Source organism: Elgaria multicarinata, chromosome 9 (genome assembly GCF_023053635.1).
Source record: "Elgaria multicarinata webbii isolate HBS135686 ecotype San Diego chromosome 9, rElgMul1.1.pri, whole genome shotgun sequence".
Taxonomy (NCBI): Eukaryota; Metazoa; Chordata; class Lepidosauria; order Squamata; family Anguidae; genus Elgaria; species Elgaria multicarinata.
The window spans coordinates 59,099,126-59,171,214 of record NC_086179.1 but is presented as its reverse complement, the minus strand read 5'-3'; the positions used below and the strand labels follow the sequence as shown (position 1 = coordinate 59,171,214).

Sequence of the window (72,089 nt, the reverse complement as noted above, 5' to 3'; positions counted from 1 at the left end):
TGGCTTTTAAAGTGGGTTAGTCCTGATGGCTATATGCTACCCCCAGTATCAGAGAGAATATTCCTATGTACACCAGTTGCTGGGGAACATGGGCAGCAGGGTGCTGTGGCACTCATGTCCTGCTTGTGGGTTCCTCATGGGGAGCTGGTTGGCTCTGTGTGAACAGAATGCTCAACTGGATGGACCCTTTATCTGATCCAACACAGCTCTTCTTATGCTCTTTTGGAGAGCCACATGTAGCCACCCCTGTATTTGACAAATTACACATTGTACTGGTGGCTCATGCAGCTTCCATCGAGACCTAAAGGCATAACAAGGGCTGGCTGGAGAGCCAGACTGCACCTGGACCACTTAAAATTAAAGTGCAGATGCTCTTTGACTAATCCATTTTGTTCTCTTCAGATGTTGCGTGGATATAATAAATTACATTTTGAATAAAACAACCTCATGCCTTGAGCTCTTTTCTTGGGGGGAAATTAGGTGGTTACTTCTACACAAGAATAATATTCCAGAAGAGCTGAGAAACAATACATCAGGACGAAGTAATTGCCATTAATAGCCATGCTTCTTTATAATCAGTAAGTCAAACATTTGCTTAGCATCTATTGTGCTGTTAATTAGTCTTTTCTCCTTTTCACATCTGCTGCTTGAAGTGAGATATATTTAATCAACAAGTTTCTCCAGATAGTGATTTATTTGCTGATGGTTTTCCACTACATTTTGCAATCTCTATTCACAGTAAGGAAATAAATTGTTTCATTATTGTTTCATTCTGTTACCTAAATGTCTGTTTTCTTCACAGAAGCATAAAGTAGCTTTAGGTTCATAAACAGTGGGAATAGGATTATGAAATGGGATTCTGAATTTTTCTAATTCAAGTAAATACCATTTTGTGAACAAAAGTATTATTTTTCTATTTTTGTAACATGCTGGACATAGGAATTCAAAGTACAGATGTTCAGTGGTGAATGCCAAAATTAGAAATATATCTTTATTTACAAGGCTGTGACTAATCTGTATATTTACTTGCAAGTAATTAACACATTTCTATATTATTTTTCTGATTGTGGGAGATATGGTGGGTATCTTATATACTATTATCCCTGTGTGAAATACCTTGATGTGGTCCTAGAAATCTGGTAGCTAGAAAAGTAAATTCATGTTTTTTTCAATGCAATCTGATAAATATATCAGATATAGGTCCCATTGAGTTAGATAGGACTTATTCGTAGGTAAGAATATACAGGATTGCAACCAACATCTCTTAAGCATCCTCTCTATCTCTGATACCTTTACCACATATTATCTGTCACATTGTCTTCAAATCAAATGGCTTCATCAAGAGGACTAGAAACTTATCAGTTTCTTTAAAAAGAAGTTCATTTGCTAACAGGAGACTCAGGTCATACATGTTTAGGAACAATGGGCTTCTCTGCATTGAAGTAAAATTCCTGCACCCCTACTGGGGCTTTTTCTTCCAGAACCTTTGCAGGAATACGATAGCACAATTCGATAGCACTTTGGGGGGGGGGGGCATTTCCTTTGTGGGAAAGTTCCATATGTTCCATTTATATAGCCAGTAGATGGTGCTGCAATATTGCACAAGTCCATGAATACACCACCTCTTTGATGACAGTTTACATTTATTATGGCATTTTCAGTGGTTTTAAAAATGACACAACAAAGCTTAAAATGACACGAGAGACACTTAAGGTTGATGACATTGTGAAAAGGACCCATAAACTTCCATGAGTGACTGACCATGAGTGCATGATAAAAGCCTTGTGTGGTCCCAAGTTGTTTAGCGCTTTGTACACTAGTACAAGAACCTTAAACCTGGCCCGGTAGCGAATAGGCAGCCAGTGCAGTTCCCTCAGCAAAGGAGTTACATGCCGGAAAGTGGCAGCTCTGGACAACAGCCAAGTTGTAGCATTCTGCACTAGCTCCAGCTTCTGGAGCAGCTTTAAAGGCAGCAACACATAGAGCACATTGCAGTTATCCAATTTTGAGGTTACCAATGGCTGTACCACTGTGGCCAAGCTGAGTCCGTTACTGACGAACCAGCTGACTCTGGTAAAAGGCACTCTGAGCTGCCATGGCCACTTGAGCCTCCAGCAACAGAGATGCATCTAAGAATATCCCCAAACTATGAACCTGATCTTACAGAGGGAGTGCAACCCCATCCATACCAAGCAATGGGAACCACTCACCCACAGGGCTTCTGTCTTGCCTGGATTTAGTTTGAGTTTATTGGCTCTCATCCAGCCCATTACTGAGTCTAGACACCTGTCCAACGTATTCTTCCAACTAGTAACATCGGCCTTTTGTCAATGTTGACAATACTTAGCTAGATGGACCAATTGACTGAAGAGAACATTTCCTATGTTCCACCCTACTCTGAGGAATTTGTCGTACTGGGAAAAGTCCTCCCTACCTCCTACTGTGGCAAAAGAGCCAGTGTGGTATAGTGGCTACATTGTTGGACTGGGAGTTTATTATTTATTTATTTATTTATTTATTTATTTATTGCATTTCTATACCACCCAACAGCCGAAGCTCTCTGGGCGGTTTACAAAATTAAGACAATTTTTTTAAAAAGTATAAAACCATAATATAAAATACAATATAAAAGCACAGCCAAGATAAAAACAGCAGCAATGCAAAAATACAAATTTAAAATACAAATTTAAAACAGCAAGGTTAAGATTAATTGATAGACTGTTAAAATACTGGGGGAATAAAAAGGTTTTCACCTGGCGTCTAAAATAATATAATGTAGGTGCCAAGCGAACCTCCTTAGGGAGCTCATCCACAGCCAGGGTGCCACAGCAGAGAAGGCCCTCTGTTGGGAGTTGAGAGATCTGGGTTCTAGTCCCCACTAAGCCATGGAAACCCACTGGGTGACTTTGGGCCACTCATAGATTCTCAACCCAATCTTGTGAGGATAAAAGGGAGAGGATTATGTATGCTGCCTTGGGTTCCTTGGAGGGAAAAGGGTGGGATATAAATGCAATAAAATAAAAATAAATAAATAAAGCTCCTCCTCTACAAGCCAATAAATGTTAACTCAAAGGGTGAGGAATAATAATAAAAAAATCCTTGTAGTGCCTTGACACTAATGATGAAATAGGCATTAGTATTCAGAAAGAAACTTGTGAATTGGTGCAATTCCAAGGAAAGTTTCCACACATCTGAGTTTAACAGCTCAGAGAAGCATAATGAGCAGAGCTCGCTATTCATGACAAATAAGAATGCAAAATCTGCCATCTCATGGATGCCTATCTAGATGCAAACGGAAAGGAATAGCCACATAAAGAAATCAGGCCTGCACTACTTCAGCCATCAAGCAAATAATATGGAGCGTATAACATTTTTGGTTATTTGTTTAGGTAATGAGGCCTTATTAGGGAGAAAATTGTCATTCACATGCTATCCCATCATCTTCTATTAAGATTTTAACAGCAGAACGTAGCAATAAAAACACCTTAACATGGTGAGCAGAGACCATGTTAGAATTCTGAATTCATACACTCTAAACAGGTAAAAATGAGGGTCTGATTGGCATTACTGAGAGAATGTGTTATTTGCATCTCTCTCTGCTTGTTTTGGAATCCCATGCATGGGGAAAAAAATTCCTTCTACCAGCATCCTGTATACGCAGAGAGGGTTGGAGAATCTTTCAGGGACTGGATTACTGTCTGCCTTGTCTTGAGGAGATTAAATTATACAGCCTCCATCATGAGGAGAGTAACACGAGAATCACAGAGCTGGAAGGCTTCCTTCAGCCCACTCCTTCATGCTGAGGCAGCTCGTCTACGTCAGAAGCATCCCAAACCAATGCTTGGGACTAACCCTTTGTCCTCAAAGAAAGCAAACTCCATAGTGTTTCCAAAAACTCATTCCACCACTGAACTGCTTACTTCTCTTGATGTTTACCCAGTATATGCTTGAAGTATATGCTTCATTATTTCCATCAGAATTTATTTATTTATTTGATTTGTATCAAATGGTACTCAAGGAAGCTTACAATCATAAATAAAACTTGATCAAAGCCCTAACAAAACAAATGCATTAAAAACACAATTAAAAACATAGCAATAACAGAATAAAAACTAGGGATGTGCTCCGCTCCGATTAGGAGCGTAGAAGCAGTAGCGGATTGGCCTGCTCCGCCTTACCCAGAGGCGGAGTAGGAACGGACCGCGGACCCCCTAGAAGCAAGGCGAAGAGAAGCGCCCATTTTTCGGAGCTCCGAGTTCAGGCGGAGCGCTCCGGTCGCCATCTTGAAAACATTTCGCCATAGGATTGCATTGCGGCAAATAATCGCGCATAACTACGTTGTTTTTGAAGCTATCATTCTGAAAATTCTTGTGCACAGAGAGTCGTGGATGGGGGTCATTTTGAGACCACTCTCACCTCTCTGCGTTGTCTGGGTCGCGTGCTATATTTTTGTGAAAATCGGGTCAACCGCGCGGCTCAAACTGCGTTTTCGGCTTTTCGCCCATAGGATTGCATTGAGGGAAAGAATCGGGGATAACTGGGGGGGGGTTAAGCTATCGTTCTGAAAATTCTTGTGCACAGAGAGTCGTGGATGGGGGTCATTTTGAGACCACTCTCACCTCTCTGCGTTGTCTGGGTCGCGGGCTATATTTTTGTGAAAATCGGGTCAACCGCGCGGCTCAAACTGCGTTTTCGGCTTTTCGCCCATAGGATTGCATTGAGGGAAAGAATCGGGGATAACTGGGGGGGGTTTAAGCTATCATTCTGAAAATTCTTGTGCACAGAGAGTCGTGGATGGGGGTCATTTTGAGACCACTCTCAACTTTCTGCATCTTATGGGTCGCGGGCTAGACGTTTTTAAAAAATCGGCGGGAAAAATACCTTTTTCAAAGGGCTGAGGGGCAGAGTCAGCTCCCGGTCATGATGATCCCAAAGTTGGAGGAGGGCATAGGCAAAACAGGTAACTTGGGATTCTGGGAAACTTCTCTTTCTTCATCTGAACGGGCTTTTCCCCGTGTTTTTTAACACAGTAGCCCCACCAAATGCACAAACACAACCTGAAATCATATACTAAGCCAAGAATAAGAGATAGAAACACAGCACTGCTCCCCACCCTAACCTTGGTGAACAACTGAATCGATGTGGTGCAAGGGGATGAGCTCCCCTAGGGCATCTCATCGTGGACGTGCCCCCACTCTCTCCTGCACTGGAAGGCCATTAGAGCCTTCCAAAGAGAGTAAAACGGTGGAGCAATGCCTATCATGAGTTGAAGTGAATGGTCACTTTTCAGTGGTAGAGCAATGCCTGTTATGAGTTGAAGTGAGCGTTTTACTTCTTCTCAGAGCTGTTGGTGGCTGTCTTGAACTGGCAGCTACTTCCCCCTCCCCCGGGCACGTCCCCCTATTGCTGGTAAAAGACAGATATAGCCTTTTTAAAAAAATTCTTCTTGCTGTTTATTGAGCAACACTGCTTCTTTTAATTCCACCCCTCCTTTGTTTATTGATTGATTTATTCCATTTTATATGCATTACTGGCTTATCCTTGGCTCACTTCCTTATGCCCCCAGAAATGCCAGCTGCATGCCTGCCTGCCTTCCCTCCCTCCTCCCCTGCCCACCTCGCAGGGATGTTGTGTGTGGGGTGCCCGATTTTCAAAAATTCCCCAAAAATCAGGGGATGATGGGATTGCTTTGAAACTTAGCGTGCGTGTGTATATCCCCATGAGGTGTCATGGTGCCAAACATGAGGTTTCTAACTTGAACAGAAAAAAAGTTGTATAATTTTTTAGCTTTCAATGCAAGCCTATGGGGGGGGAAACGGAGCTCCGGATCCGGATCCGGAGCTCCGGGTGGAGCGGAGCGGAAGTGGGCGGAGCGGGGGCGGGGCGGAGCGGCCCGATCCGGAAAATGGCGGATCTGCAAGTGAAGCGGAGCGGGGGGTCCGTGCACACCCCTAATAAAAACAGCATTCAGACCGACAGACTAGCTTACTGTAAAGTATTTGCCTGCCGGAGGAAGGGAGCACCCTATTGCATATGGCAGTGGTTCTATGCATGCATAAGATGCATAAGAGTCAGTGGACCAGATTGTTAAAGGCTGATATTGATTTCCTTTTATATAGCCAGTGGATCTGATCCACATTCTTTCAGTGACAATCCAACAAGGAGCTTATGCCCCTGCGATTCCTTTCTGTGATGCTGAGTCACTTCCACAAGCTGTGTTTCCCACCAATTGTGTTGCACAAGCAGGACCCACTGCTCACACAAGGGAGATTTAGTATTTCTTAGAGGAAGCCCCAAAACAAAAGGTAACACTTGTTTCTGGAAGGAGAGAGGTTGGCGGAAGTTGTATAACGGAGCTCTGCCTATTTGCCCCCCTCCAGAAACAAACCTTTTGGCTCATTTTCACTTGCTGGATTCTGCCCAAGAGTCTTTAACCTCACGGGAGCAAACAGAAGATGTTGTTTTTAATTTAGCTGCTTATCACTACAAGAGTCATACCTATAACTGATGCTGTTTTGTTGATTTGCTTCCTTTGTCACTATGTGGGATATTTTTAATGAAACCCTGTGTTGCAGCTTTACTTTCATAACCAAGTATATCATACTTTAGTTCTTTCTAAGGAGATATTGCTTTTAACATGACTGAGCTTTATTGTGTCGCGTTTCTAAATATTTGAGCAATAATACTATACGGATGGGGTTTTGAATTATCCATGATTATGTATTAAACGTCAAAATGGATTGTGTTTTATCATTTCCTTAAACACATTTTTATCCCAAAGAATATTAACTACATATAATACATAGTTACATACCATCATTTTTAGATCAGAACCTTTTGTTTGATCTACTTAGTATAGAAGGTAGAATTGTTCCAAGTAGAAATATCTACTCCTACCAGTTAGACACGTACACATGCTTACTAATGAATGCCTTGCAGATTTAATTCTATTGCAAAAATCTTTTACCTGAAGCTATTATTTGAGATGCAAAGCACGTTGTTCAATATACTAGTACTTATCAGGCAGTTCAAAATGCTAGCATTTAAGCTTAGCAGAATATTAAAAGGTGTGCTTAGCCATCTTCCAACAAATCCCAACATCCTATAAACCTTAACTGTCTGGTTTGGAATTTACCTACCAGAAGAAAGTCAATTGAAGTTTTTTGGGGGGTAAGCCATGTACATTCCTTGAGGCCTGAAATACATCTCTTCTTTTTTTCAGGGCTCCATCCTAACACAGTGAAAGGTACGCCTAAACATACTGTCTGCAGGAGCTACTGTAACATAAAATGTACCTTATTATGAAGAATCACAATGATGAATAAAGAGAAAATACAATTAAGAGAAAATATGCAGTAGTCACTCTGATGACGGCAGAAGCACAGCAGTAGCCAGGCATCACACTATAAACACTTATATCCTAATAGTATAGAGGATCATGTATTACGTCTTTACAGTAATATAGACTTTGTGTTAGCTGTCACTTGATACGCATAGCTAGGGATGTCCATAACCCTCCTGTAAAGTAACTACTCTTTGGCAACAATGCTACAACCTCTAAAAAGTAGGGCTGTGCTCCGCTTCACTTCGGCGCGTAGAAGCAATAGCGAGGTGGCTTGATTCGCCTCTGACAAAGGCAGAGACGAAGCAGGTTGGGGGGCTGCGGATCAAGGTGAAGAGGATCGAGACCAAGTGGATCCTATGCCTCGATCCGGAGCTAAAAAAAAAAGGTAAGTGGGGGCTTATCTGGCGCTGCTGCAGTCCGTGTGGCAACGGCGGCAGAGCCAGGTAAGGGGGCAGAGGGGAGGGGGCTTACCTGCCTCTGTTGCAGTCCGGCGGCGGCTTCAACTGACGCTGAGGCTCAAACTGGAAGATCAGTCCGCAACCGCTTTGAGCCTCGGCCTCAGGTGAAGCCGTTGCTGGAATGCAACGGATGCAGGTAAAGGGGAGGGGGCCTGGTGTCGCCACCACAGTCCGTGCGGCGACAGCAATGGAGCCAGGTAAAGGGGCATGGAGGAAGGGTCTTACCTGAGTCCGTCGCGTTCCGGCAGCAGCTTCACCTGAGCCCAAGGACTCAAACCGGAAGACCAGGCCGCAACCCCAGCCTGCCCTTCCGCTGAGCCTTGGCCTCAGGTGAAGCCTGTGCCGGAACGCGACAGACGCAGGTAAGGGGGAAAGGAGGGAGGGGGGCCTTACCTGGTGCTGCAGCCACCACAGTCCATGCAGCGACAGTGGCAGAGCCAGGTAAGGGGGCAGGGGGGAAGGGTCTTAACCTGAGTCCGTCGCATTCTGACAGCAGCTTCAACTGAGCCTGAGGACTCAAACCGGAAGACCAGGCCGCTGCGGCCTGGTCTTCCTGTTTGAGTCCTCAGGCTCAGTTGAAGCAGCCGCTGGATTGCAATAGACGCAGGTAAGGGGGGAGGAGGGAGGGGCCCCTTACCTGGCACTGCTGCCGCCACTGTGGAGCCCCAATTCGGATCTGGAGCTCTGCAGCAGAGCGGAGCAGACCATAGGCAGATCGACGCAGGGCAGAGCAGGCCCGATCCGGAATTTGTGGATCAGGTGCGGATCGGATCGGGGTGTATGTGTCTGTGCACAGCCGTACTAAAAGGGCATCTCAGGCACCAAAGGATTTAGGTTTGCCCTGGGAAGCCTCCTCTAGGCCATAGCAGGAAGGACTACCACTCCAACAGTGGAGAGGGCAAAAAGGAGGTTTTCCAGGGGTGTTCCAAGGACATATCTGAGGAAACTTTTAGACCCACTGGACCCAAAGTTCCCCTGTTCCCCTGACATACCCATGGAATGGGGGGAATATATGCTGGCTCTAGAGCTGGTGTTCTTTATTACTTCCCATTGGGAGTAATGGGAGAGGAAAGTTCAAAGGAATAGGGGAAGCAGAAGTAAAAAACCAAAGGGGGGAAAAGGCACTCTCACTTTTTCCCTGCCGGTGCACAACTCATAGTTATAGGAAATGGTGGCTTGGCTGCCACAGCTGGCCCAAGACATTTTCCTGCCTGAGGCATAATAGCAGTTGGCACCCTGCCCCCAACTCCAAAGTAAAGGTGCATAAAACCCTAGCAGCCAATTTATTTTGGAATCTGAGTTAGAAAATCTTCTCCCAAGTAGTAAAACTACAAGGAATGTTACTTCAGTAACAATTGGCTGTCCTTTCATGTCACTCAAGAAGTCAGCTGCCTGAAGCAACCCTCTCAGTTTGCCTAATGCTAGAGATGGCCCTGGTGATCAAACAGAATACGTACATCATCGATTATGATGTCTTCCTCTTCTGTGAACACACTCCGACACTGAAAATTGTCATAAACGACGTTATCCCAGGTCCTGACTGTAAATGTTCACTATTGCAGTACTTAAGTCACAGAAAAAGAGAATGAATTGGGTGTGTGTGGCAGGAATACTGAATTTCAAAACAATAACCAGAGTGCCTAGGGATATACACTCTCGTTAAATAAAAATGTAGGGAAAGAGAAAGCATCAGAACTGGGTGGAATGTAAAGCCATTTGTGTAAAAAACATGCATCTATTTATTATTTATTTATATAATCATTTTATAGATTGCTTGAGTGTATATAAAAAGACATCTCAAAGAAATTTACAACATAAAAGATTAAAATACAAAATATCTTAGTTTAGTGTTTTTTTTTAAAAAAAATCCCATTCTCCAATCAAGCATTTAAAATCAGAGAACTATCACCATACACACACACACATACACACACACACACACACACACGAAGTCAAAGATGGATATGCAGAACGAAAGGGTAAGGTTAGCCATTATTCCAACAGGCCATTGTTATATGCTCATTTTCCTTTTGCTTCACATGTTCTACTTATTCAGATGTTCCCTTTTTCTTAGCAACTTGTTAGGAAAGCTGCTTAGCATAAATGCAATATGGTCATGAATAGTATGGCTTTTCTTTTCTTTCATGGTTATATTTCTAAGCCTCCGTGCGTCTGCACTATAACTTTAGCACTCTGTAAGTGGTGTAATTACAACTGAAGCTGCCCGTCTGTGTTTCCCCAGCAGAAGCCATTCCTGAACTTAGGTTAACAATATGGAAACATTCATCACTCTTATTTGCTGCCACAGAAGAAGAAAAATGCAGAGTGGTTACTATTGTCTGGGAGACGGAACTTCCTGGCTCCTTTAGACCCTTTGTTTTTGTCTCCTGGGGTGGGAGCAAGGGCTGTTTCATAATTCCATAGATAATAGAACAATTCTGAATTTTGGTGTTACAGTGATTAGGCAGTGTATACTCCGAACAGGCAGGCAGCAGCAAGTACTGGAGTAACTGCGCTTTCTAACTGATGTCTTGTTTCATGTGGAATATGTAAGCTCTTTTTTTGGTTTTTAATATTTAAGTATGTAAAAACATTGCTCTGCCGACATCAGTGCCATTGCCAATGCCCATAGATTGCAAAATATAGTATCCCCATATTTTTAGGTGGGCAGTTAAAAAATCCCTACATGGCTTTTTGAGTACTTTCCAATGTATTAGTTCCACTGTTTTTAAAAGACTTGTTTTCCCTCTTGTTCTTGAATGATCCATTATAGTTCTAATTATTTTAACATCTTCAATTGTTCATCACTTTGGGGGGCTTTTCTGGTGACTCAAATACTTTTTCTGAAAAGATGACTCAGAAATGCTTTTGTACAAAAATAAAATAAATATTATATAAGTGTGTGTTGAAGGAGAAGGCAGGGATTTTGGCTGTGAGAGAGTGACTTAGGACAAACCTGCAATGTAATCCATTGTTAATAGTGCAGGTTAGCACTGAGGCCTAACGGAAATCTCACCCTGTACTCACACAGAAAAAAATCCCTTAGGATACAGCAGGGGTCCCCAACTTTTTTTCAGCTGATGGGCATATTTGGAATTTTGAGTGTGTATTGTGGTTGCTCTCACAAAATGGCTACCCTAGGGGCACCTTGGCCATTCATAAAATGGCTGCCATGGTGAGCATGGCTGATCACAAAACAATAATTTGTTAGAAGGCAAACTGGTGATTAGGGATGTTGTGAGAGACCATGGTGGGGGTGGAGTCTGACAGACTCCCCCCAGCCCAACATCCTGGATCCTGCTCACTGAACATCTGCTAAGCAGGTCTGGCAGCCGCCCATCCCCATAGGAAGCCACAAAAGCGATTTGAAGATTTCCATAAAGTAATGTTGCTCAAATGGCAGCAGTAAAGGTGCCATTTATGCAACATTCATTCATACCATTGCCTGCACTGGCTAGGGCAGATGGGTATTGTAGGTCATAATGTCTGGAAAGCCACAAGTTGCCCACTCCTGATTTACACTCTAGATAATGTTAGCTGTTTCCAGAGGTAAAATCTCTCTCCAGTTGACTTCAAAACAACCCCATTTAGGGTTAAGCTATATGTTAACTTTGCTGCATAGTTCTTGGCTTGAGTGTAGGGTGGAGTTTTGTTAAGAAATTGCAACACCCCTCCCCCATCTGGAACTTAGCATCGGGAGAATAGGTTTTAGCCCTTTGCCCCTCACTGTAGTCCCAATCCAGATTGGGCTAGGCCTTGCACCTACAATTTGCATTGAAAAAACAGAAAAGAAAAAGGATCCAGGTAGCAATGGTTTTCATATGAGAGCACACAAAATAGTATCACAGCATAGTCCTGCAAATCATAACAGCTAATTCTATTGCTATACGTAAGCCAATACTTAATCCATGTAAGTCAATGAGTTTTTCTACATTTTTTTTTTTTTTATAAAAACAACCCAAAATCCCGCTGCCTTACTGAGGCTTTCTGCTTCCACTTTCTTTCTGGGATTACAATTGGTGCCATTACACAGGTGGCCATGTGGTTGGAATTGAATACTTTCACTCTCTGCATGTGCCATTCACTTCAATGAAACAGTGCCATCTAATGGCAAAATTATAGTGCAATGCCACCTTTACAGGGGGCGATTTTGTGCATTTTTTAAAATAGCTGATTATCTGTCAGTTTTAAAGCAAAATAAGGTGGGAATCATGGGAGATGTCCTGGGGGTTGATGACATCATCCAAAGGATCCACAAACATCTGGGAGAGGCCAATCACAAGCATGCAATAAATTTATTTTTATTTATTTATTTTTTATTTTATTTATTTATCACTTGTGTAGAAATGCTTGGGTTCAAAGAAGACAATTGACTATAGTGGTTAATTGACTATGGCGGTATAGGAATAATTTGCCTAAACCCAAGCAAACCATACCTGTGGATTGGGGTATGAGAAAGCAATAATCACACATGTCAAAACCTGACTTTTCTATATAGCTTGACATGCACAGCTAGCACAACATACATTTCTTACCTTCCCTATGTATTATTTTTCCATATTGAGCATGTGCAAGACACCTTCCTTTTGCTGCAGTTATTCTGTTGGGATATTTTTTATTAATGCTCTTCTCCTTTGTCTATGTTGAAAGAAAGGAAAAGGACTGCGAGGATGAAATGTATATATAGCATTGCTATGACCCAGTTTGAGAGCATTTCATATCATGAACAACACACTGTGTGTTATAAAAGCCAAGTGTCACAATGGATCGCATGCCCAACTTGCTTACAAGAGATGCATTTTTGCCCCAAGGGTGAAAGTTTAAAGCCAAAGGAAACCTGGATATGTCATATATTTCATCTGACACTCAGAAATGGGTAGAGGGCAAAAGGGAAAAGTGCAACATGTAGCTAAAAATAAAATGGCCTCATTTATTTCTTTAAAAGGCAGAGATGGCTCCCATGGCTGATGTAGATTTAAAAAAAAAAACATTGGCAATGTTGTGTTTTATTAAGCATTGAGCCTGCAACTAGACACAGGTCCAATTCTGCACAAAAATATTTTTGGAGATCACATCTACTTATCTAACAATTTTACTTAAAAATAATATTACAAACTAAAACGGATCATTCAGTAACTATTCCTGATTTGCTGACTAGTGCCAAATTGTCATATTTTCACTGCTTTTACATGCCTTTGATCAAATTTTTAATAGTGGAAAGTATCAGCTAATAGACACATTGGAAATCAATATTTCAGATACTAGCAGCATTGTTGTGTATCGTATGTTCAGAATAACATAGTTCCTTTTACATAATAGGCATTTTATTGCATTTTTAATTCTCCCTTGACTCAGGTGCCTGGAAACTCTGGCATGTGCTGAAAAAAATGAATTGATCAATTTCTTCACTCATAATAAAAATGAGGCGGAAACTAGGGATGTGCTCCGCTCCGATTAGGAGCGTAGAAGCAGTAGCGGATTGGCCTGCTCCGCCTTACCCAGAGGCGGAGTAGGAGCGGACCGCGGACCCCCTAGAAGCAAGGCGAAGAGAAGCGACCATTTTTCGGAGCTCCGAGTTCAGTCGGAGCGCTCCGGTCGCCATCTTGAAAACATTTCGCCATAGGATTGCATTGCGGCAAATAATCGCGCATAACTACGTTGTTTTTGAAGCTATCGTTCTGGAAATTCTTGTGCACAGAGAGTCGTGGATGGGGGTCATTTTGAGACCACTCTCACCTCTCTGCGTGCTGTGGTTCACGTGCAATATTTTTTTAAAAATCGGGTCAACCGCGGGGCTCAAACTGCGTTTCGGCTTTTCGCCCATAGGATTGCATTGAGGGAAAGAATCGGGGATAACTGGGGGGGGGTTTAAGCTATCGTTCTGAAAATTCTTGTGCACAGAGAGTCGTGGATGGGGGTCATTTTGAGACCACTCTCAACTTTCTGCGTGCTGTGGTTCACGTGCAATATTTTTTTAAAAATCGGGTCAACTGCAGGGCTCAAACGGCGTTTCGGCTTTTCGCCCATAGGATTGCATTGAGGGAAAGAATCGGGGATAACTGGGGGGGGGTTTAAGCTATCGTTCTGAAAATTCTTGTGCACAGAGAGTCGTGGATGGGGGTCATTTTGAGACCACTCTCAACTTTCTGCGTGCTGTGGTTCACGTGCAATATTTTTTTAAAAATCGGGGTTTGGGTTTTTTTTTTTTATTATTATTATTTTTTTGGAAGCGATGACAGGCACATTCAACTCCCAATCCTGATGAGAATTCATCTCCTCAGAAAGCATCCTCCTCCAATCCCAGCGTTGGAGGGGGGACTAAGGCAGACCCACCCTGAGAACTTTCTGTTTTGTGTCTCTTTGTGGGTTGGCGTTCGTGGAGGGAACACTTACTTAGCTAGTGCTCCTGCTTTGGAGATAGATTAATTTAATATAGGTTTAGTTTGGCGCGTGTGTGTGTTTGTTTGCTTCTTTCTGACTTGTAGCTTAGTTTGCCCTGTGTTTTCCCCTTACTTTGATTTAATATAAACTTTATTTTTGAATTTTGGAGTGTGTGGTTGGGTTGGTTGCCCCCCCCTTCCCTGTATTAAAGCCTGACTGTTCTGCTTTTGTGAAAGCTTTCTTTTGAAAGCATACACACACTTTTTGTCCCATTTCCCTACATTTATATTCTTAAACATATTTTATTATATTCTTTCACATAGTCCATTAGTATATATTCTCATACATATTATATTAGTATTCATATTTTGTTCTTCTTATAGTAGTGGTTGGTTCTTTTTCCCCCTCCCCTCTCTTAAATCCTGATTGTGTTTCCTTCTATCTTCTATATACCAAATATACCAAAAAAATTGGATTCTCTTTTTCTTCTCTGTGTAACTTCGACGGAGTGGGCTGCTTTTGTCAAGTTCAACAGGCAGCCACAGATTGAGCATTTTGGGGAAAGCATACGCACACCATTTCCCTATTCTTAAACATATTATTATTATATTCTTTGACATAGTCTTAGTAGTCTATTAGTATACATTCTCATACATATTAGTAGTAGTATTCATATTTTGTTCTTCTTATAGTAGTGGTTGTCCCATTTCTTGTCCCATTTCCCTACATTTATTAGTAATATTCTAAAACATATTATTATATTCTTGTAGATATTCTTAGTAGTATATTCTCATACATATTAGTAGTAGTATATTTTATTGTTCTTGTCCCATTTCCCTACATTTAAACATATTATATTCTTCTTATACATATTCTTAGTAGTACCTTATACATAGTATTAGTAGTATTAATATTTTGTTAGTCATCATGAAAAGAGAAAGCAGGCGTGCTGAAAGCAGCAAGGCTCAGTCTGCCAGCAGGGCTTCCTCTCCTCCTGTGAAACTCAAACGGGCAACTCCTTGGCTGACTGCTCCAAAACAGAAGCAGGACAAGCAGCAGGCAGAGCCACTCTCTTCTGCAACTTGTGCCCGGCGTTCTCTTTTTGAGGGTGGGAATGGGAAAAGTGCCCGTTTGCAAGAGGCACGTGGCAGCAGTGCCATTAGAGGAGGAGGAGTATCCCCAACTCCTTCATTCTCCTTTCAGCCCACGAGCCCGCTGATGGACCTAGACGAGGTCCTCAGCACAGTGGAGGGGGGGGAGGAGGAGGAGGCGGTGGGCCTCCAGGATGTGGGGGCTGAGGAGGAGCAGCAGCAGGCCGAGGCTCTCTCCCCAGTCTCATCCCACACCCCTGTTTCTGTGGCAACACCAGAGAGCTCAGGCGGGCAATTGGTGGTGTCACCACAGAAACGAAAGACAAGCATCGTGTGGGACCACTTTGAGTTGGGAGCGGATCCCCGCTTTGCTGTCTGTCGCCACTGCAAACTCAGCCTAAGCAGGGGTTCATCGACAGGGCATTATGGAACCAGCAGCATGAAGATGCATCTTCATAGGCAGCACCAGGCGATCTTGCTGGGGAAAGAGGCGGGCAAGGCGACTGGTTCCAGGGGAAAGCCGAAGGCTGCTGCTGGCACTGCCACTCTAAGCTCTCCATCTCCCATCCCCACAAGGGTTAGGCAGGCAACCCTGCAGGACATGGGGTGGGGGAAGTATTGACCCACAAGATGGCGTTTTCCAATGCCCACCCAGGGTGCTACTGTGTTGGGGCATCTGCCGGGACTGACTCCTCCCCAATACTAGATCTATGACATGTCACTCTGCCTGCCCCTCTGCTAGCCTGTCCTCCTCGGTGACCGACTCGCTGGGATGGTTTGCGTTTGCAATGCGTGACTAACTGCAATGCTGGCTTAGAAACCAGCCATCACTTCCTTGTGCCCCCAGAAATGCCCGCAGCCTGCCTGCCTGCCTGCCCGCCTCCCCCGGGGTGCTGCTGTGGTGGGGCATCTGCCAGGACTGACTCCTCGCCTACTCTGCCTGCCTCTCTGCCCGCCTGGTGCCTGGTTTGCTCCCAATCGTCCTCCTCTGTGCCCCTCAAGGCGTAACTGCTGGCTTAGAAAGAAACAACCAGCCATCTTTGCCTCACTTTGCGCCCACTTATGGGTTGGTTTGCTATGCGTTAGTGCTCAAGCCATCCTTGCGGCACTACAATGCATGCTGCCTGCCTGCTTTCCATTGATGGTGCTATATAAATAAATAATAATAATAATAATAATTCTCCCCTTCCCGCCTTGCAGCGATGGTGTATGTGTCTTGCTTTGACTCAGGGGAGAAGTCCTTCCTGCGCTCACTTAGACTTTATCAAATTCAATAATCCCTTTTTCAAATGTGCCAGAAGATTTAGGGTTATCTCGTGGCATGTTGGGATTGCCTTGGAACTGGCCCCATTGAGCTGTCTGCAATTGCAACTTTAAATCCCTGACATACTGGAGTGTTCAAATTTCAAAAGTTCCCCTAACATCAGGGGATGATGGGATTGCCTTGAAACTTGGTGTCCATGGGGACACATGGGTAAGCTGTCATGGGACCAAAGGATAGGTTTCTAACGTGCAAATTGACGTAGTTGTAGAATGGGACTTGATTTGGGGTGAGTTAAAAAGTTTAAGCCGCGCCAAAAATCAGGGGATGATGGGATTTGCTTGCAACTTGGCGTGCATGTGGACACATGGATAAGCTCTCCTGGTGCCGAGTTTGAGGTTTCTAACATGCAAATTGACGGAGCTATCCCAAGGGGTGTGAATGGGGTGCCCGATTTTCATAAATTCCCCAAAAATCAGGGGATGATGGGATTGCCTTGAAACTTGGCGTGCATGTGGACACGTGGATAAGCTATCATGGTGCTGAGTTTGAGGTTTCTAACGTGCAAATTGACGTAGTTGTAGAATGGGACAATTTGGGGTGAGTTAAGCCATGCCAAAAATCAGGGGATGATGGGATTTGCTTGCAACTTGGCGTGCATGTGGACACATGGATAAGCTCTCCTGGTGCCGAGTTTGAGGTTTCTAACATGCAAATTGACGGAGCTATCCCAAGGGGTGTGAATGGGGTGCCCGATTTTCATAAATTCCCCAAAAATCAGGGGATGATGGGATTGCCTTGAAACTTGGCGTGCATGTGGACACGTGGATAAGCTATCATGGTGCTGAGTTTGAGGTTTCTAACGTGCAAATTGACGGAGCTATCTAAAGGGGTGTGAATTAGGGTTATGGGAGGTGCGTTAGAGGGTAGAGCCGCGCCAAAAATCAGGGGATGATGGGATTTGCTTGCAACTTGGCGTGCATGTGGACACATGGATAAGCTGCCCTGGTGCCGAGTTTGAGGTTTGTAACATGCAAATTGACGGAGCTATCCCAAGGGGTGTGAATGGGGTGCCCGATTTTCAAAAATTCGCCAAAAATCAGGGGATGATGGGATTGCCTTGAAACTTGGCGTGTGTGTGTATACGCCCATGAGGTGTCATGGTGCCAAACGTGAGGTTTCTAACTTCAACGGAAAAAAAGTTGTTTACTTTTTTAGCTTTCAATGCAAGCCTATGGGGGGGCAAAAACGGAGCTCCGGATCCGATCCGGAGCTCCGGGCGGAGCGGAGCGGAAGTGGGCGGAGCGGGGGCGGGGCGGAGCGACCCGCTCCGAAAAATGGCGGATCTGCAAGTGAAGCGGAGCGGGGGGTCCGTGCACACCCCTAGCGGAAACATAAAACCAATTGTCCTTAAAAAAAAAAAAAGACTTTTGTACTACTAAGCTATCCCATGAAAAACTTCCTGACATCAATTTAATACATTTTCTATTTATGTCAAAATATGTTCATTGACAATTTTCATTCCCATACTGGTATCACTTCTATTTATATGACATCAGTAGGGTTCAGGTTTGACCTACAAAAAACTGTGCTTTCATACAGTAAGATAATTAGCAATTAGTTAATAATAACAACAATAATAATACAAATGTAATAATTTGTCACAACTGTTTTATGAAACAGTAAAACATGTAAATTGGGGGGGGGGGAGATTATACCACAGTATTTTCATGAACAATTTACCACAATTTTCCCCCCCATGACTTGGCCTAGAACTGGATATCTTGGTTTTATGTTCATACTGAAATTCCCTTTAAAGAAAACCTTTTCAAAATAGTCTGGATCATACAATGTAACAATTACTAATTTATGAAGATAAACTTTCCTATGTGTACTCTTCCAGCTGTACTCCAGCTATTTTAGCTCAATTTAAGTATTTATTTATCATTTTATTTACATGATTTATATGCCATGCTATAGCCAATAAGATGACTGAGCAGCGGACAATAAAAAGAAAGAAAAAAGAATCAAAACACAAAATCAATATTTAAAAAACAAATTATGCCAATAGAACCATAGCTGGTGAACTAGGAAAGATTTGTTTAATTAAAAATTAAACATTAAACATTTTGTTTTCAGCAGCTGCTGAAAACAAAATGTCTGTTTTCTCATGAACAACCTTTGGTTCTTGTCCCGTCCTCACTCAGTCAGTCAGTCGACAAGGTGAGTAATAGTCTCCTCTACTCCTTCTGAAATATTTAGGAAGTGAGATTTGAAAGGTCAAAGCTGAGAGAACCTGACAAAATATGGGGAAAACATAAAGAATTCTGTGGCCATAGGGTGGACTAAGGGTCTCACACAGAGAGAGCTGAGAGACTAGACTGAGGAGGCCACTGTATGCTGTTTTGTTCCTGGACTTGCAAATGCCAAGAACGGTGTGTTTAATCATTTTGTCTAGCTAAATATTAACTTCTGACTAAGGTGCTGAAAAGATTGTAAGTGACACCCCAAAAGCATACAGAGACTGAATCAGAGCACACAGAATTGTTCACAGCAGCGAAATAATTATATTTGCCAATGTGGTAGGTAGAAAAGGTAAATTTCCTTGCTCAAAAGGAAACTCCCCTATTGCCCCCCCCCCTCACTCCACCCCACCCCATTAAGAGGCGAGATAACGACAGTGTCTCCATTCTCTTAATTCTTATTTGGTCTTGACTGAAAACTTCCAGACTTAAAGCTAACAGGCAGCGTTTTGCATTTGACAGTATTTTTCATATCAGTATTCAGGATAAAATAATAGAATTTGTTACTTTACTAACATAACATCACAAGGAAGGGAACAATACCATTCTTTGACTTTTCTATGATATGTCTTTCTGATATTCAACTAGTTATAGTCATGGCCAACGAACAAGAAACTGGGGATGGGCGTCAGATTTGGCTGAAACGGAACTAAATCTGGCACCTTCAGACCATTTCTGATGCTTTCCAAGGTAAAACAGGCTTCTCTCTGAAACTACCAGAAGCAAAGCTGATATTTCATTCACAATTTGGGCTTTGGAAAGGCAGACAGTGTGTCTCCAAAAACAGCACCTTTTGCTTCTCTTCCTTTAAATTCTGATGGGGGTGGGGAGGGTATTGAATGACTGATAGGTCGACCTTCTAATCATAGGGAAAATTAGCCCTATGTGTTACTAGGGTCTCTCCAGTCAATGCATTTTTGGGGAGGCAAAGATGAGACTGTGAGAGAGCCATTCTTCTTTGTACTTTTGTACAAAGTAATTTTGCCCATTACTTAAATAATTTCAGCACCATCAGTTGAGAACAGCAGGCCAGCCATATGATTGCAATACAGGGATTGTTGCAGCCACCAACACCATGACCTTACTCATTTTGTTCTTTGGCATAAAGGATTTGGTAGTGAGCCTATTCCAACATAGTAGGAATAACTCAAGAATAGGATCACACTGTTAGAGAATGTAGTATACTTATTCCTACCAGGAAGATTTTACTAATGAAATAGAACCATAATATTGCAGTCAATTGAAATTCATTCCAGCCCCTTATAGTTTCATGGGAACTAGCGGTTTTGCCAAGTACCACATGAAAAGAGAATCCCATCTACAAAGACATATAGCAAGTTGAATGACGCATAGAGCAGCTCTTTGCATATCTTTATGCAGGGGGTGGACCCGCTAAGAAAACCCATTTAGTGCATGCACTCATTTAAAAACCTATTATCATTCCTAAGTTGAAATAATTAACATCAATGAATGTAATACATTTTTAAGTATGTTTATGTGTTCTCAGAGGGGAAACAAAACAGCAGCAAGTAAAAACAAAAATTAACCACAGAAGCAAAGACGCAGAACAGCATGTATCGACTTTTAAAACATGTTACATCGATTGGAGAATAGAGTTGGCACTTACCAGCCAAGCTCCTGTTCCTATAACTTCTAGGACCATTCCAGATAATTGGCTTATAGCACAACAAAGGCATACTTAATTATTGCTAATTTAATAGGGTTATTTTCCTTGTAGGGAAAATGGCAAAATGTTGTTGCTGGGATAAATCCTGCATCTCCAACACTGGGAGAGCCATGTTTGAGCGCACTGTGTCTCCAGTTGTGTGTGTTAGTGCTGTGCTGAAAATTTCTCCCACATATTTTTCAACCATTCTCATTTGATTTGGTAGAAAAGAAATTGCTTTTTGAAAAGAAATGCAAAGGAGAAGACATTCTGAAGAAATTCTCATGGGTTGGGTTTAGGGTTCTTGTGTGTGCCTTACTTATGAGGTGGCCGAAGAGTGTGTGCAGGTGTCTTGTCTTTCATGGTACAATCATCTCTCTGGAAAGCCTGCTTGGTTTTCTGCACTTCCTGGCCAGGGAAAGACATCATAAGGCTTCTGCAGATCAGGAAGTGCAGGCAGCCTGGGAGATTATAGATTAATGGAGAGATGAGTAATAGAAAGAAAAACACAAATTGTACCCTCAAAAATGCCACAAGAAATTCAAAATAATTTCTGAGAATGTGCTGGAATTCTGTGCTCACTTTCCTAGGGGGACAGGGAATCCTTACTAAACATAATGGGGGCTTAGTTCTGAGTAGGCATGCTTAGGACTGCATAGATTAGCATTATATCTCCCGTCCACATCCAACCTCCCCCCTCAAAGCCCCTCCTATTTTTAATGCTTTCTGTTTATAGGAACGTAGGAAGCCACCTTATACTGAGTCAGAACCTTGATCCATCTAGCCCAATATTGTTGGCAATGATTGGCAGCAGTAGCTCTACAGGGTTTCAGACAGGATTCCTTCCTAGTCCAGGGACTGAACCTGGGACCTTCTGCATGCCAAACATGTGCTCTATGACTGAGCTGCAGCCCTTCCTATTACTGGTTAATGGCAGCTGGCAAACAAAACAGCCCCAGCTCCTCTGCAACCATGTAACCCACTTTTCTCAGAGATTGAGTGAAGAGGTGAAGGGGAAAGAAACCCTTGTTTGTATGAGGTGAATTACAGTTCAGAACTTCTCTTGCCTACCAAAGAGAATTGTCTTTAAGAATTCCCTGAGATATGCTTTGGGAAGAAGGAAGAAGTAAAGAAGAATGGTGACTGGAAGCAGAGAGAGAATTCCCCAAGCCAAGTGGCTCATTTAGAGGTAGCACCTCAGAGGCCTTGAGGCTGTGGAGGGTTTGTACGGATTGCACACACTGAAATTAACTTTATGAGGTGAAATGGCATTGGCTGAGGGCTTTTTCTTGCTTTTCTATAACTGTAAAATCTGTTTAAAAGCCTCAGCACTTGCTCAATCATGATATTACATAGCCCTAACCCTCCCTTTTGGAATCATCTGAGGCCTGCAGCTTTTCATTGAGAAATGGAAGTGGAGAGGGAGAAATATTTTTGCGGAGGCTGATTGAATCCTTTGCTGTGCTGAAGCTACTAAATTTCTGCAGAAGCCAAAGGTTCCAGTTTGGGGCAGTAAAAGCAGATGTGATGTGAAATACCAGTATTTCACATGGAGCTCTTCCTGCCCTTCCCTCTCCCTCTTCAATATGTCATTGCAAGCAAGCTCCCAGCACTGGGCAGTAAGAGCAGAAAAGTAGAAGAGAAAAAACAATGAGCAAATTGTGGAAGGAAAGGTGGCCATCTCCCTTCTAGTTGCCTTGCTAAGGGAGCGAGTCCTAAGGCCTCCTTAGTAACTGCAAGGCTACTGATCTTAGAGAGATGCAGACTGGTATGAGGCAGATGATGGCAACTGGGGCAGCTCAGAAGATCCAGGGCAGAGCTCAGAAGATCTGGGGACTGTGCCCAGGCAGCATCCCCTAACAACGCCCCTGATGGGTCCCACAATGCCTACCCCTGCCCTATCCTTATTTTGAAATCTCTTCATTGGCTTCCAATTCACTTCAGAATCCAATATAAACTTCTTCTGCTGACCTTCAAAGCTTTTCACGGTCTAGCTCCTTCCTATCTCTCCCCTCTCATCTCACACTATTGCCCCGCTCGTGCTCTTCGTTCCTCTGATGCCATGTTTCTCGCCTGCCCAAGGGTCTCTACTTCCCTTGCTCGGCTTCGTCCATTTTCTTCTGCTGCCCCTTACGCCTGGAACGCTCTTCCAGAACACTTGAGAACTACAAACTCAATCACAGCTTTTAAAACTCAGCTAAAAACTTTTCTTTTCCCTATAGCTTTTAAAACCTGATGTTGTTTGGACTCTATACTGTTAGTTTTACCCTACCCTGTGCCTGTTCACCCTACCCAGTGCCTGTTTGCATTCTCTTTCCCTCCTTATTGCTTTACTATGATTTTATTAGAATGTAAGCCTATGCGGCAGGGTCTTGCTATTTACTGTTTTACTCTGTACAGCACCATGTACATTGATGGTGCTATATAAAATAATAATAATAATAATAATAATAATAATAATAATAATAATAATTAATATTGCAAGGAGGACCGCTTTAGCCCCAACCCCTCCTTTCAAGTTTCCATTGCCCTCCACAAGTAGGGGGGAGTGGAAATGTGTGAGGGGATGGGGCTAGAACATTCCCTCTCCTTGCAGATTTACTTTCTAACCACTGAATGCATGACTAAGGCATCTGCCTAGTGCTGCTATCTTCTTTCCTCTCCAGCTGTCTGTAGCTCTCTCTGTCTTAGACTGATATATACATTGTTCATAGTGAAGTCTTCACAGCTCCAGGCACAATATAATATAAAATCGGTAAGGTCTGCCATAGTTTGAATACTAAGCAAGTCTCCTATTAGTCATGTGAAGCCTAAAAACATGTCATTCAGGAATAAATGCTTGCCCAGCCAATGTAGGTATTTTCATAACCTGTCATCTGTTCATCAGCATAAGAGATCAGTGAGTTTCCATACATGTGACTAGAGATGGATGACTCTGTCAAGTTCAATTCTGCTGTTTTTTGTTTTTCAAATATTAAGTTTGTTCTGTTGTTTCCTTATCAGTTTGCATTTCTTCCTAAAGAGTCAGCATGAAAAATCCTACATATTTTCAAGTGCATTTCTCCTAATACTCCACACCATACCTATCAACCATGCTTACCAAGGCTGACAGGAGCTGTAGTCCAATAATTTGAAGGCCACAGGTTTCATACCCCTGCTTAGGGAAAGGTCATTGAGAAAATCCCTACAATGCATCTTCAAGCTGTTCCTAGTTGCAGTCAGTTTCTTGGATCCTGATAGTACACTGACACCAATTGTTTCGCCTGTATTTCCAGTTGATCTCAATCCTGTAATTTCACGGCTTGCCTTCAGTATGGGACTGAACAAAGGAGAATATACAGAAACTGGGGCCCCACTTGATTCTGGATCTTAGGTTGCAATAGAGAATGCTTTTTGCCAAACTTCACCAGCTGAGAAAGATATAGCCCATTCTTCCACCAAAAGGACTTAGTAGCTGCCATTTATGCATGAATAATGTCAAGGTCTGACTACTGTAATGTGCTGTATAGATGGCTTGCTGATAGCTGTTTGGGAGCTTCAGCTGGTACAGAATGCAGTGACCCACCTCTTGTGGCTTGTCAGATGCCCCATAAACTGTAGTTTAGCATTAACACTGCCTCAGCATTGATATTTGATTGTAATCCTTAAAATTCTAAATGGCTCAGGATCTGAGTACCTTAGAATGAGGGTAGGCAACCTGGTGTCTCCATATATATGGGACTACAATTCCCATAATCCCTGACCACTGGGCTGGGGCTTATGGGAGTTGCAGTCAGAATATATGGAAAGCAACAGATTACCTGCCACTGCCTTACAGATTACTTTCTCCCTTTGACCCATTATACTCTTTTAGATCTGCCAACAAAGCCCTCTGGCTTATTATATCCATGCAGCACATTCAGAAAGCAATCAAATACAGAAGTGCTTATCAGTGGCTACAGTGCAGTGATGGAACCCTCTTCCATTAGAAACACCTCAGAGTAAGCTAGAAAAGGTGCAGAAAGGGGGCAAACAAAATGACAAATGGGTTGGAGCAACTTATTTATGATGAAAGGCTAAAATGCTTGAGGGGAAAAAGATGACTATGGGATACAAGAGTGGAAAAATAGGCAGTGAAGAGAAAAATGGAGAAAAGTTTCTCCAACACTACTAGAACTGTGGATGGGCTCTTGTCTTTATTCCCTGCTTCCAAGGAAGTATCTTGTTGCCCACTGAGGGAGAGAGAAGATTATGGAGTAGATGGACCCTTAGCTTTATGACCTGCTGATTTTGGCAGGGCTAAAGACTAATACACAACACACAATTGTAGATGATAGCTCATCTAGTCTTAAAAAAATGAGATAGGGATAACCAAAAAATGATCAATGAATCCTTAGCAACAGGACAATGTTCATGGAATTTAGCAACAGTTAATTATCAAAATAGGGAGAAAATTAAACAAAGTGGAAGCTGGTTAAAAATAAAGAAGAAAAAAAGGATTTTCACTTGTCTGTGCCTGAAAGTCAGCCAAGAGGTATCACAAAGAACTTGGAATTGGTAAGAAAACAAAACAAAAATGGGAACACTGGAATTAAACATTTGTGAATTTATTTTTAAGAACAAAAATACAGAATAATTTTTAACAAGCAAATTCATACACACAAAAATAAAATTTATAAAATATTTTGACAGCTCATTGTTAGCCTTGATCCTACACTATGAGCAAAGGATAAAATGGTTTGAACCAGGTTCAGCCACACTAAATCCTATTAGATACCCTGCTAAACTGGAGGATCAAACTTTGCCATAACCTTTTCCACATAAATATACTTTACCTGTTTTCATCTGCTTTGATCCAAAGAACTGTGCATGGAACACTGCGTGGGGCGACGGAACTTTCCTCCCCCACCCCCACAAGAAGCCATTATTGAAAGTGGAGGGATTTTCTAGGATGGCATATGAGACATGGTGGGGGCGGGAAGAAGAGACTGCAGGCTCCCCTCTGCACAAGGCACTTTGGATCGTGCTAGCCATAGTCTCTCATCATCTGGAATTGCCTTTCCACAAAGGTGCATAATCAACTGTATTTCTATATACAGTTAGGGAAAGCCATTTGTCTCAAACACTGTATCTTATCTTGAGTTGTTTAATGGAAGAATCTTTCAATCCTGAATGCTCCAAATGACCAAATAATGAACGTGCAGCTAAAAGGAGAAGGAGAGAGAGATAGGTACATTACACTTATTATATACTGTCTTAGCCAAATTTGTTTCAGAATACATAATAATGAAGATACAACTTTATTTTATATTAAAATTCAGTAATTTTAAAGTGCAAAGGGCTATAGTACGATACAGTCTGACACAGCATATCACCCATGAGAGGAACTTGATCTCCTCAGAACATTTTAAATTGAACTGAATAACTCAGTGCTACAATTAAACAAGGAGAAAGGAACGAAGTGTAGCAACTGCCATGATTTCCATCTACTCAAACCTCATCTTGTCAAATTTTTGGAGACCTTACAGAATATGAGCTTGGCTCACTGATCAAGACAACCCAATTCCATATAGCGTTAACCATGCCAAATACTACATAGTATCATGTTATAACCTGTAATTCTCTTATATCAGAGTTTAATGTTTTAATGATAACTTTTCTGTATTTTATTGTTAGCTGCCTTGTTTAGTGTAAAGGTGGGATATAGATATAACTGATAAAGAATAAATTTTAAAAAGCAGTGAGAACCATCTCATAGACTAGATAGGTCATTTTCTGGTTCCCACTGAGAAATTATTTTAAAATGACCCCAGGGCCAGAAATGAGAGACCTGCCCATAAAAAACAAAGGAGAAATCCAGTTTTTCATGTAACTTGGCAATGGATACCAGTTTGTCCATTCCAGTTCCCCACCACCACTACAACTCCCCACCCCACCCCAAGTAGAAGATACATCTTGGTTTCTAATTGGAGAAGGGGATGGTAAAAAACATTCTGACTTTCTCCAACAACTATGCTGAATATTTTTTCTTTTAAAGAAAGAGAAATAGCACTTTCAGGATTCTGCTACGGCATGGTCTGTGCTCTGCCTCTGACCATATTCGAGATAATCTCTAAACATACTGACTACTAGATTCCCAGAGAGATCCAAGAATGCATTTTTACTTACTTTTTTTCTCTGATTCTGACATAAACATTACTGCCATATCAAATCTTCTTGATTCCGACAGTTTCTGTAGAATTTCTAAGATAAGTGAAGGCTCCTCTTTCCTACAAGATAGGGAGGTATTAACACATACCTAGAAATAACTTAATTCTGATTAAGAAAATCCATGAATTTAACATTATCAACCTCAATTAAAAAGTGAAAAGTAGAACACACGGGTACAAAAAATACTTATATGTGACTATGTAAAATATCTATAACAGCAATTAATCTGAAGCTCCGCTCTACAAGCAACAACAAACAAAATATACAACTTCTAATAATCTGAATACCAGGTTATATCAGAAAAGCAGAAGCATCTTGTGGAACTTTTCTTATTTAGTTCCAAAATCCTCTGTATAACAGAATGTGGCATTACTCCTTTCTGAAGTACAATGGTGCTATTTCATTTTGTCCAAAGTAGCACAGCTGCTGTCATTTTTATTATGGAAAATATCCTGTTTAATACCACTTCAGTCTATGTTCACTAAAATGGATGTGTTCTGTTTACTTTCCCAAAATCTCCCCTTCTCTCTGTGTGGCATAACTACAGGGTGGTGGTACTACTACTACTACTACTACTACTAAGCATATCACTCATCCTCTTAAGAACAACAAAATGCCCCAAAGACACTGGCTAAAGTTCATATAGCTCAGTAGTTATGCTTTGGTTATGTAATCTTGGGTGGTAGATATTAGGAAGTAGTCTTTATTTGGTCCTCAGATTCTAGAAAGTTGCTTTTATTTAAAATGAACCACTGGTTTTATATCTAAAATTTTGGCTGACCTTGGTAGACAGCCATTATTTGTGGCTCACATCAGCCCTGCCTCTGCGGAGTTCTTCAGCAAAATCAAAGCGCACTGAAAAATCAGAGACTGAATGACATTTCCCATTAATCTGGAACTTGGGTGAAATATGGCATCTTGATGACTTTGCGCTGTGCTTTGTGTAGACATTCAGAAAGCTGCTGAAGCACAGCATGAAGTCAAAGATGAGATGCTTGGCCTCCCCAAGTCAGGGAAAGAGGACATTTTTGTTTTGGATTTCCAAACTGTTATTGAGAGGTTCAGAGTGAAACAATTGTCATGATGACCATATGGGCTATTGCACAGTGAGCCATCTCTGGATTTTTACTCTGTCAAACAAACAGCTTAATTTATTCAGCTCTGGGTAATACTTTTGGTGCTATTTCCCCTGACTTTTGAGATTTCTTACATTGCTTTATATCTTCTCTCTTACAGATTATCTCGAGCAGTATTAATTTCAGATACTGGCATATTGCTAGCATCCAAAAGAACAAATTTGTCTCAAACTGCAGTCAGACCATGGAAAAGATCAAAATCACATTTCAGTCAGGGGTTCAAGCTAACTAAAAAGCCAAATGTTTACCAATAAATCAGTCTTAAACCCCCCTGCATTTAAACTTACCCAACATAAAAATGTTGTAGAATTTTCAAAATTTGGCTAAACACATCTGGATCCAAGGATTTTTGGAAGAGATTAGGATAAAGTGAAGGATCAATTTGCTTTGGGAGAACAAAAATATTTACATATATAAAAATTAGAGCAGATATTAAACACTATCAGAGTACATCTTATTGCATACTGCCTATCAAAAAGAACTTTTAATGGTGTGGAATCAAACCAATAGGTTTTATTATACCAGTAGTATTAAACTGTTCTAGGGAACCCTGGATTTCTTTGGGAGCTGATTAGCATTCCTCAATAAGGTCAGTAATGGCAGAGAAACTTCCCTGGAACACACAGCTTGTGCCCTTCGGTACTGATTCCCCCTGCAATGGAGGGCATCAGGGAAACATTGGGGTTTTTTCTCACCCATACTCGCATGAAGAATCCACCTGGATTCAAATCCCTACTCAACCTGAAGCTCACAATGGATGAGCAGGTGATCTTAGGGCAGTAATTTGATCACCTTAACCTACCTCACAGGTTATTGTGGTGATCAAAGGGGGAGGGGGAGAGTTTAAGTTCCTTCAATCAACTTGCTAGGTCATTGCGGAATTCCACAGCCACTACTTCAGCCCTCATCACACCCAAGTACCACAAACAGGCAGTATGGTACTCCCCAGACTGCCTTTGGAAATAGTTGCTTTAACTGTGCACTTACTAACTGGAGCAGTAAGGATGCTCTATACGTCCTAATGCCAAAATATGGAATGAACTTAATAAAATAAAATTCTGAAACTTCATCTTAAAGGAAGGTATTATAAGAGACTGCTCTGTGGAATCACACATCTAGTAGAATCAAACCAAACATCATAAAGAATCACTTATCTTACCTTCAAGTACGTGTACAACTGATCTGGGAAAGTTTTTAATTTTCTGAAATCTGATTCAAGCTGGAATGAATTCACAGGGATTGGAGGCACAGGATATGTGGACACACAGTGGAGTGCTTGATTTTGTGTCTCAGCTTGTTTTTTCATAACAATGGACTGAGCGATAGGTGACGGCTTCTCTTTTACAGTACCCTTAGTAACAGATCTAAAAACATTAAAGGACACATGAAGGGAACGATTACTTAGTTTCTATATGATGACATGTTTTAGGAAACATGTGCCATTCCCTGATTTAGAGTGCAGGACACCATGCCCTAATGTTGCACAATTTCTTTGGGATTTGTACAAGAATACAAAGAAAATCCCACCTAAATGAATGAAAACTTGAAAGCAATTATTGATACATTGCCAAACTAAATCTCAGGCTATGCCAACATATGATGACTCTGATCAAAATTCACCAGGAAGTGCTTCATTGGCTCAAAAATCTGTTTGTGTTTCCAGGACATAGACTTACCCCATCCAGAACTGCATGCTGAATTTGCACAACTGCATCTGTGTACCCATACACAGTCTCAGAAGAAAAATAGAAAAAATAAAATAGGGGGAAGAGATTCCCTTGCCAAAACAGAGATAGCCTGCCACAGTGAAGAGACAGGACAACGGCCAGGATGATGTACAACAAGTGCAAGATTCATTTGGCACCAATCATGCAAAATGTTTATACCCCTTCAAATAATGTGCATGTTTTTGTACCGTCACTGTGGATATTTCATGGGATGTTTTACAAACCCACCCTTTCACCAAAACAAATCTCAGCAGCAGTTTGCAGAGGAAACTACTGTTGTAGATAGAGCCTGACACAATGCACACACGTTTTGAAGTCTAATCCTGCCTTCAATAATTACTTTTAAAATACACAATTAACCCTACACACTTCAACAGGACTGCCTTCACATGAAGGGAAATGATTTAGATCCACTTGCAATTTTTAAATGGTTATAATGCCCTCTGACAATCATGCAAAAAGCTTTCTGATAAATGTAAATGTATTTTTTAAAAAAAATATTGAAAATATAGATTTTTTTCAAGGTTAAATTATAAATGCCAGCAGTCAGGTTTGAAGGTCACTTTAAGCATGATGGCTTAATAAGCTTTGAACAATCTTTCCAAGCAAACAAGAGTTTTAGCACTAACTATCCTGAGCTAAATCTTCAAAATCCATATATAATTAAAGGGCTAGTTAAAACCTTACCGAAATTACATTTTTCACTGTGGAAAAAAATTGTATTTGAGCACAAGACCTACAGCCATTCATATGTGATATACTTACTCTGTGGCTACTGAATCACCAATTTCTTCTATTTTCAATAACTTTGCTTTTGGAATATCAGCTGGAGAACAGAAATCATCTTTGCTTGGATTCTTTGCAGATACGAAGGCCTGTGTTGCTTCTACACTTGCAGAATCAGACTGATTAGGCTCTAGATTTGTGGTAGCCACCACATTTGTACTTAGCATCTCATGACCCACTTCTTCAATTATTATTCTTCTCAATGGTTTCTGAAAAGAATATAATAAAGTGAGTTAATTACTGAAGTGACAAAGTCTTAACATACTGATGAACAATAGGATGCATTCCTGAAGAGTAGCTGTGCCTATCATAGCATAAATGAAGAAGAATGGAATATTAAAGACTAATAAGTTCACCGTGGCATGAACATTTGCTGACAATCACACAGGAAGACCATATCTCTTTAGTAGAAACATTACAAGGGGAATTTTGCCCCCATCTATTGACCCCACCACAAAAGTGGAGGGCAGCATATACATAACCACATCTTCGAACCTCAATCATTTTTATTCTCAATTACTTCACTCACACGTAATGCTAAACCATAGGTTTTTTGTTGCATGCATGAACAAAAAGGAGCCTGTGCAAAGTTCTAGACTCAAAGCACTGCCCTGCTACTCCTGTGTGGCCAGGAGGAGGCATAGACCAGGATACCATTTTGCTTTAGACAATTCCTTTTCATTATGTGTAAATCAGGAATCATGGTTTAAAATAAGCTGTAATTTTAAAAAACCAAGATAACTAAACACCACCACTTGCAACTGGCTTGTTTAGCAATTTGACTAGTTTATTTTAAATCACGATTTCTGGTTTGCACTTAACGACAAACCAGAAACTGGGCAAAGTGAAACTCAATCCTGATTTAATTCTCCCAGCTGCATAGGAAGAGAATAGGGGAAGGGGAGGCATGTGAGCTCAAGGCTTCACTGAAGTTCCTTTCTGTATAGAAAATGTGATTACAGAGAACTACTGAAAGAGTTCTCAGTAATCATTTATACTTACTGTTGATCTCAGATGCAAGGGTTTATCGATGGGTTTCACCTGATTTTGTATTTCTGTTTCATTCTGTGATAATCCAGGATATTCCACGTCTGTCCAGAGTCCTTTTGCAATTAATTCCTTAAAAAGATCAGCCAGATAATTATCAATGAAAATATGCATTTTAAACTCAGAAAACAAATACGAAACATATCCTTAAATTTATTGAGGTTGCCAAATATGTATAGAAACACACACACACCAACACACTTACATTCTTAAGTTTCATTATTTCGTTTATTGCTTGCTTATTTCCAGGTTCCAGCTTCAAGACAGTTTCAAAATCTGACCAGAACACATAAGAAACACAAATGTAAAATAAAACTACTATGGTCACTTTTAATAAGTTCTTTATGGAAGATGCTAGTCTTCCAAAAGGTAACTCTTCAATAACCACAACTGTTAGGCAATAAGCCACCAAAAGTTAAGCACTTGGGAATCCCACTGAATCCAACAGTACTCCCAAAGGAGAATTCTCCCATTAGAATTGCTTAAAGATGGCATGATCATGTTTCTAATTGTTAAGCTATTGAAAGGCAACCAAAATATTGTCTCAAAAATTATTAAGATATATACAACTGCAGATAAACCTTGGCACTAAAAGCAAAATAGTTTTAATATTTTGGCAATCAGATTGTGGCAATAGCATGACACTATACATTCTTACCTATGCAGTCTAACCTTCTCCCATGCAGCCCAAAACATCTTGTTTTTTTTTGTAGCACCCATACGATCCATGATTTCAATATAAAAGGCCAACTCAGAATGCAAAATTGACTAGTCTCAATTTGCAAATCAAACAGGGTCTAGATTCTACCACAACTTCTTTCATGTGGAAGTGAAAATCTCTTTATATAAAAAGTATTGCTTTAATCTTTTCCTCTGGAGAACACATTAAGTGGATGGGATCACACTCATGTACCCCTTACACAGTGGTCTGACATCATGGTAGCCCAAAACAACAAGAAGGTGTGAACAAGCTAGTTGCTGTATGCATGGGCTTGCCTGCTATCATACTGGACTAGGTCTGTTTCATTGAGAGATTTGAACAGGGCAGGAGACAACATCAAAAACCCTTTTATTTAGAATCTCACCTTGCATAGCTTCTTTTAGCTTTCCCAGTGCGGCTCTAGCAGTCCCTCTTCTTGCATAGGCTTTAGAATATGAGGAATCTAATAATACAGCTAAAGTACAATCTTCTTCTGCCTCTTTATATCTTATCAAAGAAAGATTTTTTTTAAAAAAAGATTACTTTTTACTACTTATCAATCAAGTACTGTTTCAGTTGCATATCAGTAATATGAGAATTATATGTTACTACAATATATATGACATCTTAGTTGAAAATATTTCCTATTCCTTTTCCCAGAATTATGACATTAAAAGCACTGCTTGTATTAATTAGGACAAGTCTAGAGTTTCACCTTAATTTAAGCTTTAAGTTACTTGAAAACTTCAAAAACCTTCTAGTTGTAAGAATAAAGTTAATTCAAACCTTTGTTAGACAAGTTACATGATGCTGAAGATACTTAAATGTGCCTTGTCAGTTCCTGTTAGAATTTCAAGAATTTCAACTTTTACTAGTTTTTCTCCATGGCTGATGGAAGATCAGAAACAAAACAATTATAGTCCAAATCTCAGACCTGAGTAACAACACTGGTGAAATTGGTAAACTTGACGGATTATATACAGCTAGAATATATGTGAGGAGAAATCAGTGTTGTACTAATTTTTTGCTGTTCTTTGTGTCATACACGAAAGGAGTGCTTGAGTTAGGTGCTTATTTATTCAACTTTTATTTTCACAAACAAACAATTTCAAGTCAACAAAGTATCCACAAATTCCTAAGAAAAAGAAAGACTAAGTATGCAACAAAATGCATACAATTCAGGCTACAAATTAATCCCCAGCCATTTATTTCAAAGATATTGTAACAGTTGAATTAATAACAAGATAATGCATTTTAAGGAGACTGTAAGAATTACTAAAAATTAGAAGTATAATTTAAAACTGAATTCTAAGGAAATCTGCAGACAATCTGGAATGGTAAATTCAACACCACTCACTTTTGAATTTTCAGGTAGGCCATTGCTCTGTTTGCTGGAAGAAGTGCATTGGTGCCATCTGCTGCTATTCCACGTGTGTAGCATTCAATTGCTATTTCGTATTTACCTTCTTTGAAATATCCATTACCCTGCGATATTTGGGGAAAGAAAAAGAATGTATATATAAGCAATAATGGGGGAAATCTCAATATGTTCATACAAGAAAGTAATACTTAGAATATGCTATTCAATAATTCCTCTTACAAGTGGAAGAAGAGAAGGAAATGGTGATCATATGGGATGGTTTTCAGACAACAATTGAGAGCTCTGCATGGCAGTTGGGCCAGAGCTAGCAGCAGGTCCAACTGCCAAACTAACTAAAAATACACTTCATTTCCCATTTAGTTTAAGATCTTGTTGCTTTTAAAAAAGAATTCTTGGACCCATAGTGTACAAATTAATCACTGAATGCTCATCCCATTTGTTACACACCCAAAGTTAGGTTCTACTAACTTTGTACATAGACAGAACTTCAGGCTTTACTGTGTACAATAAGATCCCAACACACGAATTCTTTTAAATAATGCTTTATTGTATTTACCAAATCTTTTTCTGTAATAGCCTTTTGCTTAAGCTGCTGCTCTTCCATTTGTTTAACTTCCTGTTCTGTAATTTCCACGTTCTTACAGGCATCTGTTTCTTCAGGTTGTGAAGTTTCTTTTGACATGAGAGCCTGATATAAAAAATACAGGACATTTCTACTACGTAACTAAAAAAAAAACATTAGTTCATTGGGCAAATTGGGTAAACTGAAGTTTTTTACCTGTTCAATTTTCCTAAGTTCACTTTTTGCTTCAAAGTTGTTTGGATCCAATTCCAAAACCTTTTCATAATCTAAACAGTAAGACATAAGAATACAGCATTTTTCAAAAACTATTCAAAAAGAAGGATGAACCATTTGAAACATCTAACCAAATTTGCTAATCATATCAACAGTGCCTCCAGGTAATGTGATGACACACTTTAGTTCAAAAATTACACAAACTACAAGATGATAGTGGACATGAGGTATCGATCATCTATGGTATTATAAATAAATACCCAAACTCTAGACTTATTAATTTTAATAGAAAAGGCCGAACAGGTTCCCTTATATTTCAAAACACTGTTCCCTAATAAATTTTAATTAGCTTTCATCCTGGGAGATTTATAGTTTCAACAAAATTGAACCTAAGAGAGTATTTAGATTCTTCCAAAATTAGGTATATAGCTCTTAACTCTGGGAACTTTTATTAACCAACGGTGAGGGAAACAGTTAAGATTTAATACAAATCTACAAGGTAATTTTAGGTATTCATTTCTATAGTGTAAAATTTTAAAAGGACTTCCTAAAAAAGGAATAAATACAAATAAATGACAAGTCATTTTTAAGCTCCTACAAAACAATAACATCCAAGAAAATTTAAGGTACAGTATATATTTTGCTAGCAAACTACTTAAATTAAGAAGTTCCTCAGGCAGGCAGTGAGAATCCACAGATATTACTTTATCGGCTGGAGCTTTTTGTGCATTCTTCAGAGACAGGGGAAATGGAAGTAGTAATAGGCAGTTACATTGAAATTAGCATTTGACCATATCACTTGCTCAACCCATAAATCAAAAATTCTTGATCCAGAGGCATAGCAATCAAGAGGTGAATAACAACTAAAAAAGGGCTATACATTTCTCTCTCTCACACACACACACACACACACACACGTGTACCTTCTTTGGCACCTTCAATATTTTGCAAAGCAAAGCGAGCTGCTCCTCTTCTGGCATAAGCCTTTGTATAATTTTTATTAAGGGCAAGTGCTAAGTTACAATCAGATTCAGCTACAGAATACCTGAAACAAAATTGTATGTTCATTATTGTAAATAAATGGTGAAGTACATACAAATAGGAACAGATGCGTCCAAAGTACCAGCGCAGGGGTGGGCAATTTGTGGCCTTCCAGATATTTTGGCCTACAATTCCCACTGGCTATGCTCACTAGGTCTGATGAGGGTTGAGCTCCAGAAATTATTGAGCCTTGACTGTATTCTGTCCCCCCACTTTCTGGCCAAAGTAATCAGAGGACTGCTGCCCCCTGCGCAATTGTGCACTTTAGGCTATGAGTGTGTGGGGGGGATGCACTTTTTTGGCCGTTTTCTTTATTTTTGCTTATTTTCCATAGGCGCCCCCCAGATTTTCCCTGTCCTGTGTGAAATTGTGCAGAATTTTGAAGGTGGATCGGGTGCCTCCCGACTAGGAGAAGCTGCCTATGAAGTGTGGTCCCAAACCTTCAAGGGTTTATCTAGCAGCAACAGCTATATGATCCTGTCATGCTATGCGGCTCTATAGGTGAATAACCCACAGTGCCCAACAGATGACATAACCCACAATGGGTTAAATAACCCCTGCTGCAGACCATGGATTATAAGAGTGGGTTATTTCGTGCAAATAACCCATTGTGGGTTAAAAAAAAAAGGACGACACGACGAAGGTTTTTTTTTAATCCAATCAATGGCTTCTTTTAACCCCAAGATTGTGCAAGTCTTCTTCTAAGCTCTAGCCCCAAAGTATGTATATTCCAGTTATATTAATTTATGTTTTCGTATTAGCTTCTACTTTTTTTTTTTGGTCACTAAAGAACTGATTGATTAATTTATTCATTTCCAACTCCTCCAACAAAAATATTTATTTTTTATCGAAAAGAACAGAATCTATTTTTTACCTTTTCAAAGTCACTTTTCAAAGGAAGACACATCCCTTTCTTAAAGCTATATGTGAAATAAAACACAAAGGTATCCAATACAAGTCTTACTTTTTCAGGCGAAAAAAAGCAGATGACCTATTTGTAGGCAGAACTGGATTGTAAGGATCAGCATTCATTCCTTTTGTATAACATTCTATTGCAGCATCATAATGTCCTTGTTTAAAACAATTATTACCCTATTAAAACAAAATATAGTGGTCAGTGATATAAATATATTGCAAACTGAATTTCTTTCTTTTTTAAAAAAAAGACAACCATTTTCTTTTCACATCATTAGTGCTCACCTATCTCTTAGGACTACCTTACCCCTATTCAACTGTTATTCATATAGAGCCCATGAATTATTTTTTCATGGAGAGCTCAGTAAGACTGGGTGGAAGTTTAAAAACCACTCTGCTTGCTCCCTGTTTGCCTATTTTAGAAATGGACTAAATGTTTAATCATGAATTCTGTCACAATATCCTGCACATGTGTGATGTTACATTGGCCCTGTTCAGAGAACACCTTAAAACATGGCTTTAAGGCTAAAGCTGTGGTTTAAGGTGTCTTCTGAACAGGGCCATTGAAAAATAAATGCAAAGAAAACAATTTTGTTAGATTTTCCAATGCCTTGATATACTTTACAGGATCAGTCACTGTGCTGGCAATGTGTGCCTATAAATCTGATATTAGATATTAAGTTCTATATAATCACTCTGAGAACCCTTATTGTTGAAAAGTAGCATGCATATTTTGCAAATGAATGAAAAAGCGGAGGTGGTGGGGAAGAACTAAACACCTAAAAAGAAAAGTGTTCACTAGGTGAGCAATGGCCAGTACCTTTCTCTTATCTTAACCCAACTCATTTTGTAGCATGATGGTAAAATGGGGCAGGGGGTGGGGAGATAATAATGGATAAAAAGTGGGATACAAATGTAAATAAATGAAAAATAAAATTTGGGAAGGATACAAATCATTCATCATCTGCCCGCCCCCAACACATATTTCCATTTCTAACTCTAACTGCAACATCCATGTATTCTACTAGATTTCACAACCTATTCCAGGTGATAGAACAGTAAGGGGAGGGAGATTCTCCTGAAGTCTAGACTTCTCAGTGGCTTTCAATACATTCTGAACAGTTGTTTTATGGAATTGTAGGGCATAATTTCAAGTAAATAAATACTGTCAACCACAGCATTCTACTGAATGGCCTGGGCTGGTGGTACAATTTTCTGCTGGTTCTGCTCACTTCCTAGAGGCTGTTTCGAGAATGTGACGCTGTTGTTCCTCTCCCAACTGGGAATTGTTCTATGGCATGCCTCAGGGTTCAGTTTTTGTCTCCCATCCTTTTTATTTTTATTAATTATTTATGTTATTTTGAAGTTGCCTTTAAGGCCTACCTTCTCAAAAGAAATGTACAAAAAAAAAGTGTGAGAAAAGGTACAATTTAAAAGTGATCATATCAGCACAGATTTACTTTTGTGAAACTGCTCTGCCAACATAGGCCATGGTAAGGCAGCCTTGGAGACACAAAGGACTTCAAGGCCCAGATGAATGCTGGAGTAGAACAGGAAAGGCATAGAGACACAACTCCCTGTCTCTAGTACATGCCAACCTCACTGATCTTAAAAGGCTGGCACTCCAGAAGGACCCCCAACATAGATCTTAGTATACAGGTAAGATCTATGTGATGTATACCTGAAGGCAGTACATCACATAAACTAGTCCCAAGCTATTAAGGACTTTAAAAATTAAGACCAGCACTTTGAATTGGGCTCAGAAATAAACTCGGTAGCTAGTGCTGCAAGATTGGAGCTACATGTTCAAATTTTCTGTCCAGGTGCCTGCATTTTGTACCAGCTGTAGGTTCCAGACCATCTTTAGGGTAGTTCCACATAAAGTACACTGTAGTATTCTGGTCCAGAAGTAACCCGAACACAGGTACCATGGGTATGCCTGACTGCTCCAGCGAGGGAAATTGCTGTCATTAATGTATTGATGACTTTTAGATTGCAGTTTTGTAATATACGCTATGTGGCGCTTCCCTTGAAGATAGTTCAGAAACTTCAGTTAATTTAGAACAATATTCCACATACCAACCAGTTTCTGAAAAGTCAAAAGAAGGTCAATATTACAGACACAGGGATATCAAAACACAACCTTGTTTGTAACATGGCTAAAGTATTAGGAAAGGAATGAAGAATAGTAAAACATGTAGTAGACTAAGAGGATTTAGTTTCAAGAGTTAATTTTAAGGGAATCAGGCATCAAGAAGTATGCCTTCTTTCTGAATTACATCCCTTGAGAAATCAAATATTTGGAAAGATTAATTAATCATATATCTTAATGAGCATTGGGAGAAAAAAAACAGCGTCCTTTTTAAAAGACCAAAATAACCTTTTCTTTCTCAACAAGAGCCTTTTCTGTATCTATGTGAATCCCATCTTCTTCAGAATCTGACCCTAGAGACACCGAGTCATGGGTACTATCTTCCTTATCAAGTTCTTCAAGGATCTTATCCTGAAATGACATATATTAAAAATATATATCTTTAAGTTCAAGAGAACATACATCTGAAGAACAAATAAATACAGTAGTAAGGCAGCAGTAAAGGTAAATGCAAAAATAGTGCACAAAGAAAATCCTACAGGGAAAACAGATATGAGCAATCTGTATTAATACTAGCTTCTGTACCCTTTCACTTCATTTCCAAGCATTCCATCCAGAAAATCAAGGCAATACTCTTCCCTCATACTTTATTGGAAAACAAGGCCCAGCTGAAGGCTGGAATAGAAGGAAAAAGCATAGGTGTATTAGAATTCCACCAACTCATTCTACATAATGTGTAGAATGATTCTAAGGCAGCTAAGCAATAGCCAAAATTGGAGAAACACCTCCTTGGAAGTAAATTCAGTTACCTTCAGTGGAAGGTACTTCAACTAAAAATTTCAGGATAGGGTGAAAGAATGCAATCTAAGCAGCAGTGCTCCTGTCCAATCGCTATTCATTTCAATTGGATTAGCACAAAACAGAAGTGTTGGCTAATCCAAATACTCCATCTTAACTAGCTTTTGAATTAAGTTGCAATTTAGAACATACCATTTAAGCAACGAAATCTCTATTCTTCAGGGACTAAATGAATGAGAATTGGGGTGTGGGGAAGAAATTATAAAAATTATTCCTATTGAGTAGAAATTTCTGCCCTTAAATTAAAAGCGTAGAAATAAAACTGACCATGTTAGATAAAGACTGAATTTTGCCAACACAAATAAAAGGAAAAATGCCACATCAAATTCACAAACAGACACATGAATGAAGACAGTATGTTTTGTTAAAACAGGGCATTTCTTTTGTTGGTTGACAATTTTTTCAATACTGAAATACAACATTTGAAATCAGAACATTCAGTGTTATTAGAAGGTTGAGCCCTATTTTGATGCCAAATAAAAAGTATTTATTTACAAGTTTGACAATATTCTTTTTAAAACTGTAGACAGCATATGCTGTGTATAAATTCTACAAAACCCTGTAATTTTGCCTAATGTTTTAATGACTATATTAACTTACCACATCAAGCTTTCCCCATGCCTCGTAATCGTAGGATTTTATTTTGTTCTTTTTGTTTTCTTCAGTAGTTTCTTTAGAGACTGCTCTAACTTTGCCTTTCTTCTTTTTCTTATATGTTTCATTTCGAATTGGTGGTAAATCCTAAATATCAGGAAAGGTTGCAATTCACTTTCAGAGAACCTCTAATAATTAAGATATCACTTAGATTTATAAAATTAGTGGACAACAGTATAAAGTCAGTATTAGTCTTGATATAGTTGTCACTGTATGTAACTAGATTTTCACAACTGCTGGCATCCGTCTGCATTAAGACACATCCAGCTGCTTCAATTTGACCCAATTTACTATATGGTATAACACATGTAGTTCCATTACTCTTTTCCACAAACACTCTCTTTCCTCAGATAAGGTAACTGAGGGTGGCTTCATAATGGGTGGAGAACTGGCATGGAGGCTTTTTAACCTGAGCACAGAATCATGTAACGACACAGTCCAGCAGAAAGTTTTCCATTTCATAAGCTTGTTAGTAACAATGAATGGATGCCAATTTCAAATGCAGATCTGGTTTGCACATTAAAATAATACACCATGGTTTATTTAAATTGTGGCATATGCAGGGCATTATTTTCATAATCCCTGCCTGGGCGCAGCATGTCCTGTCATCTAAACCCAGTTGGCATGGCTTGTTGGAGAAGGAAGCAACCCTCCAGTAACCCTATAACAGCCCATGAGTTATTGGAGGGTTGTTTTCCTCTTCAACACACCATGCCGATTGGGTTCAGACAACACAACAAGCCGTTCCTGGGCAGTGATTATGGAAATTATGTCCCGCACTTGCCACAATTTAAATAAGCAACGTAAATAACTTTATTTTGATCATGCAAACCAGTTCACAATATTAAGAAGTGTTGTCAGTTTCAAAGTTGTAATTTATGTTTTAAATTACTAGCAAATATGTGAGAGAATACACATATATGTCTCAGAGTAAAATGGAACTAATAGCGAGAGCAAAACTGGTGCTCCAATGAACTTAGTCAAAGAGAGTTGAACTCTATTGAAATAGATGAGTGGTTTTAAGCATACCATTGCTAAAATTAATTAGGGTGTCCACAGTTTTCTGTACCATTTTTTTCTTAAATGTAAACAATGTAAGAGAAGTACATGCTATTGTATATAATTTTTACAAGTATTCCAATAAAAATGTATACATAATATAACATTTAAAACACATTAAGTGTGCTTTAATATTTTTCCTCAAATATTTGAAAAATATTCATGCTGTGTTGGAACAAAACAATCAACATGACGTACTTTTTTAAAAAAATGTTTATTAAATACAAGTAAATTAAGCATGCTAAATTAGATCTCCCTAAAGCAGGAGTAGACAACTTTTGAACCTCCAGATGGCCTATGATTCCCATCAAGCCCTGGTCAGCATAGCCAATGGTGAGAGATGATGGAAGTTGCAAATCATCTGGAAAGCTACATGGTGTCCACCCCTGCACTAGGGTATCAGAACATTTTCCGATCCAAACTAAAAAATGTCCTATGCAAGTGACCCTAATTTTCCAGAAAACCCACATAAATGACTACACATTATCATTTGTTGACAGCATAGAGACTATGGTCTAAATGTTCCAACGCTTGCACAGAGCTTCCTTGCTTTTTATAAGCACTAAAGTGTCACAAAAACATATGGACTTTCTAAAAGAGAAAACCTCAATGCAGTCTTAGCTTTAGATATGACATACTGCCAAACTGAAATGCTAAACAAAAGTTGGTGAAACTAAATGAGTGATGTAGTTCCATTTGACATCAAAAGAACTACCAAACAGTGCATATTTCTAGTTTTAGAATCTCTGTCAATGACATCGGTGTAGTGAACTTACCTCTACTGGAATTCCACCCTGCTGTTTTAAATCATAATCTTTTTCTTTAATATCCTTTTCCCAGCTTTCTAAGTCTTTCACAAAATCTTGCAGCTCTTCAGCATTTTGTCGTATTTGCAACTGTAGCTCAACTGCTTTATTTGGAGAAGTCATCTGGTGATTGGATATACTGGGGGGTAAGTCAGGCCACTAACAAGCATTTGAAAGTACTAGATAAAGAAAAGGGAAATGTTGTATTATGCGTTGAGATTTTCTAATATTGTAATGAAATCAGGCTACAATTATTTGAGAAACACTATAGGAACTAAAATAAATTTCACAGACTGATTTATATTGCGCCAAAGCAAATGGCACCAGTAATCACATGTCCAATTCATTAACACAGACTGTTGTAGGAGTAATCTTACTTCCACAATAACAGGAACATGTGGCGGAAGGATACAAAGTCCTTCCTCTTGCATCTCACACACACAACCTGCCGCAGTTGATCCTCCAGTCACTTTTCTACCTTTCTGAGCTGGAATCAGGGAAAATTGTTGGGAGCAACAATTGTGAACCACCCAGAGAGCTTGTGAACCACCCAGAGAGCTTCGGCTATTGGGCGGTATAAAAATGTAATAAATAAATAAATAAATAAATAAGCAACTAACCACTGCCAGGTAAGGCGGAGGTGGTTCAGCATCCCACTTACCTTTATTACTGTTAATTTACAGGAACGGGAAACTTGTGGCCCTACAGATATTTTGGCCTACAACTTCCAACATCCCTCACCATAGGCTATGCTAACTAGGCTGATGGGAGTTGTGGCACTCTAGATGTTTTGGCCTACACGTTGCCCACCCCTGATATAAGACCATCAACCACCCTCTTCCTGCGTCGTATGTGAATGGGGCAAAGACCCGTATAGTTTGGACCTCAGTAGGCCAGACACGACATACAACCTGCATTCCCTCACGAAGTAAAGGCAGAATTCGGCATATTTAGAGGGCGGAGGGGGATGTGCAAGAAGAATGAGATCTCTTTGAGTAGGAGACATAAAGGGGGGGGAAGACTCCCAAATCAGTACTCCCAAATCCTGATTTCATTACACAATAAAAGGGGCGAATAAAGCAAACGCCCGTTTGCTTCCGTCTACGAGAGGAAACACGACCCTCCTCAGTTCCAAGGGGGCACGTAAAGGTCCGCAATCGAGCCCTGCTAACGGCCCCCAGGCTCCCCCGAGCAGAAGCGAGGCACACCCCCCCCCACGCCCCACTGGCCGGCTTTGAGGCGCCTCCTCCACAGCCGCCTCACCGGGCTCCCCACCCGCGAAAGAGGCGCCCGCGTTCCTCACCTGCGTGATCCAGGTCCCGCCCCCTCGCTTTTTCGCCGCCACTCCAGCCGCGCTCCGCTTTCCCTTCCCAGCACACCACGCGCGCAAGAGGGAGGGGGGAGCGAGCTGTGACGTAGAAGGCCCTTAACTGAAGGGGTCTTTGCCATAACCATAGAGATAGAAAAGATTCCGAGCCCTTAAGATCCTCAACCCGCATGCGCGTCGTGTTAAATGCTAGCTTTTGGTGTCATGGATAGGCGGAGCGATTTTTCCCCCTATTTCCGCTTTCTCCTCCATGGCTGGCTGGGGCATGCTGGGAATTGTAGGACTTTTTTCCTGTCTAAACCTGCATAGGATTCCCGCCTCAGAAACAACTTATGGAATAAGCTTTCGCACCCCAGAGCCCTTTTCATAATACACACGCAGTGTTATCCACACACAAACACACACTTCCCGTCTCTATAGTCGGTCACCACCAGGTGACCTTCGGTTTGCGTACGGTGGCCGGCAAGGTGAGGAAGAAGGCGAAGGCATGCTGCTCTGCCCGACGTGCCTGGACGCGTGAGCGAGAGGCTGCCCCATGGCTTCGGAGCAGCCTCAGCAGCCGGAGAGCGGGGTCTCGGGCGAAGACGAGGATGACTTCGGGTACGGCTTGTTTCCGGAGCGACGCCGCGGCGAGGCGAAGAACCCGGCCTTCCTCTACAAAAGCGTGTTCACCTACAACAACAAGTGCCAGATTATGTTGAAGTTCGCCCTGGACTCCAGTAAGTGTCCGACGGCAGCGACGGGGACGGGCAAGAGCCGGTGGAGAAGCTTCCCCCACCTCTGAGCCAGGAGTGGTGGATGATCCACCGTCCTCTATCCCAGGGGGACTTGACCCGTGCCCCCCCCCCACTACACACAGGGAAGGGTAGGGCTTGTGTACTATTTTGCCATCAATCTGAATGCATTCCGTTCTTTTATCCAGTCTTTAATTTATTCCTCTCTCGTTTGCCCCTTCGTTGAAATTGTTCGGGTAACAGACCCCTCTCTTTGCTTAGGCGACTCTCTAAAGCTCCATGTATGCTGGTGCCGTCGGTGGTGGCACCCTGGTTGTGGGATGCCCTCCCTAGAAAGGCTAGGTGCCTATTTGGTTGTCTTTTTGGTGCCAGCTGGAAGTCTCTTTTTACAGTAGGTCAGGGGGATGCGCGGGAAGCCTGGTCAGAGGGCGAGCTCGATGCGCTGAATGGCTGCCAGCGCTGCCCAGAAAGCCCGCGGACCCTCCTGCCATGGGGATTTGCCACTCTCACCCTGGCAGGTGTGATGGTTTGAAGGAATGAGTGGCAAAATGGCATTGTCAAGTTACCCCCCTGGGTGTCTTGCACAGGATCGTGCTGGCAAATAAACAATGATAGCAACTCATAAATTGGCCAAATCCAGGATTGCATTGGGGATGGTGACATCCGCATGCTACTTTTAGATAAAGTGATATTTCAACTGGATAAATGATTCACAGTAACTGTTTTTTCTGGGGCTCAAAAATGTGTGAGCTATAGCTTTTTTATCTACACAAGGACACTTGCTTAAGAATCAAATATTGTACTGCTTGTTCTAGATCCTTTTGCTAAACTACTACTTGATGCTATGAAGAATTCTGGCTGGTAAGAGAATTTTTCACTTATTCTATGTTTAATGTCGTTATATTCCCATTAAAGCTGGCAGTTATTCTTAAATCTTACCTATATGATTCTTTGAACTTTTAGCACTGTTTTCAATGACCGACATTTCTCATGTGAAGATTGTGATGGGTGTGTCAGTGGAGGATTTGATTCTTCAACATCACAGGTATATATTGAACAATCTGTCCAACTAAAGCCACTATCAGACAAAATTGTGGCATGCTCTGCTATATTAGCAAAATAAAATTGTTGCATAAAATAAGCATAAGATGTTTATTGTTGTCCACAGCATCTTATGGCCCTTTGGATGCCCTCCCAGGTAGAATTTCATCCTAAGAGTAAAATAATTCTAGTAATGGAATGTTTTCAGTGGGAGGAATCTACCGCAAGTCAGAAGAATTCAATTAAAATTGAGCATTCCATTAAACAGTAGTTAAACATTCATACTGACTGCAGGAGTGTTTGAGACTTTTGTTTTTGCTCCCTTGAGCTCACAAGGTGGTACAGGCATTGGTAACCTCAAGATTGGATTACTGCAACGCGCTCTATGTGGAGCTGCCCTTGAAGCTGCTCCGGAAGCTGGAGCTAGGCTGTTGTCTGGAGCTGCCCCTTTCCAGCATGTTGGATGCTGAGGGAACTGCACTGCTGAGGGAACTGCACTGGCTGCCTATTCGCGACCGGGCCAGGTTTAAGGTTCTTGTACTTGTGTACAAAGCCCTAAACAACTTGGGACCAGGATACCTGAGAGAGCACCTTCTCCCTTACCAACCTGCCCGGTCACTGAGGTCATCCGAGGGCCTGCTCCTGGTGGTTCCACATAGATCCATCCTCCGATTGGAATCCACCAGGGGAAGATCCTTCAGTGTGGTGGCGCCCCTCCTGTGGAATTCCCTGCCTCTGGAGGTCAGGCAGGCACCAACCTTGTACTCCTTTCGACGCCTCCTGAAAACATCTTTATTCCAAGAAGACTTTCTCTAACATGCAGCCTTGGATTACTGTTATTGCTTCTTTTAAATTTTGTTTTAACTGTTTTTATTCTGGTTTTTATTTTCATTTTACCGTGTACACCGCTCCGAAATTTTTCAATGGGGAGCGGTATATAAATATTCTAAATAAATAATAATAACAAATAAATAATATTGTATCCTTTTGTTCACACTGCAATGTGAGTGATGTGGCTCGCCATGAAGCCCCGCTCCCCAACTTGCATCTAATGATAGCCAATATGAGAGGGGAGGGGGAGGTGACTGTCACTTTTCCTACCTACGATGAAACTGATTGTGCCTGTACAGAAGAAATGACAGTCCCAAAAGTCCCTGGCTTTTTATATTCAATGGATAGTTGAGAAGTGCTGTATAAAGAAGAGGAAAAACTGAAAGCAAAGTATGTTGTGTGGGGCTTTAAAACAATAATGCATAGAAGGTTAAAATATTTTCTGAATTATCTGATGAATGACCACCACCACCCTTTTACTTCTTTGCAGATTGTTCTATGCCAAAACAATATTCGTTATCAATCTCATATGAACAGAGTGGTTATACATGAACTTATCCATGCATTTGATCATTGCCGAGCACATGTGGACTGGTTCAATAATGTCAAGCATTTAGCTTGTTCAGAGGTAAGTTAAAACACTTAATTCTCACAGATGTGGATTAATAATTCTACCAAGAACACATTTAATACTAAGCCTAAAAATACTCTTTATCAAAACAACTCCATTCTGGCTTTTCTCGAACCCACTTTTGTCAATAGGCGCAAGACAGCTGGTTTTCACAATCAGTGGGCCTGTTCAGATAACACACTAACCCATGGTTAGGCTGCCAAGCCTTTTGCTGCAAATGGTTAGTGGGCATAGCCACCATGGTTAGGAATGGTTTACATGACGCCCTAAGTCATGGTTCACATGACGTCATAATATTTAGCTGAAAATGCTTCACCACATGGCTTCTTGTGTTGTCTGAACAGGATTACTATCTGGAAATTCCATATAAAGTGGGACACAGTGCCATTTTAACAACAATGAGGTCAGTAATTCTAATTTAGAAACTGATCAACCAGATGAATCTTTTAAAAGTGTACTAGTTAGAATTTATTTCAGCTAGTACTTTTAAAAAGAGGGAATTCAGCTGATTGAGATGTTTTTTCTCCTGAAAAAAAGGGAACAGATAACCATGAATGGAAAATTCAAGAAATTAACCTTTCTTTAAAATATTACATGTATATATGAAGTAGCAAGGCATTGAAGGGAACGAAAATCAAAGTTGTCACAAAACCAAAAATCTTAAAAGACAGTAAACCAGTAAAAATTTCAATGTTGTGCACAATTCTTTTCTGGATTAAACTGGACACAACTGACACTATGTTTTAAAGAGAGAGAGAGAAACATGTGTTTTCTCAATCGTCTCCCACAACAAGGGGTAAGAATTTGCCTTGCAACTATGAAACAGTCCTGGTAACCCATCTTCCACTTTTCTGGCCAGCTAGAGGTCAGGGATAGAACTGTGCTTTCTAGGCAATAGCGATGCTTTAGGTATCCCCCTGTGTCTGCCAGCTATAGTGTGTACTGAGTCAGGGGATCCTAGGGTGCCATAACAAAGGGACATCCCTCCCTTGAGACAATGTAACTACCCATATATTTGCAGAGTGGGGGTGGGGTGGGAATTACGGCTACTCAGGGCCCTCCCCAGTCTGAGGGGCACAGAGCAGAAGATGACACCAAAGTAGTAGCTTAATTTCCAAGACACGTTTTGACATTTTACAATCCACCTTTGCTGATACAGGCCTACTGTCATATTAGAGAAAATAAATAAACTATTGGTGTCAAGAAAGATGGGCGAGGCAGAGAGAGGTTAGGAGATGACATGAATAGTTTGTTAATGTGGGCTTTTTTAAAAAAATAAATCATATGCAGATTTTATTGTCAATGGATATAGCAATTGAGAGCCAAATTATTTTTTCTCTTTCTTTCCCTCTTGCATGCCAATTCCCTCTGCCTGGTTCCCTCTAGCAATACAAAAGTTATCGTTCAACTTAACAATACAGCAAATTATGATTGGAACAACCTGGAAATGCAGGGGGAAATCAGGGCATGGTGAGGGAGGAGGTATCAAGTGAATCTGTAGTATGTTTTGAATCCAAATCTCCCTCATGATTGGGAGATTTGTCTGACTCTAGCAGTGTCTCTCCCCCTCAGTAACTGAACTCTTTAACACAAACATGTGAAGGTAAAACAATATACCCACTTGGTTCACTAAATAAAATAACAAGTTATATAAACAATATGTATTTAAACTCCAAACATCTTATCTGCTACACTTAAAGTAACTTATTTTTCAGAGGGGTAGTTGTGATAGTCTGTTGCAGAAAAAAGCAGTACAAACTTCTAGCACCTTAAAGACTACTAACAATTACATATTTTTTTTGGCTCCAACAACTGGCTTGCTGTTTGGTCATCAGAAAGGTTTAAGGTTGTGGAACAAAATTGAGCCGGTTGTGCAAAACAAGAAAAACAAGATTGCTGTTTCTGCCCAACTCGGCACAACTTAAGAGCATGGTTTTCATAAGCTATTATGCAATGCCTTCTACACATGAAATCTCTGTATGAACAACCACTCAGTTCCAATAATTCTTAACTATTCCATAGTTACAACAGTTAGGAATCTGTTTTACAGTACTTATGCAACAAATTTGAAAGGGAGTGCAGAGCCATTAGGTGGAAGATTCAGTGACATGACCTAGAGTACTTACTGAGCCTTAGCTAGTGGCATCTCGAAAAGAGAACTCTAGGGAACTTTGTATATGTCTGCAGTTGTGCTGCTCTGACTACCCTATTCAGTTTTGGTGGTCTGGTGTTTTCCTTATAGATCCGAGCCGCTAATCTCAGTGGAGATTGCTCCCTCTTAAATGAAATGTCCCGATTTAAATTTGGATTGAAACAGCATCATCAAGTAAGTTGACTCATAAAAGAAGAGGAGGATCACATTTACAAACTGTGTCTCCACTGTGTTTCCTGTGAGGTTCAGTAAACTTCAAGAGGGCAGGTGGTGGTGATGGTGGTGGAAGTGCCTGTAAGGGAAATAGATACCTCTAAGAATGACAGAACATGAGAGCTGTGTATCAGTAGTCTTCTTGCTCCCATCATTCTGCAGCTAATCTACTCTCATGGGTAGGGGACCTATGGTTTACAGGCCAGATCCAGTCCCTTTATTTAATCCAACCCATGGATGGCCTCTCCCTGTCTTATCATGTTCATTCCAGTTTGGGGAAATACCATTGTGGTGTCTGGAAGGAGCAAGATTGCCACCTGTTTGCTTGTCTGGGCAGCTGTTCTTTACCTTAGACAAGTGGAAGACTTGTTCATTGCACTTTGGAGGAAATAAATAACAGAAGTATTTTACACAGGCTTGGATTAGCAATAGGCAACATTAGGTTACACTTCCTGAATCCATATCATCAGAAAATCCAGATATCTGAGCTTCAAGTAATGAGAGTTCTGATGAGAGTAATGAATGGTCAGAATCTGGTCTTTTTTGTTGAACAGAGATTGCTGCAGTTGCTGGTAGGACCACTTAAGGCATCTATTCTCAAGGAGTGACAGAGCTAAGAGACATCTCGCATAAACAATTCGATGTTGGCCGTTAAGTTGAGCATCTTGGTGTCTTTCCAAGCTTATGCTTAATGTGGAAAATTGAAAGTAGTCTTTCTTAGTTAGCGTTGCCTTTTCAAACACTTCTTGCAGCTTATAATTATGTGTTTACTGTTGATCTAAATGCATAAATTGCCTAGCCTTCGTAATTTCTGTCCTGACTTGTTTTTCTCACTTTCTCAGACTTGTGTAAGAGACAGAGCAGTTCGCTCCATCTTGGCTGTTAGAAAAGTCAACAAAGAGATGGCAGAGAAAGCTGTGGATGAAGTCTTTGAATCCTGTTTCAATGATCATGAACCATTTGGCAGAGTGCCTCACAACATTTCAGATGCAAAATATGCATATAGAGAGTTTCAGAATCGTGAACGGTACTATACAAATTTGTAGACTGTTCATCTCTAGCTCTAAACTACACCATTTGAGGCCAACGTTCAGAAGATTAATTGTGAAGATAACTGGAGCAAATACCCATGTTGTTCAATCCCTGTTCTGTGTTTCATTCCGTATAAGAATTGATATGGCAGTTTCTTTTTGCAGTTATCACATAAAGGTGTATATAGGAGAATTCTACTGAGAATTAACTTTGCAAATGTTCTGGTTTTCATTTTTGATTTAATAAAAGCAATTTTTATATGTATATATGGAATATATAAACGTGTTTATTTAAATATATCTATAATACATATGCACTCTTTAAGGCTGGTTGGACAATTCATTGATATAATATAATAGTGTGTGGCTGGAACAAAGTTGCAAATTTGCTTGGTCCAACACTGTGCCCCAAGCCAGAATCTTCCATAAACAGTCTTAACAATTGCCCTATATCAAGGGAAGGAAACGTGATGCCTGCATACGCCAATGTGCTGCCAGACATCTTTCTTGGCAACCATCCTCAGCCTAATTTAAAAGCCTGCTGCATGGGAAAGAAGAGAGACAGAGAAAATGGGATGGTGGAAGGAGAGTGAAAAGAGTGACACAAAAAAGGGGCGACCCACCTACTTTTAGCTCTGGCCTTGCTCACTGCTTCCATGTGGCCCCTAACTGGTTCCCACAAGGGTGTGTGGCTCTTGACAGAAGAAAGGTTGCCTATCTTTGGCTTGGAGGATACATCTGCTGCATATGATAGGCAACCTGTGATGTCAGCTACTGGTGCATCAGTAGGTTTAGGAGCCTTTGTGTGGGCAGCTAGTCAAGTACCCCAACCCTCCACAGAGGGGAGTCTTTGGGGGATGGGAGGTCCCATTTCAGGTATCCTTTCACATGTAGAATGAAGTTTTTGGATCCAGCCTAAGGTTTAGGAATATTTGACATTCTACGTATATTTATTCAGAAGTAAACTCAGTGTGTTCAGTGGGCCTTATTACCAGGTAAGCATACATAGGAGTGCAGCTTTAGGCTTGAACATATACTTCAGAGTAAACAGTTCTAGGATTGGCTGTTTAGTGGTTCATTGTGAAAGTACCATCTCTTCACTAAGGCTCCTGAAGAAAATTGCTTAGCCCTCCGTCTATTTTTTCCCCCTGAATGTGCCTACTTTTTTCAAGATCATAAATGAGGATCACTAAATAGGCACACTTTATTCATTGGTAGGTACATAGGCTTCTTGTGCTACTGGTATATGTAGAAATATACATAGTCCCGTGTATGCATAGGGCTGTGAATAACGGTTGACTGATACCCTTAAGGTGGGTTTTTCATACATGTCTAATCAGTTAACAGGATATAAACTGAAAATGGAAAAAAATAGCTTTAAAATTAATTTATTACAATAATTATCTAGGCATAACCTCAATTATGACTTTAACAGAACAAGCTATAGCAGATCAACGTTGGAAGTTCGATTACTTCCTCTCACTGATGGAACTGTTTCTATTATTGTTATTATTTACTTATATAGCACCATCAGTGTACATGGTGCTGTACAGAGTAAAACAATAAATAACAAGACCCTGCCGCATAGGCTTACATTCTAATAAAATCATAATAAAACAATAAGGAGGGGAAGAGAATGCACCAAACAGGCAGTATAAAAGTCAGAACAAAATCAAGTTTTAAGAGGGGGATGATTGATTTCCACTCCCTCATGCAGCTCTGAAGCAGGTTTTTGAGGGGTATGGTGGTGGGCAGCGAGGAAAGGAGGTCCTTTTGCACAAGTAGAGTTCTGCCCAAATTTCCAAGCAATATTCAGAAGAAGAGATCAAGTCGTTTCAAGTGTCTAATATTTACTCTGTGAGTGCAAATTTGCGCATGTGATACAGCTATCAATTTGCAGCCAATTGTGTTTTTCTCCCGAAGTTGCGCATTGTTGCGGTAGCATTTTGCCTCTTACATTTTGGTGTAGCATCACCGCTGTTCTTCACTGTGTGTGTAGAGCTGGAAAAGCTGCAGAAAGGAGTAACCAAAATGATCTAGGGGATGGAGCAACATCCCTATGAGGAAAGGTTACAACATTTGTGGCTCTACCTTAGTGGGGTGGGGGGAGAGGGGAGATGATCAAGGAAAATAAAACCATGCTGTGGAAAAAGTGGACAGGCCGATGTTTTCTCCCTCCCTCCCTAATATTTCTAGAACCTGGTTCATCCAATGAAGCAACATTGTGGGTGATTCAGGACAGACAAAAAGAAAAACTTCTTCACACAGTATATTCTTAAACTATAGAATTCACTAACACAAGATGTGGTGACAGCTGCCATCTTAGATGGCTTTAAAAGGGGATTAGACAACTTCATGGTGGGTAAGGCTATCTAATGGCAACTAGTCACAATGGCTATATATCACCTCCAGAATGCCTTCGTATACTTAATGCTAGAGAACTGAAGTGGGTGAGGGCTGTTGTGCTCAAGTCCTACTTTTAGGCTTCCTAGTGGGCATCTGGTCAGCATTCTGAACAGAGTTCTGGACTAGACAGGCCTTTGGTCTGATCCAGCACAGTTCTTCTCATATTTGTCTGCAGCAATTAAAATTTGGTAGGTCCTTGGGAGGTTACATAAAACCACTCTGGATGTCTCTGCCTCTGTGGATTACAGCACAGAATGACTACTCTGTGTACAGAAGGAAGATCAGTGCTGCTCTGCACTTGGAAAGGTCTAATGTGTGACGGAGTATAAGACAGTATGTCAATTATCATTGCAGGGGTAATTTAGGAAGGTGGAATGTAATTGCTTGATGTTGATACACTTCTGCAATTTCTTCACCATAATGCCATTATTGACTCAGGGAAAAGAATTCCAGTTAATGAACAGATCTATGATAACTGCATTGCTATTATTTTGGGGAGTTGGAGGGGGGTTACTTTGAAGAGGGAGTACAAGTGAGAATGGATGTCACTGTCTTATTTCGTGTAGAGAAATCTTCTAAAAGTGAGTTTAACCGTAATTTGTCAATGCAGGTTGATGTCACCTTTTTAACAGATGTGATGTGAATCACTTAGATCCAGGGCAGATTCCAACATTTGGGGATCAGGTATGTTACAGCACAAGCCTATGCATATTTACTCTGCACTAAACTACACTTTGTTCAATGGAGCTTACTCCCAGGTAAGTCGACATTGGGCTGAAGCCTTAGTTAACTTCCCAAACACCGCTTCCCATTTCCCCCACCTATATTTCATGTGGAGAATTTTCTAATCTTGTTTTCAAGAGGTAATTTTATCAGCAACCCACTGTTGCATAGCTGTTGGCTGTAAAGTGACTGAATATCAGAACAAAAGCAGTTAGAAAAATACTTTCTACACCTATAGAGAAAATTGCACACTAAATTCTCAAAGTACCTTCTTTTGATGTAATCTAGCTGACAGTCTGCATTTTCTAAATTCCCTGGGGGATCGGCTTAGCCTCGCAGTGGCCTAATCTTGCTCGTTAATATTTCTTTAACCTTTGCTTCTTTCTCCAGGTCCCCGTTTTAGATAATGCTTTGCATGAGACTGAATGTTCAGAGAGCACACAGAAGTCATGCATATAATATCTTTTCCTCCATCTGAGACCTTGTTTAATACTCTTGCAGTTGGTAATGATGTTAAATTCATGCTGAACAATTGTGCTCTGGTTTTCATTTTCAAGTAGGCTCCCCTTTTGTCAGCTATCTGGGCAGAAAGGGTTTCACTCAGACGTTAACTCTGGGGTAGGCAAAGTGGTTTTCTCCAGATGTTTTGGACAACAACTCCCATCAAATCCAATGTTCAAGGGCTATAGGAGTTGTAGTCCAAACCATCTGGAGGGCACCAGGTTGCCTAGCCTTGCGTCAATTCCATCTGCCAAAGCTTGTAATGGAAATCCTCCTTGCAAGAAAACACCAAAGAAGAGTATAAATCAGACATAGGCAACCTGATACTCACCAGGTGTGTTGGACTGCATAAGTCCCAAGAAGCATGGCCAATGGTCAGGGATTATGGGATTTGTAGTCCAATATATTTGGAGTGCACTAGGTTTCCTATCCACAGTTCTAGATAAAGCCTTCAGTGCTCATTCGATTTCTCCTGCATGGGATCCAGGACTCTGGCTTACAGACATGATGTACTATTGTGTTCTACCGGTTTAGTTCAAGATAATGACCACAATCCAGAAGAGTTCATATAATTCTTCCTTTCTCTTTTTGTGTGATGACCAATTTCCAATCCATTCTTGAAGCTCAGTGCATTTCAAGGAACTGGTGATCAAGCCTGGTGAGATTCCAGCTCCAAAGAAGAGTGTGTTCTGCCATGCTTGGGTTAGTCATACCTAATGTAAAGGTATTAAAGTCTGTTGGTATTTCACCATTGATTTGAATAGGATGAAGATTGCACCCATTACACATAAGTACATGTTATCACTACCATTTATTATTTGTACTTCACCAAATGCAACACAAGACACTGTACAAAAGTTAAGACACAGGACCTTACCAGCAAGCTTACAATATAATAAAATAAAACATGACATACAAGGGAAAGCAATCAGGAGGAAAGAGGGATAGTGCACCAAATATCCAATGTGGAATCAAACAAGAGGGAGATCACAGGAAATAATGTCCTAAAGAAAGGAAGAACAACAGTCAGGTTGATAGTGGGAAGAAAGCAGGAACATAAAAACAAAAATTGTTAATATAGTTGTTCCTCAAGTCTGTGTTAGATGCGTTCAAATTGTATTTCATTTGTTATATATTTTCTTATATATTTATAAACTTATCTCTATAAATAAGTTTTTTAAAAATGAAGCTGAAAAACCGAGCATGAGAGATGAGGTTTAAAAAGAAAATTGTTACTTGATTTTATGCATGTGTATTTGGAGGCATTCCCTCGTGAAGTAAGCCTCATTGAAAATATTGGGGCTTAGTTCTCAGGAAGTCTGCATAGGATCTCTATATAGGATTCCATCAGTACTCTCTGCAGTATGAATAGTTGTATAAAAAGAATGCAATGACAAAATATAGCAGAGATAAAGAAAAGAAGACAAAAGTGAATAAGAGAAATTGAAACTATGCATGGTACAAAAGAGGAAGCCAAGGCAAAGATGTATATAAAGAAGAAAACCCCAAAAAGCAGAAAGAAAAATCAAATGAGCAAAATAATTCATTAGCTACTAAAGGCTTAAGAGAAGAAACAAGGAATCTAAGTCAAAGAATATTGCAGTAATCCATTCTAGAGACAGAATCAATATTTTTGCAGAATAAGTGGTTACAAATGGCTAGATCTTGGAATACTGAGTTGGATCCAGTCTTGGTCATATTTTGAGTACAGCCAGTTCAATGCATCTACTCTAAGTATGAGCAAGTCTGGATCCAACCCATTATGAAAGAAAAGCAGAAAGGTTTTGCCAAACGATACGAGATGTGAAAGAAAAAACTGTCGGAAAATAATCCAAGGCTATGGACTTGCTGGATAGAATGAATTACAGAACCACCCAGAGACAGTGAGGTAGACCAAAACAAGACAAAACATTGTTTATCTGGGCAGGAAACAATTCAGGAGGTCTATAAAGAATCTTGTTGCATTGTGACTTTGGTCATGTAGAACTTGACCATGACTGCAGAAAATGGTTTGTATCCAAAGAAGACCACTCATTCATAGGAATAGATGAAGCAGTCAGTTTTGGTTTCTATTCTCATTTTTTCAATCTTAAATTTACTTTGTCCCAAAGTTTGTCATTTCCCCCCCAGTTTTGTTCATCCAAAACATGGAGATCTTTTACAAGTTTGTATGAAAATTCATATGCATGGTGCATACATGTTTGTACACAATTGTCTCTAATACACATATTTTTGCTAGTGATTTTTCTAACACAAACCTGTTTAAAACATTTTCCTTAATATTCACAGCTTTGTGTGCACATCCTCTAATATATACATTTTTGTGCTCATTTTTTGACTGGAGAAATCCATTGCAAAATTTGGAGAAATGCAAATTTTGAAGGATAAATGAGTTTTGCTGCACCCATTGGTTCAAAAGAGTGAAATTAGTTCACATTGAAATGCGCACCAAACAAATTTCTCCCCCAGCCCGACCAATGCAATGGGAGTTTCTTGCCCCCTTTCCCACTGGAGACAGTTTGCATCTGCCAAAAGGTCTTTCCTGAGGGAAAACATCTATCCATTTCTCAGAACAAGTCTATCCATCACCTGGCTTCTGGCCTCTTATGTGCAGATGGTGAAGCAGGGGATCAGCATGACCCTAGAACAGTGACTCCTGAAAAATATGCATCTTATCATAGAATCATAGAATAGCAGAGTTGGAAGGGGCCTACAAGGCCATCGAGTCCAACCCCCTGCTCAATGCAGGAATCCACCCTAAAGCATCCCTGACAGATGGTTGTCCAGCTGCCTCTTGAATGCCTCTAGTGTGGGAGAGCCCACAACCTCCCTAGGTAACTGATTCCACCGTCGCACTGCTCTAACAGTTAGGAAGTTTTTCCTGATGTCCAGCCGGAATCTGGCTTCCTTTAACTTGAGCCCGTTATTCCGTGTCCTGCACTCTGGGATGATCAAGAAGAGATCCTGGCCCTCCTCTGTGTGACAACCTTTTAAGTATTTGAAGACTGCTATCATGTCTCCCCTCAATCTTCTCTTCTCCAGGCTAAACATGCCCAGTCTTGATGTTCCTTATTGAGACAGAATACGTACTTCAGTCAGGCAGAGGAACGCAGATTGTGCTGAGGACAGTAATAAGCAACATTTCATACTGTTTATCATTTCAAGGTGTTCATTCATTGCTTTATATATATAACAGTCTTCTGCCTCTTTTTCGTCATGTCTACTAATGGAGGAAAAGCCTAGGAAAAACGTAATTCCTGCCCTTACACATCGTATTTAGAGAAATCAGAACAGCAGAGGGAGCTGGCGTAGCACTGAAAAGAGCGCTGCGGTGAACAACAGTAAGTCTGACACGACTTCAGCATGCATTTCCATTTTTATTCAAATCTGCATTTTAATCAAATTTACATAACTCTAATGTTAAAATAGATTAGAAATTAAACACACTTCCACTGCATTGTTCAGCTCCCAGAGAGTTCAAAAAGTGAAATATTTACTTCCTCACAATAATGATCTGGAGAATGCAAACGGAATATATTTTGATAGCTATTGCTACTGCTGTATTTGCAGTGAGGATGTGTTCATTAGGGAGGCAAGATGCTCATGTGTGATGCAGGGAACTATGTGTTGGCCTCTTTCAGGTGCAGTTTCTATTGGCAACATAGGAATTGCAATGGCCTACATTTTGGAATTGCTGTGAGGGCAATCAGACTGAAGAATGCACAGTAAGTATTATCCTGCCAAAGCAAAATACTTCCAGATTACAATGTAAGCACCTAGCAAAGTTTTCCATTTAAATCAGTGGGACATGTAATATGGTACTAAGCATGTTTACTGAATTCAGCAGGACTTACTCCATAGAAAGTGGGCTTAAGAACTTGGCCTTAAATGTCCCTAGCTTTGGGACCACTATCAGGTCCCAGCATTTCTGAGAGATACACAGTAGTCCACTTCACAAGCTACTTTCCCCACACATTTCCAATTGTATGTCAAGAAAATAAGGCCTTTTGCAAGAATTTTTTGCTTTAGGAGCACAGATGGTCACAAGTGTCAAGACACATGCACCAACACTCAAGCATTACCCCCACCCCCAAATGTGTGAAGTCTTTGTACCTCTGAAAATGGAAAGTGTGCTTCTGGTTGTTAGGAGTAAAATTTGTCTGATCTATATAATATAATGACCTATGACATTCTGCGAATCTTCAGGTCCTGAGAAACACACTGCTCAGTTCTAAAGACCCAGAGATAGTAATAGATTCCTACGCCCAGATCACAGCGGCAACTGAGCCACTGTTACTACGGAAAGGCTACCCAAAAAAACAGAGGCTAAAGGCAGGTAACCCATGGTTTGATGGGGCCTGCAGAAAACTCAAAAGGGAAATTAACAAACAACATAAACTTCTAAGAGATATGGATATAGTCCTGCTACCCCCTTCCTACTTGGCACTACGTAAGAATTACAAAAAGCTAGTCAGAGATAAGAAGTGGGAATATATTAGTACGAAATGGGCAGAACTGTCTTCAGCACTTGAAAGCAACGACAGTTCCAGATTCTGGCATCTTATCTCAACTATAAGACATTCTGAGACCCCCACTATGGATACCGCTATTACCATTCAGGAATGGGAACTCCACTTCCGATCGCTCCTTTATGACGAGTCCGCCTGCTTACCCCCTCTGCAGGAGGAAGATCTGCTGTCGAATAGCTGGGCCCCCGTCACCTGTGAAGAAGTAGCCTCCCTGATTAGAAAGCTAAAGAGGGGCAAGGCCCCGGGGAGGAACAGTATCCCACCAGACTTCCTGATGGACTACCCTCACTGGTGGATACCAGTGTTGGCAGCCCTATTTACTACAATTGACAGATCTGGCAAATTTCCCAAAGATTGGTCAGTGGCAATTGTGGTGCCCATTTATAAAAAAGGGAGTAGGTCATACCCTAAAAATTATTGCCCCATTAGCCTGCTGAATATTTCCAGTAAACTATATGCAAGACATCTTCTAGATAAGTTGGAATTATGGGTGGCCGGAGAAAACCTCCTGGCCGAAGAACAAGCAGGCTTTCAAAGTGGCAGATCTACAATAGACCACTGCTTCTTATTAAAACATCTAGTAGGGAAATATACTGCCCCTCCTTATCACTCACTTTTCGCAGCATTTGTAGACTTCAGAGCGGCTTTTGACTCTATACACCGTCCCCGCCTTTGGCAGAGGCTATCACTCCTAAACATTGACCAGAGGTTACTCAGGAGAACACAAGGGCTGCACCAAAACTCTAGCTTATGCGTGAGATCCTCCGCGGATGGTGATCTATCAGACCCCATCCCTACCAATAAAGGAGTTCGTCAAGGATGTCTGCTAGCTCCCTTTTTATTCAGTCTATATTTAAATAATATTGTCCCTACCCTAACTAGTCATAACTTCTATCCACCCCGCTTAAAGGATAGGAACATATCGGTGCTATTGTATGCAAACGACGCATATGCAAGTGGGGATGCGTAGGATGTTGAGAGCGCTAAGCGTATATTGTAAGAATGAAGCCCTTCAGGTTAATTACGATAAAACCAAAATCTTAGTTTTTGGGAAAAGGAGGAAAGTATATCATTGGCAGCTAGACAGTCGCCCGCTTGATCAGGTGAATAAATATAAATACTTAGGAGTAACTTTTCAAAGCTCTGGATCCTGGTCTCAGCGGCCAATGTAACAGCTAACGCTATTTTCCGCTTTGCAGCTGGTGCAGGACAATGGATAGCACCACTGTTAGAACTCTTTAAAAGCAAATTATTCCCTCAGATTCTGTATGGAGCACCCATTTGGGCCCATGCAGATATCACACCATTAGCAGTAGTACAGCATAAATTTCTATCTAGGACCCTTGGAGTTCCCAGATCTAAGGATATTGTCCGACTGGAAACTGCATGTCACTCAATCCATACATTGACTCTAAAAGCAGCAATATCTTTCTGGTTAGTGTTTCAGTTGGCCTCACCATTGGTGCTGTCCACATATGATGATATGGGGAAGGATTCATGGGCAGACAGGATGAGACACTCGGTCTCCAAATTGGGCTTCTCGCAAGCATTCCTCCTTACGAGGGGGTTTGATGGGGCCAAGGATGAGATTTCTAGAAGGCTGTATGACTGTGATATTCAGACATCTATGGCAGTGGTCGAAGTGAGCCGTTCAAATGGGCTCTATAAAAGTATCATTACTGCTCCGGGAAAGGCTCCCCTATATTTAACTTCTGGAATGCCACAAAAGCTAAGATGGCTATTTACTCGGTGCAGGTTAAATTCAATCCCGCTGATGGAGGTGAAGGCGTGCTATAAAAATCACCCTAGTGCCATTGTAGATTGCCCAGCAGGCTGCCCTAAAGCGGAGGATATGATTCATCTCCTAGTTGAGTGCCCAAGGTATGCGGAGCTGAGGAAACATTACCTTGAGCCTTTAATTCCCAGGTTTAATTTCATGTCATCTAAAGGTGTAGTTCAAACACTTTTGGTTGGTACAGACTATTATACGTCATTTAAGACTGCCAAGTTTGTACACCGGGTGATGGAGGTCCGGAAACTATTGATTGACTCAAACGATTAAATTCCAATAATCAATATTATATGTTGGTTAACATTGTAATTATAACCTGGATGATTGTTATCCTAGTAACTCTCTTTTTTGTAGCACTTTTGCTGGCTAGTGGCAAGCTCGCGGCGGGTATGTTATTGTCTCATCTGTTTGCGAATGGCCCATGCGGCTAATATGCAATAAAGTTTATTATTATTATTATTATTATTATTATTATTATAGTCATCATCATCATGGCAAATGACATTGAATTCTATAAGTTATCTACAGAGCATTTCTACATGAGGCATTCATTGTCTGCTCATCATTCCCTACTCACATCTGTTTATGGATTCTTTAGATGTCGTCATGACCCTCCAGGTGTGCTTCCATTTTTAATCCACACTTCCAAAGAGGGTTTTTTAGAACAGAGAAAATGCGACATTATTTGTGAAAGTGAAAGAAAATGCTTTCCCCACTATTCTGCTACACCACAGTGCCACCTAGAGGTAGTGGACAAGCAAGAAATGCTCTTCATGTAGTGCTTGGATCTCAGTTCTTCAAGGAAACCAAAAGTAGATAAAGTGAATTAACAGCCTTGTGTAGAAAAGTTCATAGTGACCCTGTTGAGACGACACACTAAGCTACGGTGGTTAAGCATTCTGAGCTAAACATTATGGCTTAGTGTGTCCTGTGAACCATTCCTAACCATAGTGGCTACATAACCATACTTTAAACACACTCACTAACCATTAGTGGCTTAACCATGGCTTAGTGAGTTGTCTGAACAGACCCACTGTGAAGTACTTTAGTTTATAAGAAACCTGCTGCCGGTTGATTTTAGTGGATGCCCCCTGCCCACAACCTTTTTTTTTTGCATTTACTGAGTCCGAGGGCAACATTGCAGAAGCACACCTCCACTCATGCAATGAGACTTTTTCCTTTCCCCTCATCCCCACCCCAAATCTGCTTTGGAGGCTCCCCCAATTTGTTCCAGCAACAGTGTTCATTCCACTAGCAGATCAACATGATTGGGTGCAATAGCTTTGGCTAGTGGGCAGTATAGAAATGTAATAAATAAAGTAAATAAACCTAGAATAATTTTCAGTTTTTATGAATTTCAAGCATGTTTGATTTTATAAAACTATTTCATGATACACATTTATTTCTGATGCAGTTTGTAGACAAAATTCAACCACAGTCCACTGAAGTCAGTATCAAAATGTAGATCTTACCTCTGTATGTCACATATGGATATCTGCTGTTTTTATATGCCTGGGCAGGCTTGGAATCAACACCTGGCAGGATGAGGCAAATGCTGGGCACGGGGGCACGGGGACTGATGCCAGCATTGCTTTGGCTTTTTAGAGAAGATATTATTGTGAAGCAGTTACAGCTGCCATAATCTTCATTTCTCCTGAATGAGCCCTAGCACAAGGCCCAGGACATTCTGGGGAAATGACGATGCAGTGGCTGCAGCTGCATCACCCAGAGCTTTTCTTACACACATAAGAAGAGCCCTGCTGGATCCAAGTAGTCCAGCATTCTGGTCACACAGTGGCCAACCCACTGTGGGAGACCCACAAGCAGGGCATGAGTGTAGCAGCAACCTCCCACTCATGTTCCCCAGCAATTGGTGTACATAGGCATGCTGACTCTGATACTGGAGGTAGCACGTAGCCACCAGGACTAGTAGCCTTTGATAGCCTTATGTCTAAACACCTTTTAAAGCCATCCAAATTGGTGACCATCACTATGTCTTGTGGTAGTGAATTCCATATGTTTAACAATGTGCTCTGTGAAGAAGTCCTGCCTTTTATCTGTCCTGAATCTCCCACCACTCAGCTTCATGAGATGACCCCATTGGGTTCTAGTATTATGAGAGAGGGAGAAAAATGTCTCTCTACCCACATTCTCCACAACATGCATAATTTTGGACTCCTCTATCACATCTCCCTTTATTCGCTTTTTCTCCAGCTGAACAATCCAAGCTGTTGAAATGGTCCCTCACAGAGGAGTTGCTCTGCTCCAGGCCCTTGATCATTTAGTTGCCATTTTCTGCACTTTTCCCAACTCTACAATATCTTTTTTAAGTGTGGTGACCAGAACTGTACACAGCATTCCAAGTGTGGGTGCACCATAGATGTGTATAAGGGGCAGTATGATATTGGCAGTTTTATTCGTGATTCCTTTCCCAATTATGCCTAATATGTAATTTGCCTTTTGCACTGGATTCTTTTTTAGCACTGGGTTGCTTTGTTGTGGCACCCCCATCCCATCCCTACCTCCTGGCAAGTGCAGTGGGCAGAATGCAGCTTGTCCAGGGTCCCCTCAAACCTGGCACTAGCCCTGTCTAAGTAAGTCAAAATGCTGGTTGTTCTTTACCTCCATCTATCATCTTTTTCTGTTATAGCTAAACAAACTCAGATTAATGATGCCTTGCTGGGGGGAAAACAAAACAAACACACTTCAATTTGCTATGGGTTAAAAATGCGAGTTTATATATATATGGATTGTTGTTAGTGAAGGACAGATGACATATTGGTGTCTCTTCCCCCTTCCTCCACCCTTAGGAAGCTTTCATTACTTATTTCTAACTCTCGGGTGTAAAAGTGCATGTCATAACAGAACCACAAAAGTCTGTATATTATTTTTGTTTCAGTACTAAAACATCTCAGAAACGAAGCACAGTAAGAACACACACACACACACACACACACACACACACACACACACACACACACACACATATATATAAAACAAAATGGCATGGTCATAGAAATACAGCAGAGTATATGGTGGTTCCACATGGACCTATGGCCCAATTGGAGTCCACTTGGAGAAGAGCCTTCAGTGTGGTGGCCCCTTTTCTTTGGAACTCCCTGCCCCTGGAGGTCAGGCAGGCACCAACACTGTGTTCCTTCCAGTGTCTCTTGAAAATGGTCCTATTCCAGGAAGCATTCCTTAACTGAACAGCCATGGCTTTGATTGGTATTTCATTGGTACTCTGTTTGCGAATAATAATTTTAATATGGTTTTTAAATCTTTTAATCTTTTTAATGTTTTACCCTTATGTTCACTGCTTTACAATCTGTCTCAGATGTAGAGCAATATAGAAGAAGTGTGTGTGTGTGTGTGCACGTGCACATATACTTACACAAATACAGTTTGCATTCTGTAAGTTTTAGACACATTCCTGGTTGCCACAATAACCCAACACACACCATTTATTACCAAAATATATAAGCTCCACACATATGTGGTTTGTCTCCTTTATAAAATTGCATTCCTGGCTGCAATACAAGTTCATCCCCACTCCCGATCTGACGCTAATTTGAAACTCCCACCTGTCTGTCATTGCACTTGTGCAGTTGACTTCACGTCCCAGGTTTTGAAGAAAACTGGATGTAAAGACTCTGAAACTACCCCAGTAACAACGTTCAGGAAGTTACTTCATGTCTTCATCATTTCCTCAGGTTGTGCAGGACTGGACTTAATGGCATGATTTTGAAGGGCTTGTTGTAAAGTCCAAAGTGAAGCTTGCATAGAAACGTTGAGCATACCACGTTTTCATATGTAGCCTGAGCTGCTTTCCTATGCAATTTCCATATGCGATGTTTGCAATTACAAACAACCAGTGTGCATAAGAGTCTGGTGGTATTTGCTCGTAACATGTGAAGATGCTCTCTATAGCAGGACAGAACATTATTCCAAATGTTTTTTCCCTGTTGTGAGCAATGAAAGCCATGAAAGTCTGGAATGATCTGTGTTGTTGGTCTGGACAACTCCCATCATCCAATTGGTCATGCGTGCTGGAGCTGATGGGAGTCTGGCCTGTGGATGTCCACAGATTCCCCACCCCTGATCTGCAAGGTACTTGATTATGTTGCCAGTTCTGAACTTTTGTAGCTGAGTTCCTACTTACTTCTCTATAGCAAATGTCATGGGTTTTCACTTCCTACTAGGGCTGTGCACGGACCCCCGATCCGCTCTGGATCCCGATCCACAACTTCCAGATTGGGTCTGATCCACCCCGCACCGATCCTCCTATGGTCCAGTCTGCGGCGGGGCTCCGGATCCGGATCGGAGCTCCGTGTTCCCCCCGTAGACTTGCATTGAAAATCAAATACATATACCTTTTATACTTTAAATGTTAGAAACCTCAAAATTGGCACCATGAGAGATTATCCATGTATCCACATTCATTGCCAGTTTGAAGCAAATCCAAGCATCCAGTGATTTTTGGAGAATATGTCAAAATCCCACACCCCATTTTCAGAAATGCAAATATCTCTGTCACTTTTCCAGATACAAACTTGAAAATGGGCACCATCCCAGCTTCCACCTAGATCCACATTCATGCCAAGTTTCAAGGAAATCCGAGCATGCCTTGATTTTTAGCGATTTTTAAAACTTTTTAACCCTCAACCCTAACCCCAATTAACAAACCTTTCTACATTTCCGTCACTTTTAATGTTAGAAACCTAAAAATCAGCACCATGACAGCTTATCCACATATCCACATTCATGGCCAGTTTGGATCAAATCTGAGCATCCACTGATTTGGGGGGAATATTTGAAAATCCCACACCCCATTTTCAAGAATGGAAATAGCTCCGACATTTTTTACAGATACAACTGGGCAGCAATGCCTTTTTCATCACGAGGAAGGACTAATACTAATAATGTATTTATTATTTGGGGAAATGGGACAAGTGTGTATTGTGCTTTGCCCAAACTTTATCTGAATGCTCAAACTTTATTTGAATGTTTTTTGCACTTAACAAGCAGTGCACAGCAAACACACTCACACACCCACACCCCAAGCTAAATCCTATATCCTCCAAACAAACACAGCTACAGTACAGAACTAACTAACCCTCCAAGAAAGGAAACTTTCTCTCGCTCCCTCTGGCTTAGTCCCCCACCTCCAACATTGGGAATGGAGGATACTTCACATTATCATCACGATTGGGAGTTCAATCTGTCAATCAAGGTGGAAAAGAAGAGCTTCCCCCTCGCGTTTTACCCATTCTTTAAAAATTAATAGCAAGCAAACCGCATGACAAAAAAATCTAAAAATCAACACAAATGACCCCCAACAAGCACGCTCTAAGCACAGTAAGTTTCAAGAATGTAGCTTTTAAAACAAAAAAGTTATATGCGCTTTGTTCTCACAATGCAATCCTATGGGGAAAATCTTCCAACATAGCGGGCGGAGCTCTGTGAGGAAGCGGGTCAATCCGCAAATGGACGACCCGACCCGCATTGCTCCGCAGCCCCCCGACTTGATCCGCCTCCTCCTTTAACAGAGGTGAATCAGGCTGATCCGATGCTGCTTCTACGATCCGAAGCAAAGCAGAGCACAGCCCTACTTCCTACCCTGAAGAGGTGCACATTTTTTGCACAGCATTGTTAAATATTGTTTCACAATAAAGGTTGCAACTTCTAGCACTAGGTGGATGACAAGATCTCTGTGTATAATTTGCTACATTTGCAAAATACTTCAGGATCCCTTGGTGTGAAAGCCACTAAATAAATGTAAGATCATTATCATGGTAGCTTGGTACTCTGGAGAAGAAATAGTGAGATATTTCCAACCACCTCTCATAAATCTTTTCAGCATCCTCAGCCTATTAGAGCCTTAGGCTTTATTCATTCAGGTCACAAATTACTGAACAGAAGTGGAAATAATGGGATACTGATAGAAAATTGTCTTTTTCCACACCATGACTATAAATAAGTTACCTACGCCAACTTTTCAGAAGCTGATTTCAGTCTAGTTATTTAAATCAAGAGCCAACGGAAGGAATAATATGGAAATGATTAATAAGCTTTGCCATCTTTTTATACAGATTATTTATCATATGCCACATCCACAAATATTTTGAAGGAGAAAAGATTTATCTGGCTCTTTGACATTATTCTCTGGACAAACTTTTGCAGAAGGATGCCTGTTGGGAATTTTTTAAAAAAATTAAGTAAGATGTATGGATTTATTTTTGTAAGTGTAGGAGACTTTTATTACTTTCTCTGTAATTTTAGTGTAATTTCATTTTCAATATAATTTGTGACTCCAGAAAAATCTTTGCTTATAACAAAATTGGATTTGTTATTATAAAATGATAGTTTAGGAAGTTATACACACATTTTGCACTTTAGCAGAAATACAAAAGCTGCAATCGTAAGCATACTTGTAAGGCAGCAAGCGACATTGGGCTCGATGCAACTCAGGCTACAATTCTATACTTACCTGGGAGTAAGTCCCATTGAACTCAGTGGGATTTACTTCTGAGTAGACATGCATAGACTGTGCTGTTACTTATGAATAAACATGATAAAGATTTCACCAAAAAGCCCATCTATTTGTTATTTTATTAATAATATTTTTATACCACTTAATATAATAAAATCTCTAGCAGCTCTATTGCATATCCATACAAGTATGCATGAGCAGTGTCAAAGACTGAAGGGGAAGTTCCCTGAACACTGGAGAAAAGACGACTCATATGGATAAACAGTCCAGCTACTGTTGTCCTTGAGCCTTCTTGAAGTTTGGGGGCTACACCAGGAAGGATATTCCACTATGAAAGCAGTATATAAAAGGCAGGAGCCACACTACAGCTTTATAGTGGTAATGAAGTGCACTGACAACTGTTGGGGCCCATGACACATCTACACTAAGCAGGATATAATACTATGAAAGTGGTATGAAAGCAGTATATGGTATGTGTCATGGGTCCCAACAGTCGTCAGTGCACTTCAGTACCACTATAGAGCTGTAGTGTGGCTCCTGCCTTTTATATACCGCTTTCATACCACTTTCAGAGTGGAATATCTGCTTGGTGTAGATGAGCCCTTAGTCCCAAGCCCAACTGTTACTTCTCCGTGCTCATACAGCTACTGTACAGCTACTGTTTGAACTACATTGTTCTCCGGACAGCTGGGGCGTTTGTGAACATTCCATGCCATCATGGCAGCTCACTCAACTGGTGTCGGAGGCTTCACTGCCACAAGCACAATACAATATATAAGTTGGTTGCTGTGGAGAACGTAGCTCAGTGCACACTCCAGCACAGGAAAAGCCATCTAGACATTTGCTAGAAGTGGTGAAAAGCCTTAAGGCTAATCCTCCTGGAACAAGCAGTGTCCTACCACTTTGTGAACTTAAATGTTTTTGAGGCTGTACATTCCTGAATTTCCCTAACCCACCACCAATGTCAAGGTCTCCTGGCTCTGCAGCTCCTCCTCCTTGCTCTCACTACTGGTTCACCTGCCCTCTTCGACCATGCAAGTGATAACAAGAGAGCACTTTCCTTCACTTGCAGTACACTTTCCCTCTGGGTGGTGGCACAGGTGGAGTCCAGAGGGAGACGGCAAGTGAATAGGCAGAGGGAACAGAAATGAGGAGGAGGTGAACACAGGGAGGGTCCCACCGAGGGCATCTTGTCCAAAGCCCCCCTCCCCCAAACCAGAAACCAACACTGATTACTAGCTTTGCATTCCAGAATCTCTCACATGGTAGCAAGATGAGGCCAGTTCTGCTGGAAGCCTTGGTGGTTAAGGCAATGGCCGAGAATATTCAGATGGAATCCCAGAACAAAATAAAAAGCCATAGTTGGACATATTACTCGGGACCAAAACAAAACTTGGTTTAAATTCGTATCTGGCAGCTACATCTCCCCCTCCCATCCTTACTATAGAGTAGGAGCATAGGTCAAATCTGGATTTGAAAAGTACCCCTAATACACACACCCATGCTATGGTTCCAATCCAGATTGGGCCACTGTGCTTACTCTAGAGTAAAAATGAAAAGAAGATGTAGCTGCTAACTACAGAATTAAAGTAAAGTTGTTTTGGCTTTGGGACAGGTGCAAATCAGTGTTTTTCTCCTGGAGACAGAATGGCCCATATCAGTAGCACTTTTCTTCACTTCCATTGATGGCCATGGGTACCAGTTTCTTTTCAAGCATGTATGGCATCATCCTGTTTTGTTTGTTGTTTTGTTGGAGTAAATCCTGTGAAAACTCTGAGTGGCTCTAACTTATGTTCGTTACCCTTAGAGTGGTTCTGGAGGAACTGATCTTGTTAAGGGCCTCTTGTCATGTGACACTCCTCTCTTTCTCTCTCTCTCTCTCTCTCTCTCTCATATTCCTACCTGCCCTTGGCATACTTTTCTTTCACTTGTACAAAGAGGAAGAGCTAGTTACATGAACCTGCTGTGCTGCCTAAAGATTTGTGCATGTCAGGTTGTGCTTCAGGTATCTATATGTCAGCTTGCCAGCTATAATATACTGCGGTGGTCAGAGCACTAGAAGCCAAATCTGCCAATTTGCACATTGAATTTGTTCTTTTTTGTACGGTGTTTTAAATTATGTGCATAATGTATTAATTTTTAACACAGTTTAAAGCACAGAAGGACCTTACCTCTGAACTGCAATATTAACTCCCAGCATGACTGTGTCTTTGAAACATACAATATTATTCCTTTGCTGTTTTTTTCCCTGTGGTTTTTTTAGCTCTACCTACCACAGCCCAGCTGGTTAAAAATGGCAACAATTTTAATTTCTCTTGTAAATTAGGACACTTGTGTCAGTAAGATTATCGCTTTTTGCATAAAAAGGCCAGAATGTTAAGAAGCAAAGGGCTCTATGCTCTAATGAGAAATAGACTCAATATTTGTATATTCCCCCCTTTAAAATAATAATAATTAAATTGCATGGCAGTTCTGTGCCTAATTGAATGTCACAATACCAGTGAGTAATTGCACTGTCTATGAAAGAAATTTGTTCCAAAGTCAAAATGTCACCTTGCTGTCAAATAATCCCATAGATTACCATAAACAGAGCTGGAGAAATTGTACTGTGACTGGAAAGATATGTGATGTGAATCCTAGTCATTACCCAAGACATGACTTCCATTGTAATTATCTGCCTATCACAATAGCTTCCTTTTGCCATCTCTCCGCTTACCTGCTGCCACACACAAACTCATTAACATTTCTGTTGATGCAATACTATTTGTAGAGTTAACCTTTCTTGCAAAGTACGGTAAACTCCTTCATGTTGATGGATTCCGTAATGCCACATACAACAACTTGCTCAAAGGACTCACATTTCTCTTTTCTTTATTTATGGCTAAATTAGAAATTAGTTTTAACACCTGGCTTCCGTTAGGATGTGTTTGCCCTGTCTTGCTTTGCAAATATAAGATGACTTCCCATTGCCAAATGGCTTCCCAGATTATTGCTTAAATAGGCATGTTATATATGTCTACTCACAGGTAAAATCCATTGAGTTTAATTGGACTTACTCACAGGTAATTGTGTTTATCCTAAATGTGTTTTTGTTTCTTTATTATATATTCAAAGATTTATATCCCATCTTTCTAATGCAGGGGTGGGCAAGTTGTAGATCAAAACATCTGGAGGGTCACAACTTGCCCACCCTTGTTGTAGTGCATTCACAATACTTGATCTCAGTTCCTGATCTGTAAAATGTGAATCATAGGATCCTACTTCATTGGTTTATTGTCAGCACAAACAGATATAGTACACAATCCAAAGACACTGCATGTACGTGCATATATGTGTGTGTGCATGCGTACGCAGGGCAGAGAATGTATTTTCTGCTTTTTAAGGCATTGGAACCTTGCATGAACTGGACAGCTCCATTTTTATGTGATGCTATCAGCAGGGCTGGCCCTGCCATGAGGCAGAATGAAGCAGTCATCTCAGGAAGCAGAAGCAAAGTGTAAGAGGAAAGAGCTGTGGGGGATGCATCCTACCTCCTACCCCCTAAGCTAGCCTGTAGCCTTTAGATGTAGTGAAGGATTTTTTTAAAAAAATCAGCTGCCAGTCAAATTGGTGCTTGTACCTGGAATGGGAGGGGGGGCACCATTTTGTACTTTGTCCCAGATAGCAAAATGTCTTGTGCTGACAGAATGTCCTCCAGAACAAAACTGATATTGTTCAATAAAAGCTGTGACTGTGTCTTTTTAACTTCCTTTAGGAACATACCTTCCTAAATAAAAGATGTGATGGCCAGCTGTCTCTATTCTTATCATGTTTAGCTGATAAGGAATCCCATCCCATCTGGGCTATTTCCCCCCCCCAAAGTGAGTGATTTTTCCTATGCCACATCTTTCTATTTGGGTGTGTGGATAGTAATGGTCAGGTTAGAGAGAAATACACACACACACACACACCCCTCAGCAACAGTAACTTTGATTCTTTACAGGCATCACCTTCATTTCACTAGCAGTCTGGTCACTCTAGAGTAGTCTTCCCTTCAGATGGTTTAGACTACAAATCCCATCATCTTCAACTAGCACAGTCATTAGGCATGCTGGTTGGGATGATGGGAATTGTAGTCCAATACATCCAGAGGACACATGATTGGGGAAGATCATCCAGCTGCAACTAATCACTTTGCCTTATGCACATAACAGACACTCCACTCTTTTAACAACAGACTCCCCAAAATGATAGAAAAGAAGGGATCAAAAAGTGACATCAAAAGGAGTGGGAACAACTTACTGGATACTGCTGCTTTAGTAATTCAATGAAACATTGTTTGAAGCATTTCTAATTCTCAAAACTTGGTATACTGCACATTGTGACTATTTTTCACTGCCCTGTTCTGTGGTTACTTGAGGCTCACGGAAAGTTCGTGGCATCTGCCAGAGTCAGATTGGCAGATAAAATCCAGTTTATTTATTTATTTATTTTATTACACTTTTATACCGCCCCCATAGCCAGAGCTCTCTGGGCGGTTTACAGAAATTCTAAAATTGAGATAAAAACAAGTATACAAAATTTAAAAATTTAAAACACAGAACATACACACATAAAGCATTAAAAACCATTAAAAAAACTAAACATGTGGGTGATTAAGATGTGCTGCCATATGCCTGGGCAAAGAGGAAAGTCTTAACCTGGCACCGGAAAGATAGTGTTGGCGCCAGGTGACAACAGGACAGGAGAAAAGCAGAGTCAAGTCTCAGTAGGCAAGGTCAGGTTAAGTAAATATATTCCTGTAAAGGTAGATAAGTCAAGGAACAACAGGCAATGTCAAAGCCCTCTTAAGCAGAAAGTAGATGACATCAGGACCTTGGATAGCTCCAAGTAGGTCCTGCTGGTTGCAGCTCTCTCTTACTCAACAATAGGAGATATTGTCTCAGCAGAGAGCTAAAGCCAACTAATGACAACCTTTCCTATATTTGAAGCCTATCATGTCTCCCATTAAACTTCTACTTTCCAGGTTAAACATAACCAATCTTTTCAACTACTTTATACCTCATAGGACATGATTTCCAGTCCCCACGCCATCCTCCTTTCTTTACTCTGGACAGACTCCACATGGATTTGTGCCCATGTGTCTGGCTCCCTAGAAGCTGAAAGGTATTTATTTTTATAAAGGTACATATCTCATTCCTGCCCTTGGGCCACTCCTGCCATCTTCTCTCTCCTTCTACTTTTGTGCAAAGTAACAGTTCTGTGCATTGTTATAATTCCATATCTGGCTATGACAAGAGTACTGCCAATCAACAACCTGGCTTCCACCCACCTACTGCTCCAACACGACAATATAAGTCACCTAGTGCCAGCACAGCTTTGTGCTCATTCAGGAACCTTTGTTACATGCCCTACTACACATTTATTGCTATAGCACTGTCCTAAGATTTGTCTATAAGAAATTTCACATGATTTGATCAATAGACTTTTTTGAAGAATAATATCAAATTATTCCACATATTATGAGGAAACTTTTTTTTTAATCTATTCTTTGACAGAAGCAAACTGGACTCCATTGTTTCCCACCAAAAGAATCTCTCTCTCTCTCCCTCTTGACTGTTGGATTTATTTTGGCTGCTATGCACTACTGGTATGGAACTGGCAGCTTCATCCCATGCATGACAAACACATTTGATGGCTGATTTGCCACAAACAGCTTCCACAGGCTGAGAAGAAAAATGGGGTTTAGCACCAATGAATAGAAGGAACTGCATAGGATATGACCTCAAGAGGTGCTAAGAAACTATTTTGAAATACTTTGTTAATGCCCAATGTGTTTCAGGCCCCAAATCCTTGTCCATTAGCAATTCACTTCATTGAAGTGTTTGTGAGCATTGCTTGAGGCCATTGCTTCTTCAGTTTCCTCTTCTGAAGAAAAAAGCTGCCACACTGCAAGGCTAGCAGCTATTTTTAACTGTATGCCACCTAGAGTACTTTGTATATAGGAGGTTTAC

General features: G+C 40.8%; 2 protein-coding genes across 3 annotated transcripts; one reads left to right on the top strand and one right to left on the bottom strand.

The window, feature by feature from the left end:
* Window positions 1–25,075: 25,075 nt before the first annotated feature.
* On the bottom strand, window positions 25,076–43,122 carry RPAP3 (RNA polymerase II associated protein 3). Its single transcript, XM_063133965.1, has 17 exons — window positions 42,996–43,122; window positions 41,663–41,871; window positions 39,774–39,914; window positions 38,604–38,726; window positions 36,273–36,400; window positions 35,191–35,312; window positions 34,250–34,320; window positions 34,028–34,159; window positions 33,448–33,575; window positions 32,476–32,597; window positions 31,596–31,666; window positions 31,346–31,462; window positions 30,323–30,552; window positions 28,990–29,194; window positions 28,118–28,215; window positions 26,653–26,753; window positions 25,076–25,688 (listed from the first exon to the last, which is right to left on the bottom strand). The coding sequence occupies exons 2-17, from the start codon at window positions 41,813–41,815 to the stop codon at window positions 25,603–25,605; spliced, it is 2,028 nt and encodes a 675-aa protein (XP_062990035.1). The 5' UTR covers window positions 41,816–41,871; window positions 42,996–43,122; the 3' UTR covers window positions 25,076–25,602.
* A 193-nt stretch (window positions 43,123–43,315) lies between these two features.
* ATP23 (ATP23 metallopeptidase and ATP synthase assembly factor homolog) lies at window positions 43,316–49,917 on the top strand. Of its 2 annotated transcripts, XM_063134804.1 has the most exons (6): window positions 43,327–43,738; window positions 44,569–44,614; window positions 44,717–44,798; window positions 46,116–46,253; window positions 48,499–48,582; window positions 49,464–49,917. In XM_063134804.1, exons 1-6 carry the CDS (start codon window positions 43,555–43,557, stop codon window positions 49,665–49,667), a joined length of 738 nt encoding a protein of 245 aa, XP_062990874.1. In that variant the 5' UTR covers window positions 43,327–43,554; the 3' UTR covers window positions 49,668–49,917. The 2 variants fall into 2 exon arrangements, with proteins under 2 accessions (XP_062990875.1, XP_062990874.1); XM_063134805.1 differs by lacking the exon at window positions 46,116–46,253 and having other exon boundaries at window positions 43,316–43,738.
* Window positions 49,918–72,089: the final 22,172 nt, after the last annotated feature.

Coding starts and splice junctions, on each gene's coding strand:
- RPAP3 (XM_063133965.1), bottom strand. CDS start 41,815: ATGACTTCTCCAAATAAAGCAGTTGAGCTACAGTTGCAAATACGACAA. Junction 34,160..34,249: donor AACTTAGGAAAATTGAACAG/GTAAAAAACTTC, acceptor TTTTTATATCAG/GCTCTCATGTCAAAAGAAAC. Junction 31,463..31,595: donor AAATAATGAAACTTAAGAAT/GTAAGTGTGTTG, acceptor GATCTTTTTAAG/GAATTAATTGCAAAAGGACT.
- ATP23 (XM_063134804.1), top strand. CDS start 43,555: ATGGCTTCGGAGCAGCCTCAGCAGCCGGAGAGCGGGGTCTCGGGCGAA. Junction 43,739..44,568: donor GAAGTTCGCCCTGGACTCCA/GTAAGTGTCCGA, acceptor TGCTTGTTCTAG/ATCCTTTTGCTAAACTACTA. Junction 44,615..44,716: donor GCTATGAAGAATTCTGGCTG/GTAAGAGAATTT, acceptor TTGAACTTTTAG/CACTGTTTTCAATGACCGAC.